This window comes from Melanotaenia boesemani, chromosome 7 (assembly GCF_017639745.1).
Source record: "Melanotaenia boesemani isolate fMelBoe1 chromosome 7, fMelBoe1.pri, whole genome shotgun sequence".
NCBI classification, from domain to species: Eukaryota; Metazoa; Chordata; class Actinopteri; order Atheriniformes; family Melanotaeniidae; genus Melanotaenia; species Melanotaenia boesemani.
In genome coordinates, this window is record NC_055688.1 from 3347011 (window position 1) to 3419099 (window position 72089).

Consider the following 72089-nt stretch of genomic DNA (forward strand, 5'->3'; position numbering starts at 1 on the left):
GGAGGTTCAGTAATCATGAATAAACATACGGAACCTATAGCATTAATCATTTTTAACACTTATAGCCCATCTACATCCACAAAATCAGCTATAAAACTGCTAACATTTACGTTGCTGCAGCCTCCAACAAATGATCAGATCCATAACTGTCATCAGGGATTGAAGAGATAAGAAGCATGCTGCAGTTTATATTAGAATTATGATCAAATAACCTCATACTTACAACAGTAGAAAATACTTCTATAATATATATATATATATATATATATATATATATATATATATACAGTATATATGATTTTTTTGTTTGATTTTTATAAAAAGAAAAAATAATAATAATCTTTTCCGCTACATCAAGAAGAATCTGCTTTTACCAATGACTCCGTTCAGCTGCTTGTTATAGCTGAAGCATCAGCAGAGACCAGTTTGCCAACCAGTAGAATGATACATTTTGGGTTGAAGGTAAAACTTTATCTGAAATTGATCTAAGTTTTACAGAAAGCAGCAAAACAGACACAAAGATCATCAATTATTTTTCAGTAAAGCTGTGGGCTTAATTAACCAGGGAAATAAATGAAAATGAGGATGCAAGCCTGTCATCTTTCCCTCCACTGACATCATTCTTCTCTCCTTTTCTCTTGTTTTGTCCTTCCATCCATTTCTCTGTTGTCGTACAGCAGAGACGTCTGCTCCGAACACCCAGACAGAGACATCCTCTATTCTTTTTGTAATTCCCCTTGTCTTCGTTTTACTCCTCTTCTCCTTGAGCTAGCTCCTCTCCTCATCATCTCCCTCTTCTCTCCTCCCCTTTTTCACTCCCATCATCCTCCTCTTCTCCTTTGTGTCCTCTCTCCTCCGTCACATTGACGTGTTTTGATCTTCTCTGTTTTGTCATCTAGGTCGACAGTATTTCTCGTCTCCACTTGTTTTCCATTCATTCTTTCTTTCTTGGCCTCTCTTTTCTTTCTCTCTTGTGGCAGAGTGCAGGCCTTTTGAGAAACAATCAGCGGGTCGTTCTTTCTTTCTTTCTTTCATAAGCTTTTTTTTTCAGGCAGACAGCTTCTGATTCATGTGCCCATCATCCCGTCCGCCTGAGGGCCATCGGGCCAGGCACAAAAGACGCAAGCAGTCAAGCATCTCTGGTTTCTCTCTGCAGTCGCTTTCATTGCTCTTTTCTCTGACTTCTGTCTCTTTCTTCTTCTCTCTCTTGTCTGTGCTACAAGTCCTCTTCTCCCAGGTTTCTCTCTCCATCTCCTCCACACTGTTAATCTGCCATTTTATTCCTCGCTCTCATTTTGCCCTATTTTTTTACTTGCTTGTCTTCCATTCATGGCCTTTGTCCTTTATCTAGCATTGGATCTCTTAAAATATCCAACTTTCAGGTATCAGTCATCCCATCTGTTTAATTGAAAACCCAACAATGTGGGAAAGTTTAGGAGTTAATCTGGATTTTTACATTAATGTGAGAAATAATAATTGGAGCAGGATGGGATGCATTCTGATAGTTGATTTTTGCATCAGGACCATAAAGGCAGACAATGTGAACAGCTTCACTTTGGAGTCTTGAATACATCATCTTTTCAAAGCAGCAGCAAAAACTGTGGAAGCTTGACAGCAGCACTAACGGAGCAGGACTGAGGAAAACTGAGTCCAGTACAAACAAGATATTAAAAACATGCTGATTGTCTTTGTTTCCACAAGACATGATTTCACTGGGTTTGTAGGCCATCTACGCTCTCAATTCCAGTTCTAATTAATAGCTAAGCATGCTGTCTGAAGTATTCACCAGCCTTAGTCTCTACGTCAGTCTCCATGTTTAAATATCTGACGTTGTTGTCTTCAATTTGTTTTTCTCTTTTTCTTTCTCTGCAGTTTTCCCTGGCTAAGTTAGGCCAAAAATATACTTTGTTTACCTTGCATTTGTGTATTAAACCAGTTCCGTTGCGACCTTAACTGATCACATCTTTGCTTGCGTACAGTGCTTGTCACCAGAGGATTCCACTAGGGGGCGCATAATAGAACTAAGACTGGATAGAGCTGCTGAATTTGTAGGGTGTAAACAAGACAATAAGCATGGGGGGGGGGTTAGTGTTTGCTTAAAATAGCAGGAGTGGTATTGTAGATGGCATGTACAACCCCTTAACCAAGCACACTGTGTCTTACACTGCCTCCAGTGGTTGTTTGCATATTGCAGCTTGTAAACACGTAGCATTAGTTTCTGAGGAAGTGCACAACAGACACTTCAAACAAAAACAAAATATGCAGGGTAGCAATGATAAACAGACGTACATGTAATGGAAAGCAAGTATATTTTTGGCTCCATGCTGCTTGTTGATACCTCTTTCTTGTCCACTCCACCCTCATCTGGTCCAGGTAGATGGGCGTCATGCCTGTTTCTGGCTATTTAGCTGAGCTGTGAGGAAAATATATCCAAAATCCAAATGGTGGACGAACTGATGAAACAAATAATGTATAATTATTTTAATGTCTAAAACATGGTGGTAAGGCCGTTACTGAAAGTGCAATAAAACCTATGCAGGAAAGGAGCAGGTCGAATTCTTTCAACAGACTCTTCAATGTTCATTATGCATAAATATTTAAAAAATATATCATTTTTAAACTGGTCCCTTCCACAAGTCGTTTGGTGTACACATCCTCACTGTGCACACTGTCACAGCTCCCAGCTTTATGCAGTAATCCATGTCTCTTCTCCACCCCGTTGTGGCAGTTAAGCTCCTCACTTTATTTCCATGTTCTTTCCTCTTTGGTCACGGTATCCTGAGGGGAGGGCCCACTGGCAGGAATATGCTAATGACAATGTATTTGTGTTACATTTGTGTTTTTCCATATTCATCTTTTTTTAAATTCCTTTTAATGTGCAAATGAAAGCCGCAGCTAGCTGTCCAACCCACAGACATCAGTCATGTTGGATTTGCAAACAGTGTCTGTCAAAGGGTTTCAGAGCAGAAGTAACAGCACTTCACTGTCTGCCTTCCTGATTCTGGTTCTGTTGGAGGTTTTTCTTCCTGGTTATGGTTCTGTTGGAGGTTTTTCTTCCTGATTCTGGTTCTGTTGGAGGTTTTCGCTCCTGATTCTGGTTCTATTGGAGGTTTTTCTTCCTGATTATGGTTCTGTTGGAGGTTTTCCTTCCTGATTCTGGTTCTGTTGGAGGTTTTTCTTCCTGGTTATGGTTCTGTTGGAGGTTTTTCTTCCTGATTCTGGTTCTGTTGGAGGTTTTCCTTCCTGATTCTGGTTCTATTGGAGGTTTTTCTTCCTGATTCTGGTTCTGTTGGAGGTTTTTCTTCCTGGTTATGGTTCTGTTGGAGGTTTTCCTTCCTGATTCTGGTTCTGTTGGAGGTTTTTCTTCCTGGTTATGGTTCTGTTGGAGGTTTTTCTTCCTGATTATGGTTCTGTTGGAGGTTTTCCTTTCTGATTCTGGTTCTGTTGGAGGTTTTTCTTCCTGGTTCTGGTTCTGTTGGAGGTTTTACCTCCTAGTTCTGGTTCTGTTGGAGGTTTTTCTTCCTGGTTATGGTTCTGTTGGAGGTTTTCCTTCCTGATTCTGGTTCTGTTGGAGGTTTTTCTTCCTGATTCTGGTTCTGTTGGAGGTTTTCCTTCCTGATTCTGGTTCTGTTGGAGGTTTTTCTTCCTGGTTATGGTTCTGTTGGAGGTTTTCCTTCCTGATTCTGGTTCTATTGGAGGTTTTTCTTCCTGATTCTGGTTCTGTTGGAGGTTTTTCTTCCTGGTTATGGTTCTGTTGGAGGTTTTCCTTCCTGATTCTGGTTCTGTTGGAGGTTTTTCTTCCTGGTTATGGTTCTGTTGGAGGTTTTTCTTCCTGATTATGGTTCTGTTGGAGGTTTTCCTTTCTGATTCTGGTTCTGTTGGAGGTTTTTCTTCCTGGTTCTGGTTCTGTTGGAGGTTTTACCTCCTAGTTCTGGTTCTGTTGGAGGTTTTCCTTCCTGATTCTGGTTCTGTTGGAGGTTTTTCTTCCTGGTTATGGTTCTGTTGGAGGTTTTACCTCCTGGTTCTGGTTCTGTTGGAGGTTTTCCTTCCTGATTCTGGTTCTGTTGGAGGTTTTTCTTCCTGGTTATGGTTCTGTTGGAGGTTTTCCTTCCTGATTCTGGTTCTGTTGAAGGTTTTTCTTTCTGGTTCTGGTGCTGAGGGAGGTTTCCGTTCCTTAATCTGGTTCTGACAGAGATTTTACCTCCTGATTCTGGTTCTGTTGGAGGTTTTTCTTCCTGGTTATGGTTCTGTTGGAGGTTTTCCTTCCTGATTCTGGTTCCGTTGGGGGTTTTACCTCCTGGTTCTGGTTCTGTTGGAGGTTTTTCTTCCTGGTTATGGTTCTGTTGGAGGTTTTCCTTCCTGATTCTGGTTCCGTTGAGGGTTTTACCTCCTGGTTCTGGTTCTGTTGGAGGTTTTTCTTCCTGGTTATGGTTTTGTTGGAGGTTTTCCTTTCTGATTCTGGTGCTGAGGGAGGTTTCCGTTCCTTAATCTGGTTCTGACAGAGATTTTACCTCCTGATTCTGGTGCTGTTGGAGGTTTTTCTTCCTGATTCTGGTGCTGTTGGAGGTTTTCTCTCCATTGTCTCCTGGTACATCTCAGGATGGAGGACTGAATCGAAGTGAAGATCTGTTCCAGTTCGCTGGTTTTATAGCTAGACCATCATTTTTAGGAACAAGTTTATATGAACACAGTTATTATAAAGTGGACTGGTGTGGATCATAGAGCAGGTTTGGTACTGGACTACAATGAACTGGACTTTCTTGGACAAATGAACCTGAGTGATATTTCACATTTTCAAGGAAATAACATTTTTTTCTTTCTTTTTTCTTTCTTTCTTTCTTTTTCCAGCCCATCAGATGTAGACCGGACGATGAGGGCGACATGAAGATGATAAATAAGTCATGATGATTAAAATGCTTCAGATGTTGAATGAATACATTCATGTGATTTCTTGCATTAAGTGGTGTATTACATTTAGCTGATTTATGTCTGTCATGAGGTTATACATGAATTTATTCATGGTTTTCATGCATGAGGTTGTGTGAATTTGCATGTCCTTACTGTGAGGTGTGTTGGACTTTCCAGCTAGCGTGACTGGTTATGGTTCTGGTCATGTGTAGTGTTGGCTGCTCTGGAGTTTCTGAAGGAACTGATTTGTTTTTCTATTTGATCATTTCTCTTTCACCTTTGCTGGCATCCTTTGCTCTAAACATTTTTAATCTTGTTGCCAGATGTACCTGAAGACACATTTCTTTCATTTTCTCATGCAGGAAAATCCTGATTCCTCTTATTTGTTTTTTTGGTTGTCATGTCTGCACAAGGTGGGGACGCCTGATCGTACTGACCATGTGTTCTGTGTGGGTTCATATTTGACATGAACAGAGGGAAATGTAAAAGCCTGGGTTATTTTGATCAGTTGTAAATAATCATCAGCAAGGTAACGGTGATGTCTTTCAACAGAAGCTATACAAGGAGATAATGACGAACTGGAAACATGGTGTTTGGGGATGTGATGGAACACGTCTGATTCTACAATGTGCAACCAGGTCCACCTTTTAATAGGGTGGATTGAACAAGGTGATGGAAACCTTCCTCAGAGGTTTTGTTCCATATTGACATGACAGAATCACACAGTTGCTGCATGATGAGAATCTCCCATTCCACCACATCCCAAAGCTGCTCTACTGGACTGAGATCTGGTGGCTGTGGAGGCCGTTGGAGTCCAGTGAACTCATCATCATGTTCTAGAAAGCAGCTGGAGATGATCTGAGCTTTGTGACATGGTGCATTATCCTGCTGGAAGTAGCATCAGAAGATGCTCCACTGTGGTCATAAAGGGATGGACATGGTCAGCAACAATACTCAGGTTAAACCAGGCCACGTTGGTACTAAGGGGCCCAAAATGGGCCAAGAAATGGAGACTCATCAGACCAGCAACGTTTCTCCATCCTATGGTCCAGACAACTGCTGCTCACTTGATATTTTCTCTTCTTCTGACCATTCTCTCTGTGTGGGAAAATCCCAGTAAATACTCAGACCAACAACCATGCCACGTTCAGTTTGAACTTCAGCATGTCGTCTTCACCATATCTACATGACTAGATGCTGCTGTTTGATTGGCTGGTTAGATATTTGTGTTAAATAGCAGGTGAACAGGTGGAGCTCATGAAGTGGACGGTGAGTCTATAAAAACAAGTTTTTCTTCAGGATTCTTAAAGGACTTAAACATGTAAAAATAGAACATGTATAAACTGATTGTACTTTAAAGCTCAATTTTTATACATAAGGAGAAGAAGCTGTTTTCCAGCTCTGCGTGTTTTCTGGGACAGAATTCTGGTTGTAGATCTGGAGGATACGATACAAGAATAGAAGAAGGACATAAATAACATGCATTTTATTATGTGGTTATGTTAACTAAAGAGTATCTGTGACGAAGATGTATGTAAAAAAAACTCACCAGTGCATAAAGAATGAAGGAAAACTATTTAAAATGATCCATCTTTGTATTTTTACTCTGTACTGCTTCAAATGTTTCCTGTATGCCTGTATTTGCTTTCACTTTGGTGTCTTTTACACACAGACGGTGCTGATGGTGAGTCAAACATATGTAGAATTGTTGCACTTCGTTCTTTTTTGTCACAGTTTCAATTTTAGGATTTTAAAACTTCTCTGTGGCTTGATCAGAGCACAGGGAGTGTGTGTCACACTGTCAGGATGGAGGACAGCCGTGGTGAAGGACAGGCGTTTGTCATCCGTTTATGAGGCTGTCAGCACAAAGGCTAGCCAAGCATCTTAATGAACTATGATTCAACACAGACAGTAGCCCAATTTAACAGAAACACACATACACACGAGCTGACACACACACGTCCACACAGTAACACAGCGACACAACAGAACACATCATCATGACCTTAAATTACAGGAAATTTATATGCCCTCATTTTCGTTATAGCCACCGTTCACCAGGTTTTCTTCCTGTCATTGGCTCCATGTTGCTCTCATAATATCTCCAAAAGACAAATGTCACAAAACCCCTTCAGGAATTCAAACATATCCAGCATTTTCACAAAATAAGCAAGAGTGTTTGGTTGTGTGTGTGTATCAGAGGAATCCATTGATCAGTGCTGAGCAGGAGTTTGTTTACTCCTCAGGGTTCAGGATTAGTGGTTAGCGTACTTCAGAGATTAATTTTCTAATCTTTTAATCAGCTGTGAATATTAATGATTGTCTATGTGGTGGTGGTGTTCCACAGGGTGGATGTGCTGCAGCACGCTGAACGCTGCATTTCCATTTAAATGTGTTTATTTGTTTGGTTTTATGCATGTAGGAAGAGCAAATACAGGCTGTGCAGAATTATTAGGCAAGTTGTATTTTTGAGGATTAATTTTATTATTGAACAACAACTATGTTCGCAATGAACACAAAAGACTCATAAATATCAAAGCTGAATATTTTTGGAAGTTGGAGTGGGGCTTTTTTTAGTTTTAGTATCTTAGGAGGATATCTGTGTGTGCAGGTGACTATTACTGTGCAAAAATTATTAGGCAACTTAACAAAAGCCAAATATATACCCATTTCACTTATTTATTTTCACCAGGGAAACCAATATAACAACTCAAAATTTACAAATATACATTTCTGGCATTCAAAAACAAAACAAAAACAAATCAGTGACCAATATAACCACCTTTCTTTGCGAGGACACTCAAAAGCCTGCCATCCATAGATTCTGTCAGTGTCTTGATCTGTTCACGATCAACATTGCGTGCAGCAGCAACCACAGCCTCCCAGACACTGTTCAGAGAGGTGTACTGTTTTCCCTCCCTGTAGATCTCACATTTGATGAGGGACCACAGGTTCTCTATGGGGTTAAGATCAGGTGAACAAGGAGGCCATGTCATTATTTTTTCTTCTTTTAGACCTTTTCTGGCCAGCCACGCAGTGGAGTACTTGGATGCGTGTGATGGAGCATCGTCCTGCATGAAAATCATGTTTTTCTTGAAAGATGCTGACTTCTTCCTGTACCACTGCTTGAAGAAGGTGTCTTCCAGAAACTGGCAGTAGGACTGGGAGTTGAGCTTGAATCCATCGTCAACCCGAAAAGGTCCCACAAGCTCATCTTTGATGATACCAGCCCATACCAGTATCCCACCTCCACCTTGCTGCCGTCTGAGTCGGAGTGGAGCTCTCTGCCCTGTACTGATCCAGCCACGGGCCCATCCATCTGGCCCATCAAGACTCACTCTCATTTCATCAGTCCATAAAACCTTAGAAAAATCAGTCTTATGATATTTCTTGGCCCAGTCTTGACGTTTTATCTTGTGTGTCTTGTTCAGTGGTGGTCGTTTTTCAGCCTTCCTTACCTTGGCCATGTCCCTGAATATTGCACACCTTGTGCTTCTTGGCACTCCAGTGATGTTGCAGCTCTGAAATATGGCAAAACTGGTGGCCAATGGCATCTTGGCAGCTTCACGCTTGATTTTCCTCAGTTCATGGACAGTTATTTTGCGCTTTGTTTTTTCAACACGCTTCTTGCGACCCTGTTGACTATTTTGAATGAAAAGCTTGATTGTTCAATGATCACGCCTCAAAAGCTTGGTAATTTTAAGAGTGCTGCATCCCTCTGCAAGACATCTCACTATTTTTGACTTTTCAGAGTCCGTCAAATCTCTCTTCTGACCTATTTTGCCAAAGGAATGGAAGTTGCCTAATAATTATGCACACCTGATATAGGGTGTTGATGTCATTTGACCATACCCCTTCTCATTACAGAGATGCACATCACCTGATATGCTTAATTGGTAGTAGGCTTTCAAGCCTGTACCGGTTGGAGTAGAACAACATGCATAAAGAGGATGATGTGATCAAAATACTCATTTGCCTAATAATTCTGCACACAGTATATTTTAAAAAAAATTATAAAGCTACAGCATCACCACTGGATTTTTCATGGGATGAAAAGATGAAAATAAAACATGCATGAATCTTTGTTAGCATATTATACACGAAATCCTGATGTAGTCACATACATTTCATTTATGCTCCTTTTTGACACAATTTTTCCTGTTTTTTGTTGTCTTTTTTATATCTGTGTCTGTTTCTGTTTTTCAGCACAAAATTGGCCCCTGATGCTGAGAATACTTGCTTTATAACCTCACATTTACACTCCATCGTGGGTGTAATCAATCCTCCCATCTGCTCAGTCAGGAAAAACACTAGAAGTTGCTAAATGATGTCTTCTTCTAATTTGCATAACCAGGCTGGTGCATCTAATTGTAATGAAAGCTGCAAGAGAGAAGATCATGGACGAAACAAAAAATAAAAACAGCCCAAATATGTTTCAAACCATAACAGGACTTTCTTCTGTCAATTGCACACACACACACACACACACACACACACACACACACACACACACACACACAGAGACATAAATAGATGAGGGAGGAGCCTAAAGCAGCACCCACTGCTCACTGAGATGAGTAAGAATATACATCCTTTCACATCAGAGGCTCTAAAAGTCTCCAGTAACACCAGAAAAAGTCATTAGATTTGTTGCTAGTCACTTTTTTTAAAGGTGCCTGAAGGTCTGAAAACTCACTAAATATAGAGACAAAGTCACTAAGCCGGCAACACTAAGCGTAACTATTCACATACTTGTTACTGTACTACAGTTGTTATCGGAGGATGGGTGATGATGCTACACAACTTACTGCCATGTGGGAGGCTTCCAGTCCTGACCACTGGTTTTGCTGCTTACTTAACCATGAAAGTTTAGACTTTTCCACCCTTGGGTTGCTCTTTCCTGCCACATTTAATTTTTCACTATTTTACACATGCTAACAACTTAGTTAAGGTTAGATATTAATAATGATGTGGATAAGGTTAGGCAAATATCAGGATTCACATTACATTTCTCCCTTTAATAACATCAAAACATTCTTATTTCTGGATTACTGGCAGCCACAGCCCTCGGCCACGTGGGTATAGAAAACACGTAGAGGCTTGTTTGTTTCAGAACATTCTGGGCCTTTTTCTTCAAGACATGCTATCATTTTCCCACCAGTAAAGTGAAGGGTATAATTTAGCTGCTCATAAATGCTTTTGTTTGCTCTCAGAAACAAACATTTGTGTTTATTTGGCTGAGTCAGACAGTATAGAGGCAGGGAAACTTGCAGTTTATGAATATAAACTGCCATCCAGTAGACGAAGCCAAGCAGATAATAAAGCAGCAGCACCTTCCTGACCAGCGGCTCAGAAAAACCACATCACTAAATGTGTGTGTGTGTGCGAGTGGGTTCTGCTAAGCAGGCCGTGATATTAGCACTTGGGCTATCTCAGAGCTGAGAGTTGACACTTGAATGGAAGCAACTTTATTGATTTTTCTCATGAAGAAGCTAACATGGGAAAACTCCTCATCAGACAGACGAAGATGCCGTGTGGCTGCGCTTTCCCGGGACAATGACGCCGCTGCAAAACTAAACAATCAATTTACCCTTTAACTTTTCATTATCTACCATCTCAAAGGGAAAGAGGTGTGAAGTTTCTGTGGTTAGTTTGCCAGGATGCGGGGAGAAGTTTCCCTGTTAAACAGAAAATAGAAACAGTAGCTGTAACTGACCCAGAGGCTGTCAGAGGGTAAGAAACAGTTCACACGCCTACTTTTTTCTTTCAGCTTTGACACACTGGAATTACTGGAATTGTGGACATGCGATTTCCCTTTAGAAGAAATTGGTCCCTATTTTTATTCAACAGCACAGACTACAGTTAAGAACCTTGAGAATAATTTAGTTGTGAGCTTTATATAAATGAAGTGAATTGGAGTGAAATGCTTTTCTATTAAAATATATTGGAGTTATTCTGTAGAGTCTGCCAGCAGTGCAGCAGAGCCCACAGCAGCTATTTTTCAGTCCTTGTGGGTTAATACTCCTCCACCACTATCATCAGCCAGTCCCCAAATGGCCCCCTCCAGCCCCCAACCCCCTCAAGTGCTTACACTGGCTGCCTAGCCTAGGCAGGATATGATACACCATTAAGCGGTCCGCCATGCCATAATACTTATTTAGAGACATCTGGAGCTGGAAATATTCCACGACTTCTCTCAGGACCTCCACGGATTAAAATGAGGGGGCCTGGTGAGGTTTAAATACAGAGATGGGGAGAGTGAGGTAGAGGAGCAGTGGAGGAGAGAGAGGATCTCATACAGGAGTCCGATGGTGACAGCACAGCCATGGCTAATGTGATTCCCCTGCCGTGACTCATGGAGGAGGTATATAAATACCCACCCAGGCCTCTGTCGCTGACATGCACACCCACGAGACACCAAGGGATGGAATTTAAAACATAGAAACATGTCCCTCCACAGCCGTGAACCTATCTATCTATCTATCTATCTATCTATCTGTCTATCTATCTATCTATCTATCTATCTATCTATCTATCTATCTATCTGTCTATCTATCTATCTATCTATCTATCTATCTATCTATCTATCTATCTGTCTGTCTGTCTGTCTGTCTGTCTGTCTGTCTATCTGTCTATCTGTCTATCTATCTATCTATCTGTCTTTCTATCTGTCTGTCTGTCTGTCTGTCTGTCTGTCTACAAAATAAATCACACAGATAGTGAAAATCATTTGGCTCGGATTTGGGACAGAGCTCACACAAGTTCTGGTCCAGATCCACATAATAGATTTGGGCCAGTGTCTATCAGCACAATGAGCCAATACCAATACAAATCCGTTCTTCCAAAACTGAACTGGACCAGCCCTGCGCCTGGTGTGTAATCTGAAGTGGTGGTTTGGCCCCGGTCTGGCATGGCTCTTCCCACCCACTAAAGCCTGGTTGGTAGGTCTGTGTTGTGTGACAAGGTGTCAAGGTAAATGTGCCGGTCTGGAGGTTAATCTGGCTCAGAGTCAGGTGCTGTCTGGATTACTAACTAGTTATTAACCAGTTACTAACCAGCCTTGTTGCTTCCACTGTCCAACCATTGCCACATTTTTTTCTCTTCATTTAACTGAACTTTGCTCAGGCGATAGCTCATACACGTGCATACAGGTGCCTCCCAAAAGTAGATAATCAAATGCAAATATTATCTCTCCTTCTCTGCCTGTGGTGAAGCTGCATCATTTTCACTCCACAAGTTTGTTTCAAACGCAGACTGTGTCTGGCATAATCAGCCCATTAGGGGTCTAACAAGCATAAATCTACAACATACATCATGTTCTTCAACATTTTCATGTGGTTATTATTGACTCCAAAGAACCTGTTTAACCAGCATTGTGAGGCACTATCTGTGCACACACTTTCTTCATGGGTGTAACTTGTGTACTTGTAGAGGATATGTGTTCCTCTGACTTTATTTCAACTTAACATGGTCATTCTCACGTTCTCTCAGGCCCCCAGCTCATAAATATTAATGTTTTGTGTCAATAAACCAATTTTAATACAGGAAGTGATGATAAAAAGCGTTCAGAGCACTGCAGCCACTTCTCTGGCTCCAAACTAAGTAAATAATCATCACATCGGCTGCACAAGCACGAGCACGCAACTTCACAAGAAAGTTCTGCTCTTTCCTGACAGTGTTGCTTGATGGAGGGGGATGGAGGTTAAATGGTGTGATGGAGGTTATGGAGGGTAATGGAGGTTATGGAGGGTGATGGAGGTTATGGAGAGGGATGGAGGTTATGGAGGGTGATGGAGGTTATGGAGTGTGATGGAGGTAATGGAGGGGGATAGAGGTTATGGAGGGTGATGGAGGTTATGGAGGGGGATAGAGGTTATGGAGGGTGATGAAGGTAATGGGGTATGATGGAGGTTATGGAGGGGGATGGAGGTTATGGAGAGGGATGGAGGTAATGGGGTATGATGGAGGTTATGGAGTGTGATGGAGGTAATGGAGGGGGATAGAGGTTATGGAGGGTGATGGAGGTTATGGAGGGGGATAGAGGTTATGGAGGGTGATGAAGGTAATGGGGTATGATGGAGGTTATGGAGGGGGATGGAGGTTATGGAGAGGGATGGAGGTAATGGGGTATGATGGAGGTTATGGAGGGTGATGGAGGTTATGGAGAGGGATGGAGGTTATGGAGGGTGATGGAGGTTATGGAGTGTGATGGAGGTAATGGAGGGGGATAGAGGTTATGGAGGGTGATGGAGGTTATGGAGGGGGATAGAGGTTATGGAGGATGATGAAGGTAATGGGGTATGATGGAGGTTATGGAGGGGGATGGAGGTTATGGAGAGGGATGGAGGTAATGGGGTATGATGGAGGTTATGGAGGGGAATGGAGGTTATGGAGGGTGATGGAGGTTATGGAGGGGGATAGAGGTTATGGAGGGTGATGAAGGTAATGGGGTATGATGGAGGTTATGGAGGGGGATGGAGGTTATGGAGAGGGATGGAGGTTATGGAGGGTAATGGAGGTAATGGGGTGTGATGGAGGTTATGGAGGGGGATGGAGGTTATGGAGGGTGATGGAGGTTATGGAGAGGGATGGAGGTTATGGAGGGTGATGGAGGTTATGGAGGGTGATGGAGACTGTGGAAGGTGAGATGGAGGCTGTGGAGGGTCAGATGCAGGTTATGGAGGCAGTGAAGGATGATGGAGGTTATGGAGGGTGATGGAGGTTATGGGGTGTGATGGAGGTTATGGAGGGTGATGGAGGTTATGGAGTGTGATGGAGGTTATGGAGGGGGATAGAGGTTATGGAGGGTGATGGAGGTTATGGAGGGGGATAGAGGTTATGGAGGGTGATGAAGGTAATGGGGTATGATGGAGGTTATGGAGGGGGATGGAGGTTATGGAGAGGGATGGAGGTAATGGGGTATGATGGAGGTTATGGAGGGTGATGGAGGTTATGGAGAGGGATGGAGGTTATGGAGGGTGATGGAGGTTATGGAGGGTGATGGAGACTGTGGAAGGTGAGATGGAGGCTGTGGAGGGTCAGATGCAGGTTATGGAGGCAGTGAAGGATGATGGAGGTTATGGAGGGTGATGGAGGTTATGGGGTGTGATGGAGGTTATGGAGGGTGATGGAGGTTATGGAGTGTGATGGAGGTTATGGAGGGGGATAGAGGTTATGGAGGGTGATGGAGGTTATGGAGGGGGATAGAGGTTATGGAGGGTGATGAAGGTAATGGGGTATGATGGAGGTTATGGAGGGGGATGGAGGTTATGGAGAGGGATGGAGGTAATGGGGTATGATGGAGGTTATGGAGGGTGATGGAGGTTATGGAGAGGGATGGAGGTTATGGAGGGTGATGGAGGTTATGGAGTGTGATGGAGGTAATGGAGGGGGATAGAGGTTATGGAGGGTGATGGAGGTTATGGAGGGGGATAGAGGTTATGGAGGATGATGAAGGTAATGGGGTATGATGGAGGTTATGGAGGGGGATGGAGTTTATGGAGAGGGATGGAGGTAATGGGGTATGATGGAGGTTATGGAGGGGGATGGAGGTTATGGAGGGTGATGGAGGTTATGGAGGGGGATAGAGGTTATGGAGGGTGATGAAGGTAATGGGGTATGATGGAGGTTATGGAGGTTATGTAGAGTTATGGAGGTTATGGAGGGTGATGGAGGTTATGGAGAGGGATAGAGGTTATGGAGGGTAATGGAGGTAATGGGGTGTGATGGAGGTTATGGAGGGTGATGGAGGTTATGGAGAGGGATGGAGGTTATGGAGGGTGATGGAGGTTATGGAGGGTGATGGAGACTGTGGAAGGTGAGATGGAGGCTGTGGAGGGTCAGATGCAGGTTATGGAGGCAGTGAAGGATGATGGAGGTTATGGAGGGTGATGGAGGTTATGGAGGGGGATGGAGGTTATGCAGGGTGATGGAGAATGTGGAGGGTGAGATGGAGGCTGTGAAGGAGGATGGAGGTTATGGGGTGTGATGGAGGTTATGGAGGGTGATGGAGGTTATGGAGTGTGATGGAGGTTATGGATGGAGGTTATGGAGGGTGATGGAGACTGTGGAGGGTGAGATGGAGGCTGTGGAGGGGGATGTAGGTTATGGAGGGTCAGATGGTTGCTGTGAAGGATGATGGAGGGTGAGGGAGACTGTGGACATTTAGATGGAGGTTGAGGAGGATGATGAAGGTTATGGAGGGTGATGGAGACTGTGGAGGGTGATGGAGGCTGTGGAGGGTCAAATGGAGGCTGTGGGGGGTGAGATGGAGGTTGTGGAGAATGATGGAGGTTATGGAGGGTGATGGAGGCTGTGGAGGGTGATGGAGGCTGTGGAGGGTCAAATGGAGGCTGTGGGGGGTGAGATGGAGGTTGTGGAGGATGATGGAGGTTATGGAGGGTGATGGAGGCTGTGGAGGGTGATGGAGGTTATGGAGAGGGATAGAGGTTATGGAGGGTAATGGAGGTAATGGGGTGTGATGGAGGTTATGGAGGGTGATGGAGGTTATGGAGAGGGATGGAGGTTATGGAGGGTGATGGAGGTTATGGAGGGTGATGGAGACTGTGGAAGGTGAGATGGAGGCTGTGGAGGGTCAGATGCAGGTTATGGAGGCAGTGAAGGATGATGGAGGTTATGGAGGGTGATGGAGGTTATGGGGTGTGATGGAGGTTATGGAGTGTGATGGAGGTTATGGAGGGGGATGGAGGTTATGCAGGGTGATGGAGAATGTGGAGGGTGAGATGGAGGCTGTGAAGGAGGATGGAGGTTATGGGGTGTGATGGAGGTTATGGAGGGTGATGGAGGTTATGGAGTGTGATGGAGGTTATGGATGGAGGTTATGGAGGGTGATGGAGACTGTGGAGGGTGAGATGGAGGCTGTGGAGGGGGATGTAGGTTATGGAGGGTCAGATGGTTGCTGTGAAGGATGATGGAGGGTGAGGGAGACTGTGGACATTTAGATGGAGGTTGAGGAGGATGATGAAGGTTATGGAGGGTGATGGAGACTGTGGAGGGTGATGGAGGCTGTGGAGGGTCAAATGGAGGCTGTGGGGGGTGAGATGGAGGTTGTGGAGAATGATGGAGGTTATGGAGGGTGATGGAGGCTGTGGAGGGTGATGGAGGCTGTGGAGGGTCAAATGGAGGCTGTGGGGGGTGAGATGGAGGTTGTGGAGGATGATGGAGGTTATGGAGGGTGATGGAGGCTGTGGAGGGTGATGGAGGTTATGGAGAGGGATAGAGGTTATGGAGGGTAATGGAGGTAATGGGGTGTGATGGAGGTTATGGAGGGTGATGGAGGTTATGGAGAGGGATGGAGGTTATGGAGGGTGATGGAGGTTATGGAGGGTGATGGAGACTGTGGAAGGTGAGATGGAGGCTGTGGAGGGTCAGATGCAGGTTATGGAGGCAGTGAAGGATGATGGAGGTTATGGAGGGTGATGGAGGTTATGGGGTGTGATGGAGGTTATGGAGTGTGATGGAGGTTATGGAGGGGGATGGAGGTTATGCAGGGTGATGGAGAATGTGGAGGGTGAGATGGAGGCTGTGAAGGAGGATGGAGGTTATGGGGTGTGATGGAGGTTATGGAGGGTGATGGAGGTTATGGAGTGTGATGGAGGTTATGGATGGAGGTTATGGAGGGTGATGGAGACTGTGGAGGGTGAGATGGAGGCTGTGGAGGGGGATGTAGGTTATGGAGGGTCAGATGGTTGCTGTGAAGGATGATGGAGGGTGAGGGAGACTGTGGACATTTAGATGGAGGTTGAGGAGGATGATGAAGGTTATGGAGGGTGATGGAGACTGTGGAGGGTGATGGAGGCTGTGGAGGGTCAAATGGAGGCTGTGGGGGGTGAGATGGAGGTTGTGGAGAATGATGGAGGTTATGGAGGGTGATGGAGGCTGTGGAGGGTGATGGAGGCTGTGGAGGGTCAAATGGAGGCTGTGGGGGGTGAGATGGAGGTTGTGGAGGATGATGGAGGTTATGGAGGGTGATGGAGGCTGTGGAGGGTGAGGGAGACTGTGGAGGGCGATGGAGGCTTTGGAGGGTCAGGTGGAGGTTATGGAGGGTGATGGAGGCTGTGGAGGGTCAGATGGAGGTCATGTGCAGGTCAGGAAAGGCCAAACGTGGACAGGAAGAGGCTGTGAGTGCAGCTGAAAATAGAGAAGCAGGAGTATAATGAGTGATTCATGAATCAGTCCTGGATGAAAGTAACGTGACTCTCATGAGGGCAAACAGAAAGAAGGCCTCTTTCTTCTAATTGCGTCAGCAGTTCGTTAACAATAATGCAATTAAACAGAGGAAGACATGCAGTTTTCCTCTCTCTTTTTTCCATGTGAAGCTGTGGTATGTTAATGTGAATTTGACTCTGTTATCTTTCCGGCTGCCCTAATCTGATCCATTTGAAAGCCAGGAAACTAGATTTCTACTCACTTATAAACATCCTGGTAAAATAAAAAAAAAAGAAATGGGGAAAAAATTGAATATTTGTTTTCCTATTATTTTTTTTTCTTTCTGTTCTTTTTTATATCATGTTTTGGGGTCTTGAGGAAAGTGAAAATACCACAGATACTGATGAACATCTCCTTTTATCAGATAGTAGTAGTTTTTACTTGCTGATTTTCAAGTGATGTCAGATCTGCCTCGTAAGTTCTGTCTCAGATGAAGTACGTAAGTGGCAAACATGTTCTTAATCTCTAGAAAACACATTACGTTAGAGTTGGTTTTGATTATACTAATAGTTTAAATCCTGAACTTGATTTGGGTTATTTCAAGATTTCCTCATGAAGTTGTGAAATAAGGGAGAGTCAGCAGAGGATTTCATGAAGAGACAGTGAGCAGGGGTATCAAACTGGATTTGATCTCTAGGGGCTGGGACCAGTAAAATAACAGTATAATAACCTATAAACAAATGCCAGATATTTACTATTGTTTTTGTAAATAAAAAAAATTACAAATACATAATCAACAAATTAATGCTTAATAAAAAGTCCTTTGGAAAAACATAAAAAACTTGAAATTTCTTTGGAAAACTAAGTGTAGTTTACAGAATTCATTTTATTTATTTTGATATCTTATTTTATTTTCTTATTCATTTTATACTTGCTCTCTGTCTCTCTCTCTCTCTATCGGTATGTATGTATGTATGTTACATGGGATTGGGAAAATGTAGAAGACAAACTAATGTTGGGCTCTTGGAAGAAGAGCAGAAGAACAGAGATCAATGTTTACAGAACGCATCAAAGGGCGAAAAGAAAGAGAGAAAGAGGTAACTGGAAATGTGTTTCTTATTATGTCTTCCTTGCATCTGTGAGTATAGTAAGTTACATAGTTAGAAGTTCTAGCAAGTTTTATATGTATATATATATATATATATATATATATATTTATATACATATAAAGTTTGAGAACCACTGGCGTATTCTGTTTACAGATTCCTTTTCTTCCAGCAAGAAAGCTGTGTTCACAAGCTCAGTAATTTTCATGCTGGAATAATTTTTCAGGAATTCAGGGACCTTACGACGGGCAGAGGGGTGGAGGTTGGTGGAGTGACCACCTGGCAACAGTACAGTCTTATGGATGCTGCACTCCAGGGGCAGCACTCAATCAGTGGCAGCAAACCAAAATTCCAGTCACAACCCCGGTGCCTACGCCATCACCTAGGTGCCTCTCTGTGGCTGAGACTCCAGGCAGGACACAGGGCAGAAAGAGATCCAGGGATAAAGACATCCTGGATTTCTTGAAAGAAGAGAGCCAGAGAGAAAGAACGGGAATGAGAAGCACTGGCAGGGCAGGAGAGGAGAGAGAGAGAGTTTCAGAAACTTATAGATAAATTTTAATTAAAGAAAATTGTAAATACACATCTTCATGTGGGGGTTGTTTATATGTATAGAAATTATTTCATGAATGGTCTTATATCAAGTCAAACATGCATATGTAATGATATGCTCCTGAAGACCTGGAAATTTAGCCTCACAGAGAACTGTGGTTGAGAAAGATGTGGTTTATTAAGAGCAGACGGGGATGTGGCCGAGGAATCTGAGAACAGTCTGAAGACGTGTGGCGCCGGTATCTGTAAAAACTCCAGATATCAGGGCATGAGTTCAATATGCAAAAGACGTGGTCATGGGCAGGCAAGTTCATACACAGAGGAGCAACAACAGGCTACTTATCAGGAGAAGGTGCAAATCCGTGGTCAGTCCAAAGCATGGTTCAATATCCAGGCAGGCAATCGACAGGGAAACAGTCTGACGTGGGCAGAAAAAGCTCATAAAAGTAAGTTCTGTTGAAAATATTACTCTATTTTTCAGGTAACTTGGGCAAGAGCAGTCCAGGAACGTGACAGGGTTGGTAACAGGAGGTCTGAAAATACAAAAACAACTCTAGATCTCAACAAGGTTAGAATAGTTGACCATCTGGCAGGGAAGCAGAGACTGGAGAGTGTTTAGGTAGGACTGGGAGCAGCTGAGGAGAGTGAACAATTGAGCAGAATATTTGAGAACTAAGCAGCAGCAGAGCTGCACACCTTAATATTAAGGTCCAGGATCCACCATTAACCACCAGGCCCAGGATCCACCATTAACCACCAGGCCCAGGATCCAGCAGCAGCCATCGGGCCCTGGCTACTCCCAGCCAGGCACCAGGGTACAGTGTTAGCTACTGGCTTCCATTTTTTACCAGGATCTGCCAGCTGCCTCCAGGCCTAGGATCTACCATGCCCAGACTCTGTGCCAGCAGCTAACAAACAACAAACAAATAGCTTCAAAATAGACTTTTAGTTTCTCTGCAGCATTCCATGTTGTATGTATATTAAATTGGTAGAATGGGGCCTAAAAAACAAAGTACAGTCACTGCAGAAGAAAGAGGACATAAAAAAGTCTCTAAATTTTTTGTCAGATGAAATTATATACATATCAAAGCAACAAAAACTTATTATGAACCTAATGGAAGAAATTAAAGACTTGAAAAGACAAGGTACTGAAAAAGGACAAAAAAAATATATCCATTTTGGAAGCTTGAGTTGATGACCAGGAGCAAAACCTACAGCTAAATGATGTCATTATCAGTGGTCTGGAAGTTAAGCCACGTTCATATGCTAGAGCTGTTAAACCTGTTCCAACTGAACCAGACCTGGATTCCCTTGAGCAGCAGGCGGTTAACTTCCTTGACAGCAAAGGAATAAAAACAAAGAGCCAGATATTGAGGCATGTCATTCTTTACCACCGAAAAACAAAAACATGAAGCCAGCCTTGATAATCCGATTCGTGAGCAGAAAAGAAAAAATAGCAGTGGTAAAAAACTAGCAAGGTAAAAAACTAAGAGACACAAATGTATTTATAAATGAACATTTGACTCGGAAGAAGGAGAAATCACAAGACAGGCATCCAGAAGAAACAAGACAAAATACAATTAACATGGACAAATAACTGCTTCATTAAAAATAACTTCTCATTAAAAACATTCCAGAGCTGGACAGTTTAAAGGACATCAGTGAGGAGGAAGGCATGGCAGCAAAAAAATACTTATACCAACATATGCCACACCACAAGATCAGTAATACATTTCAAACAAGAATCACAAGGAGACTCCAACCCTGAAAAGAAAACTTTAAGACTGGCAACACATCAATTCACCATCCATAAACATGATACTGAAAACAACGTAGACCCTGAAAATATTTTTTTTATTGATTTACAGAATGATTGCGAATACTATACAGAAGAATTATTTAACAAAAAATGGAAACTGAGGGAATATTATCAATCATACACTTTAATAGTGGAAGCCTGACTCCTAATATTCCAGAAATAGAACAGTGTTTAAGTCAGTTAAAACTGTCACGTATGGAGACAGAGGAAGTGTTAACAGAACTTTATTCAAACTAGGAACATAAAGGAACTGTCTTACTTCGACAGGCAGTGGGAGGGTTGACTGGACATCCTTACACAAGGAGATGGAGAGAAGACAGGTCCGTGCTGGAGTGAAAACCAAGGTCCAACATGGAATGACTGTAGTGCTGGAGTATATAAGGACGGGGAGAGGGGATCAGGGGACTGACGGCTGTGGTGAATGACTGGAGTGTATGTGGCAGGGTGAGAAGATTGGGAGCAGGTGTGAATGATCCAGGGAGAGAACACTGTGGTGATTGGCAGGGCAGAGGATGACAGGGACTGGTACGGGTGTGACAGAAACCAGATTTACAGCCATAGCCATTTCTGAGACCAGGAGCAAACAGCTTCTGTTGACCTGGACGGATCTGACACGTTTTCTACACATAGAAAACACAAACAGGAGGTGAAGTTGCTTTATATATTGATAAAATGTACAAAAGTAAAAGAAAAAAAATGAGAACTCGTCACTAGCAATTGAAAACCTCATGGAATATGTCACAGTTAAAATAGAAATAGAAAACTCTAAAGATCTAATGATAAGCTGTGGACACAGAGCTCCTGGGACTTGTACTGATACTTTCAGAGAAGTGATAGTTGGTATGTACGATAAAATAACTGACAAGGAAATGCTATTTCTCTGTGGGGATTTTAATGCTGATCTGTTAAATCCACAGGAACTAAAGACCATGATGATTTCATTCACTCATGTGCAGCATAAGTTTGTACCCAACAATCACAAGACTGACTCGCGTAACTACAAATACATCGATCGATAACATTTTTACAAATATAGTTGATCAGAAAGTGAATTGTGGATTAATTATTGATGACTCTAGTGATCATCTGCCAGTATTTGCAATAACGCAAATCAATAAGAAAAAGCATGGTCTGCCAAGGTACAAAATAATAAGACAAATAAAAAACAAGCAATACATGAACAAAACATGAACTGAAGAGCTTTGATTGGTCTGCATGCATGATGCTGATGAAGTCTACCGTGCTTTTATAACAGTAACAATAAATCTTTAATAAACATTGTTCTCTTCTGACGAAAATAATAAACATAAACACAGTTAAAACCCTTGGCTTACAGAAAGCTTTTTAAATGCTTGCAAAAAGAAAAACGCGTTATACAAAGATTTTTTAGTGAAGAGGACCAGCAAAGCAGAAAAAGTTATACAAAGTTATACAAAAATAAACTAACAAAAATAATAAGAAATAGTAAAAAGGATAACTATACAAAAGTACTAGAAAACAACAAGAATAACATAAAGAACACATAAAAGTATTAAATAAACTATTAAAAATGGAAATGATAGATCTAACCTTCTTACTTACTTTTTGAATACAAACAATGAGACCATAGAAGATATGGCCGTGATTGCTGATGAATTCAACACATATTTTAAAATTCTGGATTTGACCTGGCGAGAGAAATAAAACAATCTAAAAATATAAAGAACATAAATAGAATAAATTTAGATATCATGGACATGACATCTTTAAAAGTAACTGATGAGAAAGCGATCATAGATGTAGTTAAAGGTTTCAAAAGCAAACGTTCTAAAGACATTTGTAAAAATAGAATTGGTTGTGTAGTGAAACCCTTTACCTACATTTGCAATCAATCTTTAAAAACAGGAAATTTCCCAAGTAAAATGAAAACATTTCAAGCTGGTGATAAACACAAGCTTTCCAACTACAGGCCAGTTTCTTTACTTCATCAGTTCTCTAAAATATCTATATCAGGTTGGACAACTTCATAACTAAACACAGTATTTTACATGGTCAACAATACGGCTTTAGAAAAAACAAAACCTCCTCATTGGCCCTCGCAGCAATGTGAACTATGATTACCACCCACTAAACTAATAGAGATATACTTGATAACAGTTTTACCGTAAATACATTTTCCTTGTCTTCAGTTCAGCCGCGAACAGTTGAAACTGATTCCTTTTTCATTCTTAATCTTGTTGTGAGTCATCTATTAAACCAGCCAGGATGGTTTAAAGATCATATTTCCTCCATCACATGTGCTCAACCCTGTGTTTCACTGTTGCTCCATTCCTGTGTTTTCAGTGTTTTGTAGCCTAATTTTAAACATTGTTTATCTAAATCACTTCTTTTAATCATTGGAGTTGTTGATGTTACATTTAATGGCTAATGGGAAATTTGAATTTCTAACTTCTGACTGAAAAAAAAAACTGAAAGTTGTCTATTTGAAGTCAGATTTCTAAGATTGATAAGAGGAAGCACAGAGATGTTGGGGGTTAGTAGCGCAATCCTGAGTTGGTCAAAGGTGAGTCTTGAAATTCTTACCCGACCTGAGAAGTGTGTGAGGCTGCATGCTTGTCTGTCTCTCTGTCAAGAGACAAAATGTGCTTTTGTCCATCACTGCTTCTGCAGGAGGTCTTCAGACATGGGGATGGTTTTGTTGGTCTTAGCTGGAAGCAAAAACATCACAGAAGAAAACCCCAGGGCCTGTAGTATGAGGACATAAAACCCAATAAAACATTTTTTAACCTGAATACTGAACTCAGCTATAAAGCACTTCAACACAATGTCAGTTGAGCAAAGTGCTGAGCATAACATAGAATCAAAAAACGTAAAAGTAAAATAAAATGCAAAGTAAAAATAGAAACAATAGCAGTAAAATGATAAAACAATATGGATTATGGATGGATTATGAGGAAAGTGTAAGTGTGGATGTGACTTCTCACCTGACAGCTGGTAATGGTGGAGCTGGGTCTCAGGGTAAGTTCCTTTCTTTCTCCAGGTGACAGCTGTGCAGCAACAGTGGTGCAATTAAACCCTCAGGACTGTAACAGTGTACAGTAAACCTGCGTTGTGGCTCTTTCTATCACTTTCACATGATTTATGTCTGAATGAACCATGAGAACCACTGACAGAAAAAATGACCCATGTCGAAATACCTCAAAGCTGTAACTTTAACAGATCAATGAAGTTATTAATTATACATATTTAATTTTTTTAAAAGGGCTATACTGTGTTTATTTCTCATACACTGACTGATGATGTATGTATATATATATATATATGTGTGTGTGTGTGTGTGTGTGTGTGTGTATATATATATTGATTCCAGTATGTAGAAAAGCTGCTTTACCTTCTGAAGCAGAACCACAGGTACAACCACGCATCAGCTAACTCTCAGTCCTGATCTTCAGGACACTTTGCCCTAAATATTTTAGATGTTTCCCAAATCCAACACCTGATTCAGATTATATGAATTCCTTGTTAAGTTTGATGCAAGCCTGGTAATGAGCAATTAACTTCTGCCAGGCGTGTTATATACGGACACATCTAAAACATGCAGGGTAGTGGGTCCTGAGGACCAGGATGGAGGAACACGGGGCTAACCACTGTTGTTTTCTAATGTACTGTAAAACTTATAAAACCGTGTGAACATCACCTTATAGCTTAGGGGAAAAAATCAACCTTAATTTGAGTGTAAATTAAAGATCTGTCCCACTGCACGAAGCACTGATAACCTGAGCAGTGTAAGCATTAACAAAAACAAATAACTTAAAATGACTGTGCAGGGTTAATCTCAAAGCTTTAGAATGACGAGGAAGAAGCCAAATCCCCGACAACAGTGTTGGTCATTATCTCTTTTCTTGAATGCAGAGCATGCCTGACTGCACCCAAGAAGGACATGTATTCACCCATGATAATGTTTTAGAGGGAAATAAAAAAACGGGGGTGAAGAAACAAAAGGACAGACAGTTGCCTGCTCTGTCTTCCAAGGAGGCAGACGACTGACCTAATTAATATGCAAATGTATGCATGGGTGAGGGAGGGTGTTCATTTGGTGGTTTTTGGTCATTTAAAGCCAGAAAGGAGAAATCTCTCCCTGCCCTCTAATCATGCATCCACCTCTCCTGTCTTTTGTGGCCAGTAGCTGTGCATCTCACTGGCCTACATTTAGTCTTAGACATCTTGTGTGTGGCTGATGGACATTACCATGCAGATAAGACCTGACATCCATAAATTAAGACAAGGGAAAGTATTTGCTGTATTGTTTTCATTCCTGTGATGTGGTACAAAAACAAAAGTTGGCAAAGCGCTTTGTTTGTCAGTTGTGTTTTCTGCATTTCCTCAGACAAAGAGGTATTTAGTTGAGTATTGAGATGATCCTCCGGCTTGCAAAGACAATAGGCTGAAAACCTCACTCTAACTGAATACATCATTCCCTCTGTAGAAGCCAGACAGAGCTGCGGTAATGATGATGTAAATCTGAAAACAAAAGGCAGCAAAGAAAGAGGGAAAAGGAGAAATTGAATGAGCATGTTGACATTTGGTAGGAAGAGCACTTGAAGACCCCCACTGTTTCACCACATCTCACACCCCAGACACACTTCTCCTCATCTACTCTGGCTTTTGGTGTAACAGACATTGGCACTAATTGTCTCTGATGGTTTCAGTCCTGGAAATAAGATGATGAGACAGAGAGGACAAGGAGGACGAAGACCAGATGAAGGTTAAATGGAATGAAGTGGAAAGGAGGGGTGATGAGGAGGGAAATAAAGGAAAATGGAAGAGAACATGGAAGGAAAGGGCAAAGAGAATAAGGACAGACTGATGGAGGACGAAAGAGAGACAAAGGCAAAGAGGAGGAAAATAAAGTAGGTTGTTATCTCTCAGACACGATGCCTCAAGACCAGGAGTCAATGTCAGCCTCTGAGTCCTCTAAGACAAACTAAATTCTAAAACACATCTGCCTTGCATGAAGAATATTTTTTTAGACAATTTGTTAACCTACAATTTCCATCCATCAGTCAATCTGCCATCAGGCCATTAATAAGGTCAGGTACATCTCCGACAGGTAAGTTGTGCCTAAAACAATAACCCTTCATGCAAACACTGCTTGATCAGTCTGAATGCAACAACACCAACCTTTTGTTTCCATTCTCTTGGAAGTATGTCTTTCACACTGGATTAGCTTCAAGATCAGAAATCTCATATTCACAGGTAATCTGTGTCCTCGAGGCTTGCAGTGTAGAGGTTCAACACCCGTGACTGCTTTGATTGTTACGCATCAGCACCAGTCAGAGCATCCACATTTGCAGAGTGAATCTCTTCCTCCCTGCTCTGTTTTTATTAGAAGGAGAATGTTTTATAACTTCCACTTCTGAATTCTAGGTTGTGTGGATTGATTGAGAATAATGCACCAGCATCTGCAGTTCAGAGCAATCTGACAGATATTCACAGCAACTGATGCAAAACTTCTTAAACATAGCAGTTTTCTCAACCTTCACTAATGGCCACTTCCAATCTCAGCCTCAGAAGGTGGTAGCATCGACTGGCCAAAGATTAGTTTAGACCAGTGGCTCTCCAACTGGGGGGCAGAACCCCTCGTGGATGGTGGTGGTGGTGGGGGCATGGCAACATGGCAGGGGATCCGCATGGGATTGGGAAAATTCAAGAAGAGAAGAACAAGAACTGTGGCCTTTGACAATATATATATATATATATATATATATATATATATATTAGTGCTGGGAATTGCAAAAAATTTTTAATCGTGATTAATCGCATGACATTCTGCGATTAATCGCGATTAATCGCATTGTTACGTGCAAAATGTCTCTTTCCTTTAAAAGAAGGCCTACAGCTATATAAAGAAAACGCAGTAAATTTTGGTTTACTAACACGACATCAGGGGTCTCCAACATGCGACTCTGGAGCTGCAAGTGTCTCTCTGGACCTTCCACAATGCCTCTAAATAGAATAGAATAGAAATACTTTATTAATCCCTTTGGAGAGTCCTCAGGGAAATTTGGGTACCAGCAGCAATACAACACCAACTTTAAAGCAGGACAAGCACAGGACACAATATATACAGGTAAAGCAAAATAGAGGCAACAAGGTGCAAGAAAAGCACAAACAAAATGCATTAAATAACAATAAGATAAGTTAAATAAAACAATATAAACAAGCATTGCACACAGTAGAGGTGGTACAGATTCCCAGTTCACTATTGCACGTAAATATGTGGCTAAAATATTTTTTTAAATCTATCTTTCTTGTCATTAGGTTGGAAACCAGGGACCTTTTTTCTTCTTTTACATCATTTTCCACAAATGTCTACATCTTTTAGCAGAAAGTCTGTTTATCCTCTTTTTTTTAATAAAGGTTTTACGTTTTTCTTCATTTTAAAACCTAAAAATGGAAATAAAAATGTGGTTCTTCAAAAATAACAAATATCCTATGGTGGCTCTTCATTAAAAATACATATTAAATTGCCTTTTTGAAAAGTCTGGTAACATCTGCGTCTCTAAAGGAGTTTTATTTAGCTGGCTGAGGGAAAAATGTCTCTTTGGATTGGAAAGGCTGCAGACCCCTGCACTAAACACATAAACAGGTTTAGCAGCAGTTTTCTCTTTAAACACCAACAGTTAAAATATTTCTTCATATATATTTAAAAAATCAAATATTTATGAGAAAGACGGATGAAATGTTCAGGATTTACTAACTAAAAGGTAAAAAGTCAGCAGGATGAATTTAAAGCTGTGAAGCTGCTTCCTTCTAAACACAGAAGGAACAATATGTGATGAATATCAGCATCAGGTGAACAGACAGAAAGCAGGATGAGAATCTCACAGCTTCTAGATGGTGAGGAGAGAGAAATATTCACAATATGCACAATAAATCAAAGACCAGGTACACAAAATCCGAACACAAATGTAAACACAGATGATGTCTCCCAATGAACATGAACAAACATCTCCTCTACTGAAAGCTCACATCTCACAGATTCCACAGCTGGAAGTTTCATCTCGCTCTGACCAAGATTCACCGAACCAGAGGCAGAAGAAGACCCGATTTATGCTGCACGTTTGAAAAATCTGAAAACATGTCTTACCTTTGCTGTCTTGCATAAATTAAAGCCGCATTTATTAAAAAAAAATGAAGGTTCTCACTGTCTTTTGGGAGCAGTTTCCCATCCAAAAATCACGATGTTCTGCCATCTGCATGGGTTTAGACAAAGAGAAAAGTCGGTTCTTCTTCTTCTTTCTTAAGTCTCTTCATTTTAATAAAACCGCTCTCTCCTGATTACATCAGATGCACCGCTGCAGCAGGAGAGAGAGACATGGACACCATGTTTCTGTCATCAAAGCCAGCGACCAGCAAAAAAAAAAAAAAAACTCTTAACGTGCGATTAAAAAAATGAACAGCGTTAATAAAGCGAGGCAGTAACGCGCGATTAACGCGTTAACTTGTTAACGTGCCCAGCACTAATATATATGTTTTTTGCTTCATATTTCATGACCTTTCTTAATGTGATGGGTATAATTGATAAAGAATAAAATGATCATGATGTGTTCAACACATTTTTTCAATGTGCTGAACACATACTGTACACATCGGTGTTCCTCTGGGGTCAGTTTGACCCCAAGCTGTTTTAGCTGTCTGTGCGTGACCCATATGTGACCTAACATATCCAGACCTGCACGTGCAGAGTTGAAACTTTTGAGTTGATAGATGACATGGTGGAGAGGAAACAATATTCTCATGAGAACTTTCCCACACCGTGGACATGTGTGTATGTGTGACCTACTCACATCTGCTAAAGTAGAAATTATATTTTCCACGCTGTGGAGGGCATGGTATTCCTGCAAGGACATTGGTAGTTCATGCAAAATGAGGGAGCAGGGAGCATATATTCCTCATTGTGCTCTGTATTACTGCAATCTACCCTTTCTCTCTCTCTCTGACAATGAAAATGATGTAGAGCAGACAAGCAGAATGTGTCTGAGACAGAGGATTTGTGTTGATTTTGAGGCATTCTCATCTGATTAGAATGAGAGTGTTGACCCTCCTGTTGTCACTCAACCACGAGCAGTGCCTTTGAAAAATGGAAAGATGATATGGTTCCTTTTCCCACTTCAACAGCAGAGTAGACTTGCACTTCTAATATTATCAAAATGGTTCCAGGCCCTTCCAGATATGCAGTCAGCCATGTAGAAAACATGAGGTTTGACCTGATGGTGGTGCTGCAGAAAGGTCATGTCATCAATAAAACCAACAATGTTTCATTAATGTTGCAGTAAATTTGTTTTAGATTTGAATGAGTGGTATTTTTTCAAAATCGATTAATCCAATTTAAAAGTTTGGCTTAATGGTGGTGTTAGAGGACAGGTCAATGTTTCATTATCAAGAGGTTATTTATTTATTCATACGTATCATTTTCTGGAGGCAAAAATCCCAGGGGTCAGATTGACCTCAAGAGTGGAATGTGCGAGTAATCTTTGAGGTTAGTTGGAGCAGTTTACAAAAAATAATTGTTGAATGAACACAACTTGATAATGGCACACATTGCCATGTAATCAAGTACAATAACCTATTGACGACTATGTCAAATTAACACTCATATTCACCCTATATATATATATATATATATACATATATATATATATATATATAGTGTAGCAGCACTCCATTAGCACTTTGGATGAGGGTGGTCTAGAGAAGACCTGTCTTTTTCTTGCTTCAGTTATATTGGAGGAATATGGAAAGCAATCACACCGATGTACGCTTTTTTTGGTTCTAAAACAGGCCACAGAGATAATTGTGTAATCCAAATTTTACAGCAGCTGGCCAATGAATGATTGAGTAATTATTGATCAAAAACCTTGTTAAGCTCCTGCAGATGTATTTTTTCATTCTTTAGGATACAACAGAAGTCTGCAGGGAAATCTGTCATTGTGTTGTGGCTGCAAGGGTCTAGTGAACTGTTGGAGGAAAGAACTTTACAGCAAAACCCATAGAACAAAAAAGAGAAGAGTAGACACGTGGATACAAAAACATGTGTTTTCTTCTATTTGCCGTCAGTCCAGATGTGCATTTAGCATGTTGTTGCCTGAACCAAAGAAAACTAGATGAACAAGAGAGAAGAGACAGATGAGCAGAAAGATAAATGTAAGGTTTGATCATACCTAAGTTATTTATAAAATGCAGCTAGTTAATTAGTCATTTACAGAGGCACAGTAACAGTCAACTTTTTTTTTATTATCCAAGGTCCCTAGATGTCCTTAGACACCAAGAACATAAAGACTAATCTGATTCTAGTCGAGCAATTCTTTGTTTACTTTGGATGTGAAGTTTTTTTTTTTCTGAAAATATGGTCAGGGATCGATGGGTTAAGATAATGTGTGGTTTGAAATGTTTACATTAATACAACAAATATCCACAAAAAACAAGCATAGGTTACAAAACAGAGCTAATAATAAATTTAAAAAAAAATTCATATCTTTCCACAGTTTTCTTTCCTCTTTGGTCACAGTATCCTGAGGGGAGGGCCCACTAGCAGGAATATGCTAATGACAATGTATTTGTGCTACATTTGTGTTGTTTCATATTCATCTTTTTAAATTCCTTTTAGTGTGCAAATATTGCACCTTGCGCTGCAACCTACAGAACAGTCATGTTTGATTTGCAGATCATATCTGTCACAGAATAGCAGAATGACAAGCAGCAGAGCACCTCACCGTCAGCCTGCAGGTTTACTGGTGGTTTCTGGAGGTTCTAAAAGTAGAATGGGAGGCAGAACTGTTATGATGTTAGGTCCAAGTCGTTAAGAGGAAGTTTGTTAGTCACATTTAAAGTTGGGCACTTGGGCTGCAAGGTGACAGGTCCTTAGGCGGGACTAGTGGCTGAGAGCAGTTTTGCATCAGAGGGGTCCTTCACTGTGTGGACTGCTACAGTATCAGTTACATGGCTGGAATAAAAGACCCAGGCAAGACACATGCTGTGTCTCCCGAGTCATTGGAAATTGTCTTCATTAACTAATTAAGAACTTTCAGCAGTCCGACCCCTCTCTGTGGAACCAGCTCCCAGTTTGGCTTCAGGAAGCTGAACCTTCACTTATGAGACCCCTCTTTGTGGAACCAGCTCCCAGAAAACTCCTGACAGAAACAGCTGTTAAAGTTTCCGCCTCCACTCCGAGTTCAGGAGGCGGAGGAGAGGTGACTACTCCTGGGTGAAGCAGCAGCTGGCTTCAGGGTTGGCTCCCTTTACGTTACCCAGCAGTGGTGAAGCAGACACTCGATTCTGCTGGAACTAGCAGAGCTGTGTGGTGTTTACTGCTAAAGCTGGTAGCAAAACATTCACCACCAAATGGAAGTTCCTCACAACTTTCTCAACAGCTCTTAAAGGGGCCACGCTGTTCTTTAACAGCACTGGAAGCACCAACATGTCTCTGCACATGAACACAAAACTCTTGCAATCTCTTTTTTTTTTTTTGTTGTTGTTGTTGTTGTTTGTTTTTTTTTGTTTGTTTACAAATCTGGCGGGCCAGTTGTGGCCCGTGGACCACCAGTTGCCGACCACTGGTATAAAGAGAGTAAAAAGCAGATTATTTCTTTAAAGTGTTTGTAAACTGAACGTTACCAAACATGTCTTCACAGTACATTTAAAATGAAAATTTACAATTACACCACTTTAGAATTCCTTATAGAATTTGGGGAATCACAATGTGATTAATTGCAATTATGAATTTTAATAGTTTCCCAGCAGTAATTTTATTCCACCAAGTATAATTTCACCAAAAGGAAGGACCCATTTTTCCTTGTATCCTTTTACAGAGAACAATTTTTATGAAGACTTATAATCCAACCGCAGTATTTAGTTTAATTGTTATATGTGTGTTTTTATGTGTGTGTGAGGACATGCTGGCTTTTCCTTACACACTCATTTGTAATGAGCTGTTGGAAGGTTAAGGCCTTAATGTTGAAATGAAGGTTACAAAGTTCTGTTTCTGTTCAGGGTAAAGGTTCAGTGGTGGTCAAGGTCTGGTGTAGGGACTTGATGTGTGGCTGGAGTACACCAGCTACAGCAGTTACAGTATACTTATACACACTTTTATTTACATTAAAGAGCCAGCTGGCTTCTTATTGTGCCAGCCTGTTAGCCTTCTGCTCCGACATGCCTGCCACCCGACTGCATTGTCTTAACCATATCACTGCTGATTCCCACCCCAAAAGACGCACATGCACACAACCTCCTACACATTTGTCAACACATTAAGCATGTGTCACTACATGCCTTTTGTCCCGTGTGCAGATGGGGTTTTGGACAACATCGTCTTTTGTTTGCTGTCCCTGCTGGGGTCATATCCCCAGACAATGGAGCCATTGAAAGTGAATTTTCCCTCAAACACTTGGTCATATTGGAAGAGACAGGGGTTGTTAGGATGGTGAAGGACTGTGTGTTTGTATGTAGGATTTTAGTACTTTAAGTGTTATTCATCATTTTTCAGTATAATTAGTAAATATTTGGTCAGTTATAGTTTATCTTATTGAACACCACTAATCTTATGAACCTTTTATTGCTGTTTTAAACATTTCAATCATATATTAATCAACTCTGTTTCTGATCGATGAGGGAGGTAGGAAAACAAACAAAACTGAGCATTTGTCTTCTGTGTTTTACTGTAGAGTCAAAGTCATCTAATTTTCTTTGAAAGCTAATTCGTTTCAGGTTTATTTGCACCCTCTGTAGATTTAATCTTAAAGGTGGAGGGGATGACTGCTTCCTGAAGTCAAAATGGGAGCTGTTTCCACAGAGAGGGGTCTCACAACTGAAGGTTCCCATTCTACCTTTATGACCTCTAGGAGCCACCAGGAAACCTGCAGTTCGAGAGTAAAGCCCTGATGGAAGAATCTGGAGATCTTTTCAATGGAGCTGACTGAAGTACTGCAACACTAACACTGCAGTCTCACTCATTCATTCAGTTCATTAAATAAATGAGTTGGCTTTAGATAATTTGCCAGTGTGCATCTCGTTGCTGCATGTTAAAGAACATTAATCAAAATATTTTTATCAAGTTTTATTTTTATCTGAAAATGTTTGCTTATTTATGTCCCTACAGGGAGCCCTGAAACACAGACTTTAGTTTTGGTGTCTTAAAATCTTGCTTTAATTAGAATGTTTTAGATTTTCTTTAGCTGCCTGCTGTACGATTATTCCTTCGTGCAGCTGCGTTTTGGGACATGGCTGCACTTTAAAATGAGATTGATTGGACATGGTGCATTGCAAGATATGTACTTCTAGTGGCCCATTAACATTACACAGATTTAACAGCAATTTATCTTGAGCAGGAACACTTTGTATGCAGTAAATGTCTCTTGTGAGCAGAGGGAGGTAGGGATTGAACCCTTAACCCTTTGTTTGTAAAATGGCCACCCTACATCGAGTCAAAGTTGCATCCAATTGGTGCATAGCACTTAGTTTACTTTTTGAGATGAGTTGAGGGAATTATAGAAAAGGAGGGTAAGTCAGAATCACAGAGTATACATTCACAGTTTACAACAGTGGTAATGATTCAGTTAATCATTTATGTCATTTTTAGTCTGCTAATTGACTAAAACTGACATAAAAGGGCAGGGCATCCTTTGGGCTAAAGAGAAGAGCAGCTGATCAGCCTGTGATGAGTTCATATTTTAAAAGTCAGCCTTTATTATCTGAACATGGGGTGAGGAAACTCCACATTTTTAAAGGCGCAATTAGTATAAATATACACAGACACAGGGACAAAGAATGGCAAGGAAACCAACAGCCCTCCAAATGTAGGGTTGTTCAAATCTGGTCCTCGAGGGCCACTGGTCAAGTCACGTCATTTATCTATTGTTCCTAATAGGAAACTTAGTAAACTCAAGTTTACAGAGAGGTTTTAAAAAGAAAACATTTTGACAGTAAACAATAAAATCTCCACTAACGTACACAAAACATTCAATCAGACCCTGACCGGCAGGCTGTCAATATTTCCCTGCTTACTCTCAACTGGTTGAAATTATTGGGTGATTAATGGCTTTGTGGAGAAGAAACTGTTTGAAGAGATCCATCAACTATGATTCAGGTGTCTGAGGGCTCACTCACATCAGATGGTTTGGTTCGATGGGGAGTTCTCACTTCACACCTCCCTTTGGATTGGTTTACTTTCACACTGCACTTTATTTTTTATTTATTTATTTTTTTTCATCTTTATTTTAAATTTCAAGTAGTCAACACAAGTTATTTTAAAGCAAACAGAACATTTTAAGTTTACATTTAAAACAATCCCCATCACCCCTTTACCACCCTCCCACTTTCCCCTGGGCCTACTTAACATACATAAATAAATACTTCTGCTTTTACACAAGTATATATTTTGTGCTCACATAGTAGTACCAAATATATTTATCTCACCAATTATAAGCAGTATATCCACTGATCAGGTTATGTAATCAAAAATTACAGCCAAGGCACCATATACATGTCACATAGAAAAAAAAAAAGTTTGCACAGACATATGCAATATATCACGTTATATTGTTTTAAGATTTTGTGTGTATTGTATCATAGAGCCCCATATTAGTTCAAATTTAGAGGGTTGACCTCTCAAGTCATACTTAATTTTTTCTGAGTCTAAGAAGTACATGAGGTCCTGTAACCACTGTGATGGTTTGGGGACAGCAGATGATTTCCATTCTAAAAGTATTCTTTTTCTAGCTATTAAAGTTGAAAAAGCAATAACATCCATCTCATGTTTATTCAATTTACTGTTAGACAAAAATCCAAATATCACTAATGTAGCCGATGGTTTCAATACAATTTTCAGCGCTTTTGTAAGATGGTTAGCAATAAAATCCCAGTACTTCTCAATATGAGAATTGGGGGGAGAGTTAGGAAATAACGTGTTATATGATTTAGTAAAGTTACGAATTTGAAAATATCGAAAAAGATTCGATTTTGGAAGGCCAAATTTTTTACGGAGGTCATCAAAACTAGCAAAGACATTATTCACATAAAGGTCTTTTATTTTCAATAACCCCAGGCTCTTCCATAAAAGGAAGGCTGTATCGTTACTTGGAGAAAAAAGATGGTTATTATATATAGGACTCTGGTGAGATAAGTTGTTTAGTTTGAAAAAGGATCTAAATTGAATCCAGATTTTTAAGGTTGAAATAACAATCGGATGAGATGAAAACTGAGACGGTTGAACAGGCATCTTAGCTGTTAGCAAAGATGATAGAGAGACAGAACAAGATTTTGTTTCCATGTCACACCAACCAAGTGTTTGATCATGGATTAACAAACAAATTTTATGTATACTGGTAGCCCAGTAATAATGTTTAATATTAGGTAACGCTAGTCCACCTACTGATGTTTGTCTTTGTAAGAATTCTTTCCTAATCCGAGGAGGTTTACCTCCCCATATAAAGGATAAAATTAATCCATCTATCTGCTGAAAAAAACTATTGGTGAGAAATACTGGTAAGCATTGGAACAGGTATAAAAAACGAGGGAGTACATTCATTTTTATACAATTAACTCTACCAGCTATCGTTAAGTTTAAGTTATTCCATTTATCTAAGTCCACCACAAATATAGAAGCTTCATTGAGGGTTTGAGGGAGGGAACCCTGAGTCAGAGATTCATTGTACATTTTCAATAAAAGAGGAACCAGTTTATTTGAAAAGTTTTTGTAAAATTCAATAGAGTAACCATCTGGCCCTGGAGCCTTCCCGTTTTGCATTAAAGATATTGCTTTAGTTATTTCACAAGCTTCTAATGGCTGTTCCAGTTTAAATATTTCACTAGTAGTAATAGATTGCATTGACAGGGTATCAAAAAAATTAAACATATCTCCGTCCTGCTTAGGAAATTCCGATGTATATAACTTTGAGTAAAAAGAAGTAAAGGCCTCATTGATAGCGGAAGGGGTGGAGACACACTCCCCTGAAAGAGTTTTGACACTCTTAATTTAGGATAATGTTGTTTGACTTTTAATCTTATGCTCTAGACAGCGCCCTGCCTTTTCACCATGTTCATATTGAAAACCATGTGAACGTAATATAAGTTTTTCAGTCTCTGAAGTTAACATTAGGTTATATTCCAATTGCAAATGTAATCTTTCTTTCTCCAGTGTAGGATTTGACCCAGTGCTTAACTTGGGTCCTTGATGAAAACGATATAATTTCTCCTCGAACAACAGCTTTTAAGGTTTCCCAAAGGAGAGAGGGAGAAATAGAATCTGAGTTATTATTTAAAAGAAAATCATCGATCACCGTAGAGATTAATTCACAAAATTTATCATCATTCAACAATAAACAGTTCATTCTCCAAGGTGGGGGGGGGGGGTTTGAGACGATGAAATTTTAAGGTCGAGAATTACAGGAGCATGGTCAGAGATGACTATACTGGAGTAATCGGTGTACTTAACGCCAGGGAGAAGAGCATTGTCAATAAAAAAATAATCAATTCTTGTAAATGTTTTATGGACAGGGGAGTAAAATGAAAACTGTTTTTCATTTGGGTGATGGAAGCGCCACGGGTCCGTCCCTCCTATTTGGTTCATAAAAGAGGTAATAGATTTAGCCATTTTATTAGGAGGGTTACATTCAGAGGATGATTTATCCAATGATGGGTTCATTGTACAATTTAAATCCCCTCCCAGAATGAGCCGATGAGCATTTAAGTCAGGAAGAAGTGAAAATATTTTTTGAAAAAATGCTTCATCGTCCCAGTTCGGGGCATATAAGTTAACAAGCACTGTCTTTACATCATTAAATAAACCTGAAAGTATGATAAACCGGCCCTGAGTATCAGTAATAATTTTTTGGGGTATAAACTTTATTCTTTTATGAATTAGAATAGCGGTGCCTCTTGATTTATTATTAAAATTTGAATGAAAGGCTTGACCAACCCATTGTGCCTTTAATCTATGATGGTCTTTTATCAGTAGACGGGTTTCTTGTAAAAAAGCTATGTCAGTTTTAAGTTGTTTTAAATGTGAAAATACTTTGCCTCCTTTTACTGGACCATTAATTCCTTTAATATTCTAAGATACAAATCTTAACACAGTGTCTTCATTAGGCAGCATTGTAGTATTATTGTGAAACATAAATAGTGAGCACTCTTTTAAGTATAAGAAAAGCAGATAAATAGTAATACCAAACAAATGAACAGATTGTAGGACCCCGAACTGCCCCCCCAAAAAAGACAAGATAAAATAAAATAAAAAATTAAATTAACACAAAAATCTTAAGCTTGCTCATAACGATTAGGCAACCAGCAGATCCCCATATATCACTTCCATGCGAGACACAACAAAGTTGAGCCCAATACATAAACTCGATGCTAGAATTGAGAGAAGAAAAAACTAAAAAAGAAAGAACTAGAGAGCTCCCAGACATTCAAAAATTCAGATATTCAAATATCAGCCTAGCAAATAAATAAGTCTCTGTAACTTTTTGATTTTTACTTCTTGAAGGACTTATGGCAAAAACCAACATCTTACTCTCATTCAAATAACTTGATCTCTATACAGTCTTGTTAGGTAGTTATTATAAAGCATATAGTAAGATCCAAAGTGTACTTCCTTCAGTTTGTAGAGATGATGCGTTGGTCCAGGAATGCCTTGGCTGGCTCTACAGAGTCAAAGTAGTGAGTTTCATTTCCATACAATACCCGAAGACGTGCAGGGTGTAATAAACGAAACTTAATTCCTTTTTGATATAGAACATTTTCAACACCATTAAATGCTGCGCGCCTCTTGGCCAAAGTTGTGCTGATATCCGGGTAAACACGGAGCTTTGTGCCACGATATTCCAGGGTATGCAGTCTGGCCCACCTCAGCATTTTCTCTTTATCCTGATAGTGAAGGAATTTAACAATGAAGGCCCTTGGTTTCAGTGCACCAGCTTCACCAGGTCTGGCTCCGAGAGCGCGATGAGCTCATTCTATCTCCGGCGGTCGGTCGTAGACTCCGGGTCCGGTCACAGCCATGATCATATCCGCTGCGAACTTCGCTGGGTCCTGGTACGTTTCGCTGCCCTCTGGAATATTTATGATTCTTAAGTTGGAGCTTCTGGATCGATTTTCAAGTTCCTCCACTTGGTCTTGAAGTACTGTTGTCCGGGATTGTAAAGTTTTAACAACTTCCTCTAAGTCTGTGATTTTGCCAAAGTTTTCGCCCACCAATTCCTCGGTTTCACGTAGGCGATTGTCAAATAATGCCAGTTGTGCCCCCAATGAGTCGACAGATTGTTTCAAGGAGTCGGTAGAGGCCTTTATCAGTGTAGCCAGATCGGATTTAAAACTTTTCCATTGTATATTTAGTAAGGTTTCAAAATCCCTCCTGGTCACTGGATTGCTGGTGTTCCCGCTGTCTGCATCAGAGTCCTCATTGCTTGTTGACTCCGTAGTTGTAACTGTAGTGGAAGCTAGCTTAGCTAATGTGCTTGAAGCATGTGTAATCGGAGTTTGGGTTAGCAGCAGTTGTTTCTGTTTGGAATGACTCATTGCTTCACCTGAGATCGTCTAAGTATTAGCTAAATCATAAAAACTTCACATATAGTTAGAGGAAGACAGTTTTTTAGGCGTAAGTTTTATAAAACGTTGCTGGAGCTCTCCATTCGTCCGTCCGCTCACTGCCTCATTGAACACTGCACTTTACTGAAAGGGACCGAACCACTTGCACAAACTAGTGCTAGGAATGATACTCCTCAAAACAACCACTCAGCAAGAAAGGAAAAAGCAGGAGGAAGAAGAAAATCCAGCTCATCAGTTGGTCAGGACTGAAAATGGCATATTCACTGCAAGTAAACAGCAGCATCAAACCAAGTTTCTCTAGTCAAGAGGTTGATGTTTTTACTTTCTTGTTCAAACCTAGAATGGTTTTCACACGAATATGTCCAGTATGAGGAGCAGAAGAGGCAGCCAGATGTCCAGGATGTTGTGTTATGACACTTCCTCTCTTTGGTTCACTGGATGGTTCGTTTGCTTTCACACTGCAAGCAAACCACACCAGGGTTCACTTGCAAGTGAACCAAGACCCTGGTTTTCAAGAAGGACCAGAGTTTGCTTCTTTGGTCTGCACTAGAGTGTGAATAAGCATTTACTCTACTCCAAACAAACCGTACTATGCTTGGAAGCAGACTGGGGTTCGTTTAAAGTGGACAGAGTCGTGCCAGTGTGAATGCACCCTAAGAGTTGAACCTGCAGGACGATAGTCCTGCTGGATTTAGATCTGGACAGCCCTGCCCTATAACAGACATTCTTTACCACTCCCACTTGAGAACCAAACCCTAAGTATGGTGTTACATCGCTGCCAAATGCCTTGATGAGCGTACCAAATACTCTGGTGAATGTATTTATCAATTCAGCAGCGCATTTCTTAATCGAGAGAGTGCATTGCTCTGATCGCAGGAGATTTTAATTGCCGTGAACGCAATCGTGAAAGCGATCGGATTACTGAGGGTGAAAACTAAATAAACATATTAATTCAGCACATAGACGTTTGTCAATGTTGATTTAAGTGATGATCAAGTCATGACAAACTGATGGATGTCAGTGTTCCTGCCTGCTGCTCCTGAATTTTTTTTAAATGGCAGTAATGACTAAATCAACTACAAAACATAACTGCAGAACATCTGTAACATGGCCTAATATCAATGAGTGTTACCAAATAAGTGAATAAGTATGTGTGAAAAAGTAATGCAAGAGTAAAGAGGGAAGATGAAACAGTGATAGTGAGTGAATAGAGATGCACAGGGAATCTGTGAAATATAAGTTAATTAGAAATCAAATTTAGTTGATTACTATTGGCACATGGAACATGGAAAGCTAAAGGGTACAAGGTAGTTTTAATAAATATTTAAAAATTTTAAATAAAATTTAATGGATAAAAGTCAGTAGGCTCTGGATAATTACCTAACAAGTCATCTGCTCTGTGATGTTCTATTATGTGAAATAGAGAATTCATGAAAAGCATTACAAACTCCAGAGCTTTCCCTGCTACTACGCATTAAAATCCCCAGTACATGAAAAAAAAAAGCTTAAAATACAACACAGGACCCCGAAATGTCATCTCTGGGCACCGGACTAAACATAACCAGCAATATGAGAACACAGTGATAATCGTTTCCACTAACATAAGTCATATTGAACATCAAATTCTATGAATCTATGAATAACAATGCGCTTGATCAGTACACTGAAATAAATAATATAAGACTGTGACCACACTGTTTTTTAACTAAAACAAAAAGGCTGGGAGGACATGGTGTAAAAGCACAATAGCTATAACATACAAAGGCAAAATACATTTAAACAAAATTGGATCACATTTGACAGACGCAAATATGTTAATACAGGATGTCTGACAGACTGTACATGCATTTTTGTGACTTATAAGACTGATGTTGCATCGATTTAGCTCTGGAAACTAATGGAATGCATTGGTGATGATCGCAGCCCAATGTGGTGTTTGGAACTATTGAACATCTACAGTAACAAGGAAGTGGACCGCCATTTTTTGTATACAGGAGTGAGAGTGTCGTCGATATACCCAGAGTCGCGACACTCTCATTGAGTCCCGTGTACATTGTGTCTTTGACTTGTTCATACTGTCCCAGCATTATGACATTACATGAATACCACACGGCTGGCTTTAATAATTAGATGAAAGTAAGCCGTAACAACCTGATCATTTAACCTTACAAAAGTGAATTGTAAGGGTGGTTTTCAGTAAGAAATATAGAGGCTTATGAGGACCATCACGTCTGATCTTTAATAAATGCTAGCTTATTGGTTGAGATGAATATTTCCCTCCAAAAATGTATGAACTTATTATGCTGGTTACACTTATTTAATCTATTGTCAAACATGACTTGATCCTCACTAAAATCAACATTGACAAACGTGAATGTGCAACATTAATATGTTTATTTAGTTTTCACCCTCAGTAATCCGATCGCTTTCACCTCTCTGTATTATATTTGTTTTCTAAACTGTTATGTAGAATCTTCTTGGTACTCCCATAGAATTTTCTGCTTACTTTCAGGTTAAACTGTTGTGTTTGTAAATGTGTCCGTACCTTTGGGGCAATAAAGTTGCACCGAGCTATTAAAAAAAATAATAAAAATGAATACAGCCAAATCCCGTGCTGTCACTGAATTGGACCTGAAAATCTTGGCCAATCAAACTAATCAGAAGGTTTCTGCCCCGACTGACAAATATGCCCGCTGAACAGAGCGAGCGAGCAGTTTTCCGACGACGGCGTGTTTTACGCTCGCTGTGCTGCGTTCACGGTAATTAAAATCTCCTGCGATCAGAGCAATGCGCTCTCTCGATTAAGAAATGCGCTGCTGAATTAATAAATACGCTCACCAGGGTATTTGGTACGCTCATCAAGGTATTTGGCAGCGATGTAGCGCCATACCTGAGATACTCAAACTTCACTTGAGCTTCTTAAGTTTGGGAAATACAGCATTTTCAAATGGCCTTATTTTCATTGTGCTGCCTCACACTTGTTGTTGGTTGTGGCCCATATCACACTCACTGTAACCCACGTCCATCTCACCTCCTTACATCTGGACCACATATGGCCCCACAAGTCGTTTACCAATGCCATAACTGATACTGAAGTGCCCTAAATAGCCCGGATTAGGCCCAAATGTGTCTGCTATATGGGTGAGACACAGACACACTGCACATGCTTTAAAATATGTGACATAACTTCTTTTGAGATTCTTACAGAACTTTTAACCACAACAAATGATGCCTTGATAAAACAACAGATATATTTAAATGGAAATGATTTCCTCTGAAGATCACAGATGCAGACTGGGTTGTGTCTCTGTCACTCTCTCAAGGACATTCTGTCCTTCTAAGGTTGTTTAAATGACTGTTACACCTGGTTGTTCCTCATCTTTTTATTCTCCTGCTCTATCTCCCTCTTGGCTCCATCCGTCTCCGTTTGTGCTTTTCGTGACACCAATTGATTTATGAGTCCTAAAAAATCTTTTTGTTTCCGAGATCCTATAATAAGCTTCTCAGTAAGGAATATTATATTTCCCTGCCCAAGGCAACCTCCAGGAAACCACTGTGGGCATAAATCAGCATTAAAGCTACTAATGTTTGTGGTATTATATAAGGAGTTTGCTATGAATAGAAACTATGAATAATGTAGTCTCACAGGCAATAAGCACAAATCAGAGTTTCTACTAAGAGTTTCTATATTGCTTAGCTTTTGAGGAATATACATAATGCACTGTACCACAGTTACTATAATAAGATGATTCAGCTTCATAGTGGAAAATGGGGATGGTTTAGCAGGTGGCTCTGTAAAAATCAGGGCACAGATGGGTCAGTAATGATGACATTATTACAATATATATTGCATCATCTCAAAGTAAAGGTCTGAAACATCACAGAGCTGCACCCTGGCGGCTGTTTTCATCAAATGGTTTGTAAGTTAAATAATAGAGGATTATTAATTTGTTTCTTCCTTTTTATAAAAGACCTGAGCTGAAGAGTCAGAAGGAAAAAACATTTACGCTTCCTTTGTTTTCTGAGCTCAAATGTTGTATCGATCGTAATATTTTTACTGTGTCCAACGGAAAGAGAAAGAAAAATGGCTTTTTCCTGCCTGACTTGTTTAATTCACACAGGGAAAAGGCAGAGTAAGTGTTAGCGAAATGGCTCCAGAGAAAAGAAAGGCGAGCAAACACGAGATAACAATGAGACAGAGAGCGACAGTCAGATGCTTCTGGGCGAGAAACACGAGGAAAAACAAGAAGAGGAGGAGGAGGAAGAGGAGGCAGAAGAATAGAAGAAAGAGAAAGAGAATTAAGCCAGATTGAGAGTGTCTGCCTCGGGTGGTACTAGTCACCCTGAATTATAAATGGTCTCTCACTTTCCAAACCAAAGCACACAACCACAATATAATACCCATGATGCATTTCCACTGGCAGGCCACTCCAGTCTCCCTTGGGTTAGCCCTCACCACTAATCTCTGTCCTCTGCTTTCCTTCTCCTCCATCACTCTTTCTCAGTCCTTTCAGTCCCTGGAGTGACGGATTTTGCAAACTTTGCCCTCCTCTCTCTCCATCTTCCTCACTCCGGTCAGTCCACGCTTGTTCTGTGTCACACTGAGCTGCAGTCTCCTCATAAAAAGCCCCTTTCCTCTTTTTCAACCCTCCCTTTATCCCTTTTCCTCGCTCTGTGTGTGAAAAGAAAGTATTGCATCCACGTTCCCCCAACTCTTTCCACACTCAGCTGGCCCAGTTTCCTTTTGCAGCTCACATTTCACATTCTCCTCTTATCATTATTCTGCTGCTACTTTCATCTTTACAATCACATTTTTCCCTGCATGTTTGCGCTTTCCCCAACATGAGCTCCCCTGACCTTACACAGTGTCCTACTTGATCAGCATTCCTCTTCTTTGCCTGTAGAGTTAAAGGACAGCACTGCACTTATCTCCTCCTTTGCAGGTTTATGATTCTTTCTCCTTATACCAGTCTGATATTGATGGGGTCATCGGAAGGAATTTTGTCCTCAGACTGAATGAAATGGTCATTATTTTTCTTGTCTTCTACAGTCAACTTACTTCCCTGAATCCCTCTAGGAGTGTGTTAAGCAAACATAAAAAGAGGCAAATGTTTTATAACGTCCCCATCAATTACTCATCTACGGTTTCTGTCAAAAACTGTGAAAAAAGTAGCAGCAGCAAAGGTCCATAACCGCCTCACAGAAAATGCTCTTGATGAACAGTTTCAGTCTGATTTTTGTCCTCATGACAGTACTTCACAGCCCTGGTAAGATCACCAATGACCTCCTTATGGCAGCAGATTCCAGAATACTTACTATACTCGTCCTTCTTCACCTCGCTGCAGCCTTTGACACCAAGTGTGTCTCAAATCACACACTTGTGTAAGTGCACTGGAAGGTAGTGCTTAGTGTGCACTACGCACTACCTTCTGTAGCGCACAGTATCGTGGGTAAGTGCTGACCCAAATGGAGCACTCACGTTATAGTGACGTACCAGCATTTAAAGGCGATTCTTCTGCCTGCTTTAATTTACAGAATGGATTTCCAGCTCTTGGTTTTACTTTCTACTCCTTACTTAACCCCACCTGTAAACTTTGTCGCATCCAACGCCAACACAGGGTCCTCCTCGGGCTGAACATGAGTTAGAACATATGCTAATTTATTTATCTTAAGCTATATGATCCGCCTGATGGCAGCACCGCTCCGCCTTTTTTTTTTTTTTTTTTTTTTTTTTACTTTAGGACAATCTGTCCAAGTTCTTCCAAAATCCAAATCCAAAATCACGCTCACATACGTGTTTGTTGATGTCATCATACTTTATGCTATTAAGTGCCTTTAAAAATCCTCATTTGTATAAAAGTACCATTGTCCCGACTGTATTAATCTATCTCAGTAGATAACAACAGAAACCATCAGCACACACGTTTATGTGTCTTTGCATGTCTCCCCCATTGCTGTTAGTATAAAGTGCAATTTAAAACGCTAGTAAAACAGCTCTTAAATATGCAAAGATATCTTCATTGAATTAAAGTACTTTAGATCATTTACATCTGTTTTCATTGGTGTTGACACAGATACTGTTCACGTCTGCAACAGGAAATCGATTATACTAGAAATCATCATTTGAATATGATATGGGGTAATGAAGAGGCTAAAACAGGGATGCAGAAAACTTTTTATTGAATTATTTTTCTCTTGCCGCCTCCTCTTCTCAACAGCGGCATGCTAGCCCCCAGGTGGTAAATGCCTCAGTACAACTGCTGGCTCGGTAGTTTGATGACCCCGCAGTGCTTAATCTGGAGGTTCAACAACCGTGAATAGACATATGGAACTTATAGCATTAATAATTTCTAACACTTATAGCCTATCTATGTCCATGAAACCGGCTAAAAAACTGCTAACATTTATGTGTACTAACTCTACTGCAGCCTCCAACAAATGATCAGATCCATAACTGTTGGCATTGATAAAAAAGATAGGAAGCATGCTGCTGTTTATATTAGAATTATGATTGAATAACTTCATACTTACATTTATACAAAATAGCCTCTGCCTGCATCGGTACCGCTGAGTCCGTGGCCGCCATTATTCAGCTCTGGAAAACTGGTTGAAAGTCCCTCCCCTTCTGCTACGTCAGCAAGATGGCGTCCGTTTAGTGCGCATAGTGTCCATTGTTTCGCACTAGATTTTTGGCCGAGTTTAGGGCAGCATCCGGATACTTTTTACTGAAATTTCTGTGTCAGTGCACTAAGCACTTAAATGTAGTGTTTGAAGTATAGAAGTGCGCGGGTTGGGACACACCCACAATCTCTCATCGCATCTCCCTCAACCTTCTCACCTCCACTGGTCTAAACAACACCTCTCTGTTGTGTTTGATCTCGTACATGTCTGGTCAAACACAGTTAGTTAAGCTGAAAAATTTCCAATCATAATCTTTTGCTGTCAACAGTGGTGTGTCCCAGGGCTCTGTCCTGGGGCCCTCCCTTTTTATTGTTATTGTTATTGTTTTATTGTTATTATTGTTGTTATTTTATTGGCAATATCTTCAGACTTAGGTGAGTGGACTTAATTTTCATTGCTATGTGGATGACACCCTGCTATGTGTCTCCACTAAACCTGGCTCCACATTCCTTCCCTGAATCCTCCTTCACCAGATTCAAGAAATTAAAACTTTGTTTTCTAACATTATTATTTTCCATGCAATGGAAATTAAACTAAAATACTTCTTGTTGGCTCCAAATCCACACTCTCCAAATCTGGCTCCACTGGTCCCCTCAGGTTAAGAGTCTGGGTGTCATCCTTGACAGGAACCTCTCTTTTACCGCTCACATCAACAGAACCACCCAGTGTCCATACTACCATCTCCGTCCATCATTCACACCCAACAGTACTTCCATACTGGAGAATGCACTCATCACATCTCACATTGATTATTGCAGGGAACTGTTCCAGCCGCTCTCACAATCTCTAGAACTCCTTCCACACATCACATTCGTCTTGTTCTTTAACAGTCCCCCTGGTTTCTGTTTCACTTTCGCATCCAATTTAAATTTCTCCTCCATACCTCACAAACTACTTGAAATACACGCAGCATCGCTAACACTCAGGACTTTCTCTGCTTTCCTTCTTTCTGCCCCCCTGCCAACCTATCCACCATGGGACTCAGATCTTTTAGCCACTCTGCCCCCCAGCTCTGGAACAGCACCCCCTCAGGACATCCGTATAATAACATGTCTACCCACCTTCAAACCACATCTCAAAACACATCGGTTCAGACTGGTTTACCACTTATGAAATATTACTTTTTACTGTATTGTCTATTTGTGTTATTGTTGCCTTTGTTTCTGTGAGGTGACCTTGAGAGTTTGAGACTTTCTGCATGGTTTCCAGAAAAAATTTCACATTTTCATCCATCTGACCAAAGAACAGTTTTCCACGTTGCCTCAGACCATTTCAAATGAGCTTTGGTCCAGAGAAGATGGCGGTGTTTGTGGATCCTGTTCACATCTGGCTTTTTCTTTGCATGATGGAGCTCTAACCTGGATTTGCGGGTTTCAGGGTGAACTGTGTTCACAAACAATGATTTCTGGAAGTCTTCCTGAGTCCTTGCTGAGGCAAATGTGAACCTAGTTGCAGACTTAGAAAAGGATGCTGAATATAAACAGGTTCATTGCAATTTGAAAACTGAGGCCAATGCTGAGGTGGGAGTCAGGCGGAGGGCTTCATGAGGCTGCTGTGACAGCAGGAGTCTGGCAGTAAAGGCTGGAGGCAGGTCTCTGGTGGATGGATGTGTTCTGATGAATACTGGAAAGACAAAGACTGGTCACTCAAAATAAACAACTGAATCTAGGCTACAGAGAAGGGGTGACCGAGGCCAGTTTTATAGCAAAGGGAAATTATCAAAAATAAATAAATAAATAAAATAAAAACAGCTGGATTAGCCACTGCACACCTGCAGCCACTCCTGCATTTAACCAGAGCTGGAAGACCAGGCTAGGGCTAAACAGAGGATCTGACACATGCACTGATTTCCAGCAGAGAATCATGTCTGGTTTAAATGCACCGCTGGGTGAGGACCCCAACATTACTAGCATCCAGTTTGGCCTTGTGCCATACGTACAGGGACTCCTCCTGATTCTCTGAATCTGTTGGTGGGATCTTCAAAGTCTTCAGATTTTTCAAGTTTTAAGATCCAGTTTGTCTCAGACTGATTCCTGGTAATAAACATCAGCGAGACAACATCTCCGCATCTCAGCATATGTACATGAACCAGCAGGTTCAGAGACAGTGCCCACAAGCCATCAGGCTTCTGAACTCCAAATGCCCCCCAATGTCAAATTCTTTATTCTATCCTATTTTATTGTATTGTGTTTTGATTATCATTAAATTATTGTATTTTATTGTTCATGTTCTTACCTGCTTTGCCTGTAATTTCTTTAACTTTTCAGCTTACTGTTGCTGTTATATGTTAGTGCTAGTGTTAGTGTGTGAAGTTGAGTCAACACCAAGCACAAAGTTTATTGCCAGTAATGCTGCATGATGCATGCTATTATATGGTACATGACAGTTAATTGAATCTTGAACTTCTGTCCATCTTTCCATCTGAGAGACTCTGCCTCTCTGAAATGCTCCTTTTATACCCAGTCATGTTACTGACCTGTTGCCAATTAACCTGATTAGTTGGCAAATGCTCGTCCAGGTGTTTCTGGTTTGTACCAGTTACTTTTCCAGCCTTTTGTTGCTCCTGTTCCAACTATTTACAGACATGTTGCTGCATCAGATTCACTATCACCTCATATTTTAAATGGTAAAATGTCTCAGTTTGAACATCTGGTATAAAATATGGGTTGATGAGATCTGGAAATCATTGCATTCTGTTTTTATTTACATTTTACACAAAGTTCCAACTTTTTTGGAATTGGCAATTTATTTTTAATTAAAATTTAAAATCTAAAAAAATCTTAAGTATTATTAACACATCTTAACAATCATTAGCATTAAGATTAGCCTAGTTATTGGAACTGTAAAACATCAGGGTCCAAAACTCCCTTCTTTGCTCAGGGGTGAGCAGTGATTTAAAGATGACATTTTTGGATATGAAAGACCACCACTTCATCAGATGCTTTGTGTTGTGAAATCTAGATTCATCATTCACTCCACTCTCTCGGTTTATTCTCAAATTTAAGTGAATATTTATGCCAAATTTAAAGAACCTCCTTCAAAGCATTTCTCAGATATAATGTTGACAAGAACAGGACAGACATGAAAATATGATGCCTCCGGTCATGGCTCTCGGCAATGGTGAGGCATAAAAAGGGAATTCTCATCAATTCTTTCCCTTTCCCTCTCCAGTTCATCATGTTGTGAAAGGGGAAAATCGAATCATATACGTCCTGCGATCGACTGCCAACGAGCTTCAGTTTGCGTCAAAATATTCTCCACTGACTCCAACTCATCTGTTCCCCATTTCAGGCTGTGGAAATATTTCTCCCCATGCTGTTCACTTATAGACTAATGTGTTTCCATCACAGCTTGGGGCTTGCCTATACAGCCCCACACACACACACACACACACACACACACACACACACACACACACACACACACACACACATGACTTAATTTAATAGAAAGTCATCTGGTAAAAGCCAAGTTTCTGGCTGCTTTGTCTTTCTGTTCCACAGGGAAAGAATGAGGAGAAACCTGGCACAAGCAATTCAGATTCAGCTGTGTGAAGTGCTTAATGCGGAAAATACATTAGAGAGAGCACACCTCTTGTGTCATAAAATAATATTTGCATAATTATGTAAAAATGGAGGCATTCAGTGTGTTACAATAATGTTTTTTTTGTTGTTGTTGTTGTTTTTTTTTTTGTTTTTTTTTTTCAGAAAAGTACGGGCTTCAAACTCAACCACAGAGCTGTAAAAATGAATGTGCACACACCAACATATAATGAATGTGAGTTTTTCTTTCTTTTTTTTAATGTGTCCTACTTAAAATTCTGCACCTCTAGTTTTAAAAGAGAAGTTTTTGGAGGGGCTCAGCCCCCTCCTGACTCACCACAACAAGGCAGGACTCAGTTTATCTTTACATCTCCCTCTTCCTGCAGGCAGAAAAGACTCTATAACAGACTTTAAGATGAGTAGGAACTTGATAGAATCACTTTATTAGGTCCACCTTCTACTACCGGGTTAGACCCCTTTTTCCTCCAGAACTGCTTTAGTTCATGGTGTGATGGATTCAACAAGGCAATGGAAACCTTGCTCAGAGGTTTTCTCCATATTGACATGACAGCATCACACAGCTGCAGCAGGTTTGTCGGCTGCATCCATGATGAGAATTTCCCGTTCCACCACATCCCAAAGCTGCTATACTGGACTGAGATCTGGTGCAGGGGTGGATATAGAAAAATATTTATGGGGTGATGAGAGGGGGTGGCAGGAATTGTCAGAGGTGGCAACACATTGCAGACATGTTTTTGTCACAGTTTGATAACAAAAAGGTCGACAGAAGAATATCTCTCAAGTATTTCTGCAGCATCAGAGGCGGATTATTACAAACAAAACCAGTGGAATAAAAACGTTCCAGTGAAGCTTTATGGGTCGAGCTGTACGGAGGTGAGCATCAATACATTGTGTGGAATATATGTTTCACCACAACAAGGTACTAAACATTGTTTTATTGTTTTATTGTTATATGTGTTCTCCCTGTTCTTTCCTCAGTAGTTTGAATTATTCTTTTAAAGCTGTGGGCTGTGGACTGAACACCTCTTACACATACCTGTATATGTATCACGTCATCATTTTAGCAGCTTAAACAATCACCAATGAGAACAACATTCACTAATCAATGTTAACAGAAAATGTAAAAATTTGATGCTCCACTGATGCTATATCAGTCTTCTTCTACATTTGAGTTGAATCATGTAATTCCTTCATCTCTAACTATTTACTGAAACTAAATATAACAACAGTGGAGGGTAAACCACAACGTAAACAGCTAGTCATGCGTTGGTGTGGCCTTGGTCTGATGGTGTCTAAATGTGAAAGCAAGGAAACTTCATTTGTACATCACATTTCATGTACAAGACAATTTAAAGTGATTTACATAAAACATTAAAAGCATTACAGCAGGTTGCAGGAAGCTATAACAAGTGCATTAAAAACAAACTTTAAAAATAAATAAAAGAAAATAAATAAAAACAGAAAGAAAGCTTAAAAAAAAAAATAGATAGACAAAATGCAAGAAAAAACGTTCCAGTGTGGGGAATTAACAGTTGTTCTGATAAAAGGCAGCAAATAGAAAAGGTTTTAACCCTGATGTAAAACTGCTGAGTCAGCAGACCTGCAGTTTTCCGGGAGTTTGTTCCACATGTGAGGAGAATAAAAGCTGAACGCTGCCTTTCCACATTTAGTTCTGACTCTGGGAACAGAAACTAGACCTGACTGTCATGGTACTTAGGCTGGGGTTGATATTTCCCAACCGTCCCTGAACCGTCCCTCTGATTGCTTGCTCTTTTTGCTGATGCGCTCCACCTGTACTGTGTCCTATATAAACCAGAGTTTTATCTGCTTCTCATTGTGGGATTGTCTGTGTTTACTCCAACATGTTTCTCGCCTTCTCTCCGGCCTGCAGACCGTTACCTGCTGAAGCTTTTGTTCCTGCCTGCCCCAGTCTGGTAATTCTGTTTAATTCTTGTGTGGATATTTTGGCACCCTGACCTTCGGACTGTCATTTAAGATTGGATGTGGATTACGGACCTTGTTACTCCTCTTTGGATGGATTGGAGGATTTATCGGGACCCTTTTAGAAGGCTCAACCCAAATTAGGAAAACCCAGCACTATTTAACTATTTGGTTATACTAACACTGTTTCTGGTTCAGCAGTTCCAACAGCCACTATTGTTCCCTATTGCAGCCCTCTCTCTCTCTGAGATCTCACAATTGGATTTCATCTCCTCTGCTGGTACGTGGTCATCATACTTAGAACATCCCCTTCAGATCATTCTAGTTCTCATCCATGTTCTTCTACCTTCACAGGCAAGCTGACTGACAAACCAGATTCTGCAACCCTGGAAATGTTCTCATAATAAATCTTATTCATCCAATCCTTAGCTCTCTATTTATTGTGGGTCTAGTCTGCTGAACCGTGACACCTGACCCTGAGGACCTGAGGGATCTGGTTGGTTCATAACGAACTAGAAGATCCTGAATGTGTTTTGGTCCTAAACCATTTAGGTCTTTGTAAACTAACAGCAAGATTTTTGAAGTTCTGTTTGAAGCTGAGTACTGACTTTTAATCTTTCTTCCTCGGCTCCAAAAACTATTTTAGTTGTGTTTTCATTTAACTGAAGGAAGTTCTGGCACATCCAATCTTTAATTTGATCGACGGTGTTGAGTTGGATCGGACTGTAGTCTCCTGGTGAGATGGTTATGTAGATTTGTGTGTCATCAGCATAACTGTGGTAACATATTTAGTTGTCATAATTTGAGTGAGTGGCAGCATGTAGATGTTGATCAGCAGTGACCCCAGGATGGAGCCTTGGGGAACCCCACAGGTTATTTTGGTTCGCTCAGATTTATTGTTACCTATAGACACAAAGTAGTCCCTGTCTTTTTAAATAGAACTCAAACCACAGGACCTCAGAGGAGTGGCAGGTGGATCGCAAGTCAGGAGTGCAACAGTCAACCCCGGGATCCACAGGTTCATCTACTCAGCCCTGGGCCATAGGAATTCAGTGTCGGCCCGGGATAATTGTGAGTACACCTACAAGTCAATAATATGGATCCAAAGTAAGGCGCCGGCTGCAGGGCCAGGTGGAAGGGGTGGGGGAATCCCCCAGTGAGACAGGGGACTGTGCATGTTTCTCTCTGCAGGTTGTTGGAGAGCGAGGCTCTATGGCAGAGAAGAGCTGTGTAGACAGTGGAAGAAGTGTGTCAGCAGGGACCCGCCCAGACTGCTGCCAGTGTCTGCATCCAAGGATGTCTTCGGGGAACATTTTAAAGACTAAGACTGGAAGATGGCTTATTTGTGGATGTGAATAAACTGTTTTAAACTTGACCGTTAGTGTGGCTGTAACTCTGCTCACCCTGATAAAAAGAACTTGCAGGTAGTGTTGGCCTTACTGGGCCATGTCACCTGTAAGATATCTAAGGCCATGCATCCTGAAACATTCTTATAAAACACAGATGGCGGGGCGTGTAGGCAGCAAGTGATGGTTTTCAGAAGGCCAATGATCTCATCCAGGATTTTAGTACTGACTGGAAAAAAGTGTCATGGTGTTCATGTCTCTGAGTGGACAGAGGGACATATGTCCTGCCCCTGGCATGGAAGCACTGACTGCCTGGTTTTCTGAATTTTGTCAGTAAACAAAGAAGCAAACTCATTCCAGTCCCTGTTTAATAGAAGTTCTAGGGTTACTGACCCAAGAGAATTAATTAGCCTGTCAACAGTAACGAACAAGGCACTAGCATTAATGCTGTTCTTAGAAATTATGTCAGAAAAGAAAGGTGGTCTATCATTTCTCAGCTCTGATTATAAATCCTCAGTCTCTCTTTATAGATCTCATAGTGAACCTGCAGCATTGTCTTCCGCCACCTGTGTTCAGCTTTTCCACATTCTGGTATTTCAGCTCTTACCAGTGTGGCATTTTTCCATGGAGCTCTCTTTTTGGCAGCAATCACTTTCACCTTGGTGGGAGCAATGACATCTATAATGCTGTAATTTTACCATTGAAATGGTCCACAAGCTCAGGGGTGGGGATGATGGGGAGAGAGCGGGTGACCTGGATGGAGTACGATGAGATGAAGGGGGTGGGTCCTCGCTGGAAGCTTTGAGGTTTTCTTTAGGAGTCTGAGGTGGTTTTTTCTCAAGGTGTCCTCTAGGTTCTGTCTTAACACGTTGTTTTGGTCTCCCTTGTCTGTTGCCCTTGTCTATTCGGAAAACAAAACAAGTTGGAGGCGTACAGCCTCACTCCTGACCTGTTCAGGTAGAATACATCTGTCTTTAAAGAGTGCCTGTGTTCCTAGAAGAAGTTAAAATTGTCTGAAATGACCTGGATGTGTGGTACATGCAGCCAACAGCCATGTAATCCGACTAAACAGCCTGCTGAATCTCCCCACTCCTCTGATCGGAGGGAGAAGCCAGTGATGAATATCCGGGCATCCAGAAAGCTGATTGTATCCAGCAGCTCAGTAAAGTCCTGTTTCAGCACCCCAAATTGCTGTTTCACAGCATAGTTTCACCCCACATGCATTTTCACATTTGATACCATATCCTTGAGAAAGCATAGTATTTTTGTTAATTTTCCACACGTTTCTCACGTCTTTCACACCAAAGTCGCCAACAATCAGAGTCTAAGGCCCAGTCGTTTGCTTTTCTTGTCGCCTTTTACTTTCTGAGTTGTTCTTTGGTCTTACCCTGCTGTGTAGGGAGATTTCATTCCGATCATGAGACGTAGATCTAGAATCCTGCAGCAGTGGAGCACACCTCTTCTGTAGTTGCATGTATGGCTGTGGAGGAGGGGACTTGTTAGTTTTCCTTTTGACAGCTGGCCATGACTGTGTCTTGCCAGGGAGAGGAGTTGAGGAAGTGCTGGGTCAGGATGGCAGAGCAGGCCAGCCGGTCGCATTGCTAATCTAATTGCAGAACTCCTTCCTCTGTAACCAGAGAGGGTGAGATAGTCTCAGAACCCAGAATTCTGGGTTCAATTAAATTATTGTAATAAATAAATATTATAATCCTGAGAGAAGTCTGTTTTCGCTGGCCAAATCAACAAACACGCATGGAATAAAACCTCAGGTAAAAAGATTAAGTGGAACAGTACCTGGTTAATTAGGAAATGGGAAAATTTGTATACCTACTTGGTTAATATTGTGGGAAAGTACCTGGTCTTTATTACCTTTACATTTTCTTTAACATGTTGCAGTAGAGAAACATTCAGAACCTGCAGGACACTGGCCATCGAGGACCAGAGTTGGTGATCCATGTCTTAGGAAAACTCTCATATGATTGTCAGTATGCTAGAAGATGGAGAGGAGGACAGATACAACTTGAAAAACAGCTGAACTAATGAAAACACCATTAGGAACGCTTAACACGGAGAGCATGTCATAGTTTGACCAAGGAAGACATTTTTTGGGGTGAAAACTTATTTATTTTGGAATTTACCCTAACAATGGGCCTAAAATATATAAAATACTAAAACTCTCCTCCACCTTACTGTGGTGGAGGAGTTTGCGTGTCCCGATGACCCTAATGGCTATGTTGTCGGGGGCTTTATGCCCCTGATAGGGTCACCCATGGCACACAGATGTCTAAGGGAGGGACCAGACGAAGTGTAGCTCAAAACATTCCTATGATGACAACAAACCATCTTCTATTGTCCAGTGTTGGTGAGTGTGTGTGAATTGTAGCCTCAGTTTCCTGTTCTTAGCTGACGGGAGGCACCCGGTGTGTCTTCTGCTGCTGTAGCTCATCTGCTTCAAGGTTGGACGTGTTGTATGATCAGAGATGATGTTCTGCAGACCTTGGTTGGAACCAGTGCCCTTTGGACTTCCTGTTGCCTTTCTATCATCTCCAACCAGTCTGCCCATTCTCCTCTGACCTCTGACATCAACCAGACATTCTGGTCCAGACAACTACTGCTTGCTGGATATTTTCTCTTCTTCAGACCATTCTCTGGAAACCCTTGTGTGTGAAACTCCCAGTAAATAGTCAGACCAACAACCATGCCACGTTCAAAGTCACTTAAATCCTCTTAAATGAGACCGTTTACTCAGCACACAAAGCAAAACCAAAACAAAATCACACAATCACAATTTCACAAGTTTTCATTATTTTTTAGAAATTTAATAATGTTTAATCACATTAGCAAAGGACCAACAAAATGATTAATGAGGTCTTTGGTTTTACATTTAAAGCAGCATTATGGAGCAGTAACACGCTGACACTGCTGGACGACTTCAGAAACCATTAAACAAGCTTTATTACGTTTTATACACAAATCCGAAATACTGCTGCATCCTTCAGGTTTTCTGGCAGCTCTTTGGTGTAGCGTCTCTCAGTTGGATCTTTGACAAATGTCCGGCTCACTTTGCATCTATGCACCCGTTCTGAACTGCCTTTCCTCTTTGCTCTTTCCTCTAATAACAGAAAGACTGTGGAATAAACACAGCTGGGCTCATCTAACAGGATGTTTCAGTTTATTGGAGGAGGTGGGGTTGTGTAAAGTAATCTTACCTGCTTTTAAGTGCAGTCAGCTCATTTTCTGTCTGATTGGCTGAAGCGACACAATAACACATCATTTTTATTACCTATTTAAATAATTTATGAAACAATGCCATTCATAAAATGCTCATATTGGTCATTTTCTAAGGCAACAGTAGTTATAATTTATTCATACTGTGGAGGATTTGCATATCATGCTGAGTCTTCAACAAGAGCATCAACAAGGACTCAGTTTGTTTTCAGAGTTCCTGTTTGAACATGAATCATCTCAGCAAATGTTTTAACAAACTGACTCACTATAAGAAATACATTCATATGAAACAGTGATGTTTGATGACGGAGTCTTTGGGTGGATGTACAGTCCATCACTGCCATGAGCAATCAGTGCGCACACACACACACACACACACGACCCTGCTTGTGAATCCACTGAGACCAACGTGGCTAACGCTTGTTTATGATGACACTGCGTCCCGGTGCAGGCGCAGCATGCAGACCTCGTGTGTCGGCTCCGGGGCGATGGGGGGGTTGTGTGTCAGATTGTGTCTGGATCTGAGCGCTGCCTCAGCAGAGCCTACGCTTCGTCCAAATGTCAGAAGAACATTAAACCTCAGGGGTGTTTTGTGCGATACAGCGAGTTCACCTAGCCTGTGAGTGTGGACGTGTGATGAAGCAGAGGATGCTGTGAGCCAGGCCTCATTAGCCTCCTTAGCCTTGTTGACAACAGCCTAAAGGTGGTGGATCTTATGTTTTAGGCTGGAGTGTGTGTGTGTGTGTGTGTGTGTGTGTGTGTGTCTGTGTGTGTCTGTGTGTTAATCTTTTCATGGTCTGGGAGCTTTATTTTGTTGTTATTTATCATTATAATAAACAACATCCCTCCTGCTTTTTCTCAGCTGGCTTTTCTGTTAACATTAAGGAGCATCTTCGGTGTGTGTGCTTCATCTATCACCTCATTTCATCGTCTCAGTGCTAGAAACTGCTGTCTGGGCTTCAACCGTTTCACGACCTCAAAAAGAAAAATGAAAGCTTGTTTCTAAAAAGATCCAAATAACCAGAACCCAGAAATAACTGGATAAAACGGAGCTGTGTATGAGGTACAAGTGAACTAAATATAATATATTTTCAATTATACACATTTTTAAATTAGAGGCTTTTTTTAAAACTGTATGTAAGAAGAGAATTGGATGTAACCCTTTAGGGTCACTATAACCATGAACTCTGACAGAATCAGAGAGTCCGTCCAAGGTCCATCTATTGATATAAGGCAATATCACAACTAATTCAACCCAATCACTTCTGTTCATATATAGTAACAAAAATGAATGAACAAATAAATAAATAAAATATCAATATCAAATTTCTTCCTGAGCTCAATCAGACATTTAAACGACTAAATGACCAGAAACATCTCTCCTTGTTAGAGAAGATCTAAAGGCAAAGTTTTTAAAACCTTCTAGAAAAACTGTCTAGCTAGCCACCAAGCTACAAACACAAAAGCTAAATTACTGACAGAATCATGCAAACTGCTGTCCTGCTCTTTGACCATCTGTAATCCATGTATTAGTCTCATCTTAGATTGATATTAAATACAAACTAGCCAAAGATAAACTGTTTGCATACCAAAAGAACGTGTCAGCAGTTCTTGCTTCTGTTTAATCTGCTCGAGTTTCTCTCGTTAAGTTGCGGCTTCCCGTGAAAACTGAGCTGGTGGCAGTTTTCTTATTATCCCTTATTATTAAACACTTGCTGCCAGCTGTTCATCATATAGCACTACGGTTTATAACAGTTCCGACCTCTCCCCAAACTTTCCTTCCTGATAAATCTTATAGCAGGTCTGGCTTGGTGACCCAATCCTTCCTTTAGACCTACTGCTCTAGGCCAAGGCTGCTGGGGGACGTCCCATGATGCACTGGGCTCCTCTCTGCTCTCTTTACTCTCCATGTAGAAATATCTGACATTGTTGTCTTTCATTTGTGTTTCTCTTCTTCTTTCTCAGCAGGAATCCCTGGATTAGCGTTATGCTGCTGGTTCACCCCTCTTTCCTGTCCTCTCCACCCCCAACAGGTCCAGAAAGATGGCTGTCCTTCCTGGTCCTGCTAGAGGTTTTCCCTCCTGGTGCTGGTTCTGATGGAGGTTTTCCTTCCTGGTGCTGGTTCTGATGGAGGCTTTCTTTCCTGGTTCAAGTTCTGATGGAGGTTTTCCTTCCTGGTCCTGGTTCTGAAGGAGGTTTCCTTCCTGGTTCTGGTTCTGATGGAAGTTTTCCTTCCTGGTTCAAGTTCTGAAGGAGGTTTTCCTTCCTGGTTCTGGTTCTGATGGAAGTTTTCCTTCCTGGTTCAAGTTCTGAAGGAGGTTTTCCTTCCTGGTTCTGGTTCTGATGGAAGTTTTCCTTCCTCGTTCAAGTTCTGATGGAGGTTTTCCTTCCTGGTCCTGGTTCTGTAGGAGGTTTTCCTTCCTGGTGCTGGTTCTGTAGGAGGTTTTCCTTCCTGGTGCTGGTTCTGTAGGAGGTTTTCCTTCCTGGTGCTGGTTCTGTAGGAGGTTTTCCTTCCTGGTCCTGGTTCTGTAGGAGGTTTTCCTTCCTGGTTCTGGTTCTGTAGGAGGTTTTCCTACACCATCTCCTGGTGCAGCTCAGGATGGAGGACTGAATCACAGATCTGGTCGAGTCCGTTTTTTTTTTTTTTTTAATATCTAGGTCATTATTTATTGAACTGGTTTATACAAACACGATTATTAGAAACTGGACTGATGTGGATCACATGACGGATTCGTTTTATTAGGTCATAACTGGACTTTGTCTTATGTGTGTAAAAGGGTCTTGAGATGATTTTGTCGTGAACTGGTACTATAAATAAAGCTCAATTGAACTGAATTCAGTTCAGTCCTGATTTTATTAGACTTACACACCTTTAGATAGCCACATTTTTACTCATCAGATTACAAGCAGACATGTTGGTGGTTAGAACAAAGAAAATAGAAATAATCCACATGTTCTTCCTGAATAACGCCTGATGCTCACTGGATCCATGATTGATCCAGAGTTACAGTTTGGGTCAATGTGATTGGACCACTGATTAGTGATTAACGAAGACTGTTGTGTAACTCAGGATAAACAGGTATAGAGAATAGATTAATGTTTTCTGTCTTTAAATGACTGCCACACATTACAGACGTGGTTTGAAGGACAAACACAAGAAAAAAACATTTTTTAATATTCTTGGTAAAAATGATTGACAGGTTCTTGTTGATATGTCTGATGCCAGGCTGGAGTAGGTGAAGAAAAATCAATAAAAATAGTTCCTGTCGTCTTTATTTGCTCTAAGGAGCCTGCCGACTTGGCAAACTGGGATTCTTCTAGTTTTGTAGAAGCCAAATCAGGTCCTTTGCTAGATTGTCATAAAACAAACATACACACCAACACACACACACACATACTTACACAGCCACACACATGCTCATAAATGATTCATGACAAGAAGAATTACCGCTCAGCTCTCCTTCTGTTTCCCCACAACCATCCACTCCCTCATGCTCTCTAATAACGACTTCACACACAGATGCAAAGAGGAGATTTATTGCACACATATGCACCCACATCTACATACATGTTCTCCTCACAGCCGGCTCTCACACTTCATTTCATTCCTGGATAATTAAAGAGAGTCTGGCTGTGTGTGTGTGAGTGTGTGTAGTTTAACCATGACTGATATTCCAACACACGTATGTTTTCCTGCAGAACAGCTCCTCATATAAAACACACAAGCTGAAACCTGCAAACAGATAGAAGAATTTGAACTAACAGACCACATCAGCTATGTGCTGGTATGGTTACAAACATCTGTGCAGCTGTGGAAGATCTGACCAGCAGCAAGGAAACAGATGCAAAACCCTGTGAGGATAAAACAATAATAATCAACATTCAACGCTGATTAAACACAAAATAGTTCTTTGGCAGATTCTGAAATCTTTAGTTCGTGAAGTGTCTTTTAATGTATTAATGACAGACTGAAGTGAAGTCAGAGGAAAATACTACAATCATTTTTAATATATTACTGCATTACTAGTCTGAATAACCTTTATACTTTATTAAACCCAGAGGGAAATAGCTAAAACTTGAGCTCTATACTGGAGCACAAGCCCTCATTACTCAGATCCCAGTTTTATCATAAAGACCTGTTCTGTTTACAACACAGACCAGGTTACGTTTCACCGACGTCCCTTCGCTCGTTCTGATACTCCCTCACTGCTACTGAAACCAAAGAAATAAACAGGCCTCATAAAAAACTAAGAAATATTTCTACAAACAATGTGGACATTATGAACCAGTTTTACACAAATATTCTGCAGATAGAAGGAATAAAAGTCAAATGTTACAATTACTGCACATTTTATTAATTCTAAAATTAAAACTAAAGAGAATACTTAGTATACACACACACACTCACACGTGTGTGTGTGTGTGTGTATGTGTGTTTATACATATTTACAGATCTTGAAGTTAAATGTAGTTTTCAGATTTAAATCGTTTTACCTTTTTTAACGTTACTTGAAAAAAAAAAAGAGTTGAGTGCAAAGTAAAGCGACCAGCTACGAAGCATTTCTACATGAACTAAATAAAATTATATTATATTAAGTTAAAAAAAATTGAAATTCAAAATATTAAGTTGGACAAAATTATATCAACTTCAGTGCCTTAACCCTGTAATGCTGTATGTACGTAAGGAGTTTGTCCAACTTAATATTTAAAATTTAGATTTTCTTTCAGACCACTCATGCAATAAAGTTGAGACAATTTGAATATAAGTTGCCTCAACTTTTATGATGTATTTTCATCTTAACAATATGAGTTATTTCAGCTCGAAGACAAGAGTAGAACTAAAAAAACTCAATCCTAACTTTGTTCAGTTTAAGATTCTACTCTCAGTTAATGCTGTATGTATCATATGCATATATCTTCTGAGACCTTTTGCATCACTTTATGGTAAAACCTTTATGGTAAAAACTTTGCTCAAGATCCTTTTGAACACAATCTGATACTTGTCTTCTGCCCCCTGGTGGATACAATTATAAAACAATAATGCACTACAATGATTTTAACATATCACATTAAAATTACTTTATTATTATTATTATTATTATTATTATTATTATTTTTATTATTTATTTTTATCACATCTTGTTAAAAGCCTTTATAAAGACTGAATTACAGATTGAAAAAATAGGATTTTCTCCAATTTATATTTATTTATTTTTAATGGGGGGTTGGACTTTAACCTTCACACAACACAAGGACCCTTTAATGGAGTTCACAAAAAAAAGTCTTGCATCTGGATGCCCTACTTTTTTAAGTTCACTCAACTTTTTTAAGGCCTTTTTTTAACAGTTGTAAATCTGAACACGACTATAAGACAATTTCATAAAATATTTCTTTGCTAACAGTAGCTAATGTTTCCTGGAAGCACAGATATACAGAAAAGGGCTAACTGTTACAAATTTCCCATTTTTAACAACTGACATCTCACAGAATCAAATTCATTTTTATTGTATTTTATTTATTTATTTTGTGTCAGTAAATAATAGTTTTGTATTTGTTTTGTTCATAGTTCATGTAACAGAGCAGATTATATATTACTTGTAGCTGTCTTTTGCAGTGTTATTGTGTCACAAAAGCAGTTCAACTAAGAAAAAGATTCTGTTACTGTAGGACTGACATTTACAGAGTGTCCCTGAACATGACATCGCATCACAAACCTGTCAATCAATCCGTGCAATAAACACGTCCTTCCTCCCTTCCTTCCTTCCTTCCTTCTTTCCTTCCTTCCTTCCTTCTTTCAAATGGATGTTCTTTGGCCCTATATTTAGGACTGCTGCTTGGCTTGGTGATATATTTGTAGACTTTGTTCATCGTTAGTGATTTATTGATCTCTTCATCGAGGTTTCCAGATCAGTTAAAGAGTTTATTATGTGGTCTTTAACTGGTGAAGCTTTGATCACTTCGTGCATGTTTTCTTTTTGGCTTCATTGTGTTGCTTTTGTTTTGGAGTTTATGCTTGTTTGGATGTCATTGTACTGCAAAACTAATTGACCTTCAGGTATAAACAAGGAAACTTGAACCTGAACCTTTGCAGGACGTAACTTGAAAGTTTTTTGGAATTTAACTTTTTAAAATCCGAGGTCTCCAAATGGAGGATGTTGGGAACAGATGGAGCCTGGATGTCCATGATGGAGACCTCTCCTGGTTTAAAGCCTCTTTACTTCTGTTCTGCTTCACTTTATCAGCATTTATAGCATTCACATATTGTTTATATGATCTTTTACAAGGTTTAGAGCTACAGCTGCTTCATTCTAGAGATCAAAGATCAATTCACACATTCTTTCATATTAATTGCAAATATAAACAATTAAAAAGAGTAAATAATAAAAAATTTTAATAGTGACAAATATTGAACAAAATTAAGAAAAAATATTTAGTTTTATTTACTTTGTTTTAATACTGAACTATTTTGATCCATTTGTAATAATGATGGTGTTTTTGTTCAAAACCATCCGGTACATCAACTGGAGTTTATCTTCATGAGTGTGTTTCTCTTAGTTAGATAATTATTTTATGAAATGGTTTATATGAACACATAGTTATCGTTAACTGGAATATTATAGATCATAATTTGTTTTAATTAGATTATAATTAGACAACAATGACCTGGGCTTTCTGTTAAGTTACTTCCTGTCATGTGTAAACATTTATATCTTATAGTTTGTGGTGAAACTGGGCAGATTAAGAGAAAGCCAGCATTATTCTTCTAAACACCCAGAGGCTAAACAGCTGGGAGTGTCAGTCTTTGTCAGTGTGTTCAGAGACAGATAGTCACGCTCACAACATCATTTGAAGATTTTTTTCTAGCATTTCTTGCCAACAGGCTGTTGCTCCACATCTATATATAACATCTCCATCATCTATCAGTGCGCAGGAGCCTCTTCCTGAGGTAGCGGAGATGCAGGAAGAAGTGAAATTTTCAATTAACCTACTTTGATCAGCCTCCTAAGTGTTTTTTATTTTTCTTTTTAATGTTTGGGTGGGAGGAGATGTGGAGTCCTTCTGTGCAGAACATTGCGTGTCTTTTCCAATTTAGCTTTCTGTTATCAAGCAGCATCATCACACGCCCACTCCTCGTCTCTGTGTTGGGATTAAGGATGCAGATTCTTTTCCACAGTCAACCTACACGGTGGATTAAGACCAAAGCAAACCCCTGTTTTTTTCTTCTTTTTTTTTTCTCATATTTTAATTTCCTTAGCTCTCGTTCTAAAGCAGCCTTCAGCTGTAGGAAATGAACCCTCCTTAAAGCTGAAAGCAACACATTAGGCCACCTGGAGGACATCACCCAGGGATGAGGGAAACCAACATTTTTACCAGCAGTTTATGTGACTTTTTCATCGATATGGATAAAACCCTCGACCCTCTGGAGTCCACAGACTCCTGAGAGACGTAGCCTTGCTGAGTCTCTGCGCCTCTCTGATGAGAGAGAGTCTCTCTCATTTAAATTATGTTTTAATATGATTTAGTTTCTGTTTATATTCTTTTCTATACTTTTTAATGCTTCTTCTACACCCCGCTGAGGCGCTTTAAATGTTTTATTTAAAGCAGTTTGAATTGTCTTGTACATGAAATGTGATGCAAAACAAACTTTGTGCCTTAATTGAGTGGATAGACTTATAAAAACCAGAGTTAGGATAAATAATTTACAGTGTACTTTCTGTATTTATGTTCTTGTTTGGAGCAGAAAGAAATGGTAAAAACTGACAATTCTTAGGAAAATCTTCGAAACGAGTGAAAAAAGGAATTTGCGGTAGTTGTGGGACCAAAATCCTCCAAAGGTAGATTGAAGTGCTGCCTCCTGGTGGACTGGAGGACTAACTAACATTTACTGTATTTTGTTGTAAATAGTTGTTTTTAACTTTGCTGTTTTGTAAATTTGCACACGTTTGTAAAATTAACAGTTTTATTTGCATTCAAAGTTATTAAAAATGGTTCGTTAACGCATTTGATGTTTTCATACTTATATATGAAAAAAAAAGCCTTTTTCTTTAAACACATTAATGTTATTTGTGTGAGTTCAGGACCAGTGTGTTCATACAGGACGTAAAATGAAAAATAAATAAATATGAACTCACACATGAAGCTGAGCTGAAAAGAATGAAACAGAAAATGTTTGAAGGTGAAATATGAAGGTAAAATCGGTCAAAAACAATTAATTATTCCCTCCACCCCAGAGGGTTAAAGGAAAATTGCATTAATATCTTCATGGCAAGGGAAATATAAAACATAAGATGGGGCCATGGTTGGTTCCACGTGTTATTTTATTGCATAAAACTCCCAGAAGTGAAAACAAATGTCATGTTTTGCGATATTTTTTTTAAAAAAAAGGTTGTAATCTGATATTGGTAGATATTGAAGCAACACCTCCAGAGCATTAATACACCCATCACTAACATCACCCCACATTAACGAGCATGTGCAGCACCAAGCCTTTGACATGACCCTTCTTGTAGATTAGAGGTGCCCATGTCTGGTCTTTCAGAGCTATTATAGAACAACTTTTAGATGCATGCTTCTCCAACAACTGAATCAAATGGCTGAATTTCCCTCATACACATGTCATTCAGGTCTGCAGAGGCCTGGTAATGAGCCATTCATTTGATTCAGGTGAGATGGAGAAGGGACACATCTAAATGTTGCAGGATAGTCGACCTCAAGGACCGGATTTGAGCAACCCTGCTGTAGAGCATTTTTGCTTTAAAATGCATTTAAAGATTCCTCCTGAGCATATGGCTGAAGTACAAGAGAGAGGCTCATTTATCAAGAGTTTAGAGTCAGTCAGCAAAATATTTCATAATCATATGTCATTGTATTTTATCAGGGTACACATGTGATACTGTGTCAAACATGGTTTGCCTGCACTTTGTTAACAGTCCAATACAAGGCTTGATTTACAGAGGCTTTCTGTGCTCACTGCAAGTGGAATCAATACTAAGCACATCACCGATGCAGCAGAAGGAGGAGGCAACCAGAGCCAGCGTCTTGACCATCAGCCTTATTTACTGTAAGGCCAAAGTGGACAATTACCTGGATACTGACCTTAATCAACTTTGGAGCCATTAAGGCTGAATGGCAGGAGACAGAGCAAACGAAGGCTCATAAAGCAGCCAGGTGTAATGTTGAAGTGATTGAATGCAGCCTCCTAATAATGAGACAAGAGTTAACATCCCTGCTGGTCGATGAAGGCTGTGTACGAAAGCCCGTTGAAAAAGTCATGTTTGGTGATAATCGGCTCACTTCTGAGAACAACTTCAGGATAAACTTTAATTTCCTGCCAGCCAAGAAAAGAAATGTGAGGCTTCATTTGTTTTTAGGACTGTAAAAACACCAAGAATCAACCTGACATCAGCAGTAAAAGGCTGCGAAGCCAACCTGAATGGCTGAAGAACAATCAGCCATCGAATGCAGACATGTTCATCGTGACATCTTCTCATGGCTGCTTCCACCATTTATCATGGAGCAGAATTTAACACTAAGGCAACTGATTTTTAACTATTTTGACATGTATACATAAAAAAAACTGTCAAATAAAGTCATAAAACCTTGTTGGTTCCTTACTTTTCTTTAGATTTTAGACAAACTTTATTGTTATGATGTACACAGCAGGTGTAAACAGAAGAAAATGTTGTTTACATAGGCTTCATTTTTCAGTATACAGATGTGAGGAGCAAGGATACATTAAAGTGCAGGGGATGATGAGATGCAGATATCTTAATATTTGTATTTTATATCCAACACTGCTAAAATAATTTAAAATTAAACAATAATAATGAATAGTAGGTAAGAAAGAAAATAAAATACAGCCGGTAGAGCAGTAGCAGTGAGAGCTGTTTATGATTTGAGGCGTTCTACAGTCTGATGGCCTGGGGGACAAAGCTGTTGCAGAACCTGGTGGTCCTGCACCGAATGCTGCGGGACCGCTTTCCAGAGGCCAGCAGGGTAAACAGTCCATGGTGAGGGTGTGAGGAGTCTTCTCTGCTGTTCTCACCACTCGCCTCCCATCTTTCCAGCTGGAGGCTCTGCAGCCTCCACCCCACACAGTGATGGAGCTGATAAGGATGCTTCCTGTAGAATGTGGTGAGGATGGGTGGGGACACGTGGGCTTTTCTCATCCTCCGCAGGAAGTAGATCTGCTGCTGTGCCCTCTTGACCAGTGATGCAGTGTTCACAGACCTGGTGAGGTCGTCTGTGATGTGTACCCCCAGGACCACCTCCACAGCTGTGTTGTTGATGAGAAGTGGGGTGTGGCTGGGCTGGTTCTTCCTGAAGTCAACAATGATCTCCTTGGTCTTGTCCACATTCAGGATCAGGCTGTCTCTGCACCAGCCCTCCAGCTGCTCCACTTCTCCCTGTAGGCCTGGTCGTAGTTGTCCCTGATGACATCCACCACTGTTGTGTCATCCATAAATTTGTGGCATATCTGGGGACAATATCTGGAGTCATGTGTCATCAACGTGAGCAGCAGAGGAATCAGGACGGAGCCCTGAGGGACGCATGTGCTGTCTGACCTGCACTGACTGTGGTCTGTCAGTGAGGAAGTCAAGCAGTCGGTTCTGCAGGGGGTGCTAAGGCCCAGGAGTCCCAGTTTGCCTACCAGGAGCTGTGGGAGGATTGCATTAAAAGCTGAAATGAAATCCTGGAACAGCATCCACATACAAGTGTTCTTCTCCTCCAGGTGTGCAATGCTTTGGTGTGGGATGGAGGGGATGGCGTCCTTAGTGATTTGGTCAGTACGCGAACTGGAAGGAATCCAGCGTGGGCGGGAGTCTGGAGATGATGTGCTTCTTCACCAGCCTCTCAAAGCACTTTATCATGATGGGAGTTAGTGCAATAGGCCAGTAATCGTTGAGAGAAGATGTTTTTCCGGCACTGGGATGATGGTGGCAGACTTGAAGCATGATGGCACTGCAGACTGGTCCAGCGTTGTGTTAAAGATGTTTGTCAGGATGCAAGTTAACTGATCTGCGTGTTCCTTGAGTACCTGCCCAGGAATGTCATCCGGCCTGGGGCCTTGCGGTTTTTGAGTTAACTGAGAAAGTCAGCGTCAGCTTCACCCACAGGATGGGGGGCTGACTTTTGGTTGGTGATAGCCCGTATGCCTTTCCACATCTTCCTGGTGTTGGTGGAGTCATGAAAATGGTCCTTGATTTTCTGGTTGTGAGCACACTTTGCTAACCTGATGGCATGGTTCAGGTTTTCAGGGCCTCCTCATTACCAGACTCGAAGACTGAGTTCCATGCTTTTAACATCTTACATACTTCAGCCGTCATCCAGGGTTTCTGGTTGGCTTAGGTGATGATGGTCTTCATGACGCTGACGTCCTCTGTGCATTTGCTGACGTAGGCTGACACAGACATGCCATACTCATCAATGTTGGTGTGGTTGTTGTAGGTGGCAGCTGTCTTAAACCTGTTCCAGTATGTGCATTTAAAATAGTCCTGAAATGCCTCTATAGCCCCCTCATACCACACCCTCACCTGCCTCACTTTGGGGTTTTTTCTGATCAGCGGGGGCTTGTTTGCTGGGATTAGCATAACAGACAGGTGGTCTGAAGAGCAGAGGTGGGGGCTGTTCTGAATGCATCCTTGATGCTGGAGTAGGCCATGTCCAGTGTGTTCTTTTCCTGGTTGCAAAATCCACATATTGAAGTGTGGGAGAACTGTTTTCATATTGGCCTGGTTAAAGTCTCCAGCAATGATGACAATGCTCTCAGTGTGAGTGGTTTGCAACTTGCTGATGGTCTGGTAGAGAAAAGTCAAAGTCACCTTTGTGTTTGCACTGGGGGGAACGTACACAGCTGTGATGATAAGTGTCTGATCCTCAGCATTGCATAGATTTATAATTAGATTTCCTTAGCACTGCATAGGTAATGACTATGTTTGGTGGCAGCAGTAAGCAGTCTGCCATTTGTTAAGATTCAGTGAATTCTAGGCTCCATATATAGCATTTTCCAGATGTAAGCTTAGGAATGTTGTTTGTAAACCATATAAGGAGGGTTGATACAGACAGCCAGGGGGATTCTCTGCAATTGGCCCAGAGACCTCACAGATGTTGCAGATCTGTTTAAGATGTCACTTTTGGTAATAAACATTTTTTTTTATTTTTTATTATACATCAAGTCGACGTCCGAAGCGCTTTTTACCTCCAACTATTTTTTCCACATCACCTGCTTCAAGTAGTTCTCATCACAATGACGTCACCTCACAACCACCACAATGACACAGCTGAATTCCCTGGCCAGGTAGAATGGTCTGCAGTTTACAGTCAAAAACTAATGTCTTGTAAGCAATGACCTCCGACAGTCCTAGCATTTTTACACCAGTTGTATTTAGTGTAAACACAAACCACCCCCCGGGGATTTACCGCTGAGTTCAGAGCTCCTGTCGGCACAGAATGTAGCAAATCCCTCAATACTAACCACATTGTCCTGCATTGACGGGTTAAGCCACGTTTCTGTCAGAATTACGGCACAGCAGGTCCTCATCACAGATGTTCCAGCTGCAGATGATCAATTTTTCCATCCAGGGAGCAAACTTGGGAGAGGAAGATGGAAAAAAGTGGCGTTCTGTAAGGGTTAGCTTTTAGCTTAGCTGTTTGCCCGCCCCGGCAGCCTTCGCTTGCTCCTCTGTTGGCTTGAGCTGTGAATACTCTGCTCTATCAGCTGCTGGGTCTTGCTGGCGTAGCACTCCAAAGGCTACGTAAACACTCCAGAGAAGCTGTATCTACGAGCCCAAAGTCGCAGAACAATCATACTTTCAGCAAGTGCTGGTGATCATATGCTAACCTGTACTGGCTTTTGACTATTTTCGCTGTTATAGTCATAGAATTTTGCCAAAAATATCCCAAATTGTCATGAGCCAGTGCAGCCGCAGCTGACCCGGGTGCCGCCATTTTGTTGTTTTCCTGAAAAGATGTGGATTTTCATTCATGTTACTTTTATATTTAGTATACAAAGGACAGAGGAAACACAAACATCTCCACCTGTTTCAGTCATTTTCACCACATGGGATTTTATGCTGTTCTAATTTTAATTTTCGAGCATTGTAGATCAAACTGCATGGAAGAATTCAGTAATGGCTGGTACATGGAGATGGCCCATTTTACATCATGCTGGACCTTTCCGGAATACTCGCCGGCATCATCTTCAACGAGTGAACTGGCACCCAAACAGCTCTTTGGGGAAGGAAGCTGACAGGAACATCAAGCATAGTTCATAGCAGGGAAACAGGCAGCAAGGAGGTGAAACAGGGTGTATCGCAGCAGAGTTCAAAGGTAAATGGTAAATGGACTTGTACTTATATAGCGCTTTTCCAGTCAGCTTGACCACTCAAAGCGCTTTATACTACCTGTCACATTCACACACTCATACCCTGATCGGTTGACATTGGGAGGTAACGTGGGGTTGGTTATGCGTCTTGCCCAAGGACACTTCGACACGTAGTCAGGGGAAGCCTGGAATCATTTCACCGACCTTCTGGTTGGAAGACGACTGCTCTTCCTCCTGAGCTACAGTCACCCAGGTGCACCAGACTCCTAAATGGAGGTGGTGCCAGGTGATGAGAAGCTGCAATAAAAATCAAACCTCTGGCACCTGCAGGAGATGCTGCAAAGCCGTGTGTGGGATGTGATCTGAACTGGCTGCAACTTGTGTTAGCTCCGAAGGAAGTAGTGGAAATAGTAATATTAAGTATTCTTGCCCTAATATAAATCATGTTACCGACTTTTCCCATATAATCTGTTCCCATAAAGACATTTTCCTTTGTGTTTCTGTGATTTAGTGGTGTTCTATGCTATGAACTGTGAGAAGATGAAGTTTCACCCTAAAATGTGTAGAAATGGCATGTAAAAGTGGGAGAGGTGGTGTGCATTACATGACATTATGTTGTTTCAGTAGATGTGAGTTTAAGCTCAAATGAAATTAAAGAAAATAAAACCATACAGAAAGAGTGCTGCAAAGAGTAAATGATTGTTTTCTTTGTATGAATGCTTTTCTATAGATTAGAATAAGGCCAAACTTTTATCAGTCTAATTTCTTTCCTCTGACTTGTGAATGGAAAGGCTTTTAGCAAAGTGCAGCTTCCTCCCAACATTGTAAAGCTTTCAAAACCAATAGAGTCACTGTACTTATGTAGTAAAATAGCCTCTGCAGCTGTCCTCACTTCAAACAAACCATGTTATATGTATGATGCAGAGTGGGGATGCTCAGCTTCAGATTTATTATTAAGAGACTGAAGAAGTACCTGGATAAATCAAAGCTGATTCAAATGTGCACAGTGTCAGGCAGCATCTGGGTTTTAGGCTACATGAATCCAAAATTGATGCTCTGGGTGGTTTTTCTTTTTTCCTTTCCAGATGAGTGAAAAGCAAACAAAAAGAATCCACTTTATGTTTACGCATAAAGGAAAATAAATTGTCAAATAGAGGAACTATTTACCTTGTTTAGGTCTTGATTTGTATCGGTTATAAAATACATCATGATAATGAATCCAGTAATATGATTCACATGAAGCCCAATAAATCTGAATTTTTTTTAAAGAAAATCTCTTCCCTACATCACATGTCTGTATGTCAAGCCAGAAATGTTTCACATTGCTCCTCATTGCAATCAGTCTAAAACCTTTTATATTCCTGCTGCTATAACACATAGAACAACCACTCGAAATAGTTATTAGTGTGATCATTTGCAATATAAAAACATTATGCATCATCTTTTTAATTAACACTTAAATGGATTTTCTAAAACAAAAAACAAAACTGCTCTTTAAGCTCTTTTTTTGGCAACAGGTATAATGTTCAGCCCACAGAAATACAGGGAAGAGTTCGCATGTTGCAGGTTAAACAGAGGTACAAAGCAGGTGAGAGGCTTTGACAGGAAAAGCTGAAACAGCAGAATTCAAAGAAGCAACTTCGGTTTTATATTGAAGCTTTAAAATGAATTTGGTGTCATTGTTTTCCTGGTTTGAATGTGGTTGGACCCACTTCCTGTATAGCCTTGATCACTAATTGCTATTTATGTAGCTTGGATGTAGCTTCATCTTATCTGGATAAAATATAATTGAAACAACTGATCTTGTCCAAGTTCCCCAGACAACAGATTAAAGTCCATTTACAGTTTTTCATCAGTAGAAATCAGTGTTGTTTATAACTTCTAAATGACGGAATCTGAGGATTCTTTTAGATTAAAGTTTCAGAAAAAATACAATGGCTCTCTTGATGCTGGTTATAGACCAAAAGAAACAGACATGTTAAAATAAGCCAGATAATCTGTTATCATTGCCAGAACTTCTCCAGGGTACAAGCTTTTAAATAAAAAAGCCAAACAACTGTATGGTGCATGCTGTGAATAAAAAGTTATGAAGCAGAAGTGGTTTCCACTCTTTAAATCATTGAAAACTAGTATGTATCCCCAGGTGTTATGTTCCCATTGATGCTCCCAATCTGGAGCTGATAAACGCTTGTGGCTACGACAGTCATTTGATGCCTTTAAACACTTCTCCATTGCAGTTGAAAGCCAGGTGTTAGCAGGTGCTAGCTGACTTTTACCTCCAACAAGGCGAAGGTTATGTTTCTGTCTGTCTGTCCGTCTGTTAGAAACATAACTCAAAAAGTTATGGACAGATTTTGATCAAATTTTTGGAAAATATCTAAAATGGAATAAGGAACAAGTGATTAGATTTTGGGGGGATTTTTTTAAAGGATTCTTTACAGGCGTAGGGCAAGCCCAAACATGTTTTATCAAATAGCCGTGGATTACTAACACACAGGACTGAGATAATTAAGTAGTTCAGTGTTCTCACATTATTTAGTTTCAAATCGAGTTCTTTAAGCATCCAAATGAAGAGTCTCTTCCTAATGACTGTGATTAATTCCAACAGCTCCCCCTATCACTGTAATAAACCATCTTGTTCTTTAATATTTTAAGGATTTTCAAAAGGACGTATGTCCCTTCAGGGCTACCATATAGAGTAAGCAGACTGAAGGATATTTTTGCGGGATTTGTAGTTTTAGATCAGCAGATCCACCTTGTGTCCCATCTCAGTAAACTCTGTTACATCATTATAAATGATTAAAATATGATGATTTGTAATCAAAATGATCCAAGTTACATGCATGTTTTAGTCATACTTCCTCTGAGCTTGTTGAGCAGCATTGTTGGATTTATGTTGAGCTTCTTCAACTTTTCTAGTTCTTCTTCCTCTCTACAGTGGCTCTGTGCAGTGTTTCCATCACACACTGAGGAACACATCGAGGTCAATGGGTGTGTTTCCATTACCCCCTATAATTGCACAAAACCTAAATATTGCAATAAACAACGGTAATGGAAACATCTACATTTAAAAGAAAACTCTCAAATATCACTAAAAAGTTTTTACGCTCTCATGAGGTGACGTGTCCATAAAGCAGTATATCACAAAAGTATAAAGGAAACACCTTTTTTTCGCATTTGCACATCCCTGGACATGACCTAGGGGGTCATGTGACCAGTTTATTTTAAATAAAGATAGCGCTGTATGAACAGATGAAGGAGGAGACGGAAATCTTTTTTAGAAACAAATAAAGAAAATATAACTGCTAACAGCAGCAAAATGCAAGAGTTTTACAAAGTATTAGAAATCTCCTTCCTCCTCAAAGTGGAATTTCACGGGACGAGATTTTACGAGAATAACGGCTAATGCTCTAAACACCATACAATGGAAACACCTGCCAATCCAATCACACTTTGTCCATTTCTAAAAAAAATACCGCTTTTATTTTGCGAAATGCTGTGATAGAAACGCAGCTACTGTGGGGATCAGTGTCTTTTCCAAGGACACTTCTGCGTGTGCACTGAGGATGCAAACCGGGGATCAAACCATCAACCTACTGAGTTGCAGGTGAAGGCTTTACCTTCTTAACTGCCAAAGTATTTAGTGTCTCTTCCTGAACTTCTGAAAAGTGGCTTTGGATAGTCTGTGTCAGTGGGGAGACGTGCAGCTCGTCCCAGCTGTAAAACTCTGCTATAAATATTCATGTTTGCTGTATCGCTCTTCTGCCTGTGAACAAAGTAAAACTGAAAGTCAGTTGCGATCAACACACCTCAGTAAACATGCTTTACACACACTTTTTACCTCAGCTCTGTGTGCCTATGGGCCTTTCTTCC